This window comes from Hirundo rustica, chromosome 14 (assembly GCF_015227805.2).
Source record: "Hirundo rustica isolate bHirRus1 chromosome 14, bHirRus1.pri.v3, whole genome shotgun sequence".
NCBI lineage: Eukaryota > Metazoa > Chordata > Aves > Passeriformes > Hirundinidae > Hirundo > Hirundo rustica.
In genome coordinates this window covers 8,865,003-8,924,934 of record NC_053463.1, presented here as the reverse complement: position 1 = coordinate 8,924,934, position 59,932 = coordinate 8,865,003, and the positions used below count along the sequence as shown (strand labels likewise).

General features: G+C 44.1%; 2 protein-coding genes across 2 annotated transcripts; one reads left to right on the top strand and one right to left on the bottom strand.

Annotated features, from left to right (window-relative positions):
* The first annotated feature begins 14,452 nt into the window (after positions 1-14,452).
* Positions 14,453-27,365, top strand: LOC120759337 (F-box/LRR-repeat protein 21-like). The gene is made up of 7 exons (XM_040078500.2): positions 14,453-14,559; positions 17,877-17,972; positions 19,334-19,474; positions 21,494-21,943; positions 22,654-22,776; positions 23,247-23,418; positions 24,579-27,365. Exons 4-7 carry the CDS (start codon positions 21,572-21,574, stop codon positions 25,220-25,222), a joined length of 1,311 nt encoding a protein of 436 aa, XP_039934434.1. The 5' UTR covers positions 14,453-14,559; positions 17,877-17,972; positions 19,334-19,474; positions 21,494-21,571; the 3' UTR covers positions 25,223-27,365.
* An 861-nt stretch (positions 27,366-28,226) lies between these two features.
* LECT2 (leukocyte cell derived chemotaxin 2) lies at positions 28,227-32,349 on the bottom strand. Its single transcript, XM_040078378.2, has 7 exons — positions 32,304-32,349; positions 31,600-31,732; positions 30,598-30,749; positions 29,919-30,089; positions 29,471-29,585; positions 28,836-28,987; positions 28,227-28,417 (listed from the first exon to the last, which is right to left on the bottom strand). Exons 1-7 carry the CDS (start codon positions 32,347-32,349, stop codon positions 28,227-28,229), a joined length of 960 nt encoding a protein of 319 aa, XP_039934312.1.
* Positions 32,350-59,932: the final 27,583 nt, after the last annotated feature.

Genomic DNA, 59,932 nt, shown 5'->3' with positions numbered 1-59,932 from the left:
AAACTGTCAGAAGAAAACAAAAGGCAGCTAATCCATTGAGATACTTAATTACCATAACAAGCACCTTATTCTGTTATCTCAATTATCTTTCTGTTGCAGCTCTCTGGCGGGATGTGTCATATCATGCTCTGATAGAGAGGATGTGGCCTAGGGCAGGGGGGACAGGGGAGGTGAAGAAGGTCAGATAACTTGTCTGCACAAGTCAATTATTTTGTGGAATAGATTGACAATTATTAATTGATAATCAACAGTGACTTTGGGAAAGAGCCCTTCTTCCAGCAACTCAAGCCTGCCCAGGAGCCCATGGCAAGGTGTGTGCTTGTTTTCAAGAATGCACAGTTCCACACTTGCCTTGTTTCTACACCTCACATCAGCTACAAGAAACTCGGAGACAAGGTCGACAGTTTGCTTTATGATTTCAGAGACAGAAACATCGGTAACTGAGGATGCAGGGAAGGAGTGTCTGCTCTCTGCAAACTGGAAAGTAACACCATTATCTGTGTACAAAGCACCTCTCTCTCCAGGAAAGCCTGTTCAGGAGAGTTCACTGTTGGACTTATGCAGACCACTTCCATATCACAGCTGTAGTATTTTCCTCATTAGCATAAAGTAATGCAAAATTGTATGCTATGAGTGACCCAAAGGCATTCGAGAAGCTACTCTGCTCTTCAGCAAAGAGGAATTCTCCCAATCCTGCTACAGCAGCCAGCACACAACTCTTTCTTTGAAGGATTTTGTTGCTGTCAAGAGTCAGCCAGAAACCCATTCACAAAACCTGCAGCTCTGCAGTAGGATTTTCTTAGGTCAGGAATCCACATAGCAGCATGGATATTGCAAAACTTGTAGTGTTGTCTTCAGAAACCCAGCTAGGACAGCTTTATGTGCTGGAGTCTCTGCTGGGACACTTACAGAGAGCCAAAGTTCTTGTGCTCCAGTCTGTTATCCCTGATTTTACCTAGCTCCATGACCTGCTGCAGGATAAGCCCAAGCCCTAAGCAGCTGATGGTCTAATAAGAATGTCTCCAATGATGAATAAATGAAAACTGGTTTTGAAGGTATTCCTGGAGGCACTAGAACTCCCCAGTGCATTTGGCATGTTGTTCTTCTCTTAGTCTCTTGCATCCCTGTAAGAACAAGTCTGGCATATGCTATGCTATGGGAAGGAGAGGCACAGGCTGCTGCTCAAATGCTTCCCAGCCATAAATCACGCTCGGTATACAAAAGCAGCTTTGCATACTTGTAAAAGAAAGCTGATCTTATCTGGGTTATCCTCACAACACCCTCCTGAGGCATGTGGACAAGCCCCACTCTTCTAGTTTCATGGAAAAGTAAGGAAATGAGTTTGTTAAGATGGAGAACTCATTTCTCTGCATTTTACAATTTTCTGAAGACTGGTAGTGTTTGCTCGTAAAGCTCAACACACATTCGGGTTTAACACTGCCAAGATTCAATAATATCACAAAAGTTATATCATATTAATGATATCAGGTGGTGCTAGTGGGAAGACTAAAGCCAAAGGACTACAGTTCCCAGTCCCAGATAAACCTCTACCTGCTCATAGGTGGTTGCAGTTCCCATCTTCTCTATTGGTCTCTCACTTTTGATTCAATCAACTGAAAAATCTCCAAAAGTGAGAACAAAAGATTCTTCAGGACCTGTAGGTACATCTCTCATGGAAGCAACCACAGTGATCTATAAATTGCAGCATCTTCATGGACACACTCCATAGCTAAAGTTGCACATGTTCAAAGAATAAATCTTTTGTCATCTTCCATGAACTTCTGTAAATAATCCTGATTTTTAACACCACTGTTATGATATACAAGATATGTCTTCTTCCTGTTGAGATACAGAGTGGGTTATAGCTCAGGAAGCAAAGGAGTGAAAGAGGTGGAAAGAGAAGGCAAAAAGCTTCAGTAACACAATGTCAAGAATGAATTTTTTTTTTTCTTTTTTTTGTGAATCACATACAAAAATTAAAATATGCTTATTATGAACGAGCATGTGTCTAAATTGCTTCTGCTATCTTAAATCTAGTAGTGAAGTAACACATGATACAATCCTAATCTTATATCAGGTTATAATCTAGAAAAAAATATCAAAAAGTACTAAATTACCTTAAAGATAATTTTCTGTGTGTAATACCAGCGATATTTCTTTTTACTCATGTTAGAAACAGCATCATCAAGAGACTTCCCAAGAAAACAGATGCCCTCGATTTTTTCATTGTGTTCATATTGCTAATTTTTAATTTGATAAATTTCAGACTAAATAAGTATTTCCCAATAAGTCAACAAAAAGCCCAGGAGTGAGGGGAGTTCCCCCTGACTCCCCACAAACTGGAATTGTAAAAGAGCAAAAGAAGAGGGAAATCATGACTTAAGAGATGAAGATAGTGATCAGCCTATTTCTGACTTTGCAAGCAGCCTGTGGGAGAGAAGAGACATATTCTGGCTGACATTGACTTCAGGCATGATACAAATCAGTCATTGAGATATAAGATTGTTCCACAGTGGCACAATGTTTCTCGCTCTCGTTTTGCCATACTTCCATGTGCCTCACATCATGCAATTAAGTAAAATGGAATAGAAGGGAAATCATGAAGACCAAAGATCCCTACTGACCACGAGGGATTTTCAGCAAGATAGTGCACTTAGAAATAGAGGCTGTGCCATTCAGAGAGAAAGAGAAGGGCAAACAAGCATTTAAATGTTGTCACCTACTCAGAAGCAAGTACCCTATAGATTATTTGCTTTACACATCTCTTTAGGGTTTAAGAGAACAGGTATTCAGGGCCCAATGAACCCTTCACTGATGGCTGAGTGAGGCAGCAGAAGTTGTAACACAGTTTTGAAGAACAGGGAAGAGAAATTTATGAGTTTCTAAAGTACAGTCTCCCTGCTCCTCACACACTCTGTGATATTGAGGGCAAGATGTACAAGTGAAGGATAATTTAATTCAGCTTTTACCATTCCAGTAATCCTCTTACTGATCTCTGTGGAATTAAGAAGAGGTCTGAGCACAGCACTTATTTTGCATATTTCAATATAATGCTCTCATTAACACAGAGCACTGAAAAAAAAAAAAAAAAAAGAAGTAGTGGCAAGAATCAGAGTCATAGAACTGTTTGTGATGGTAGGGACCTAGAGCTCACCTCATTCCAAGCCCCTGCCATGGGCTGGGACACTTTCCATGAGTCCAAGTTGCTCAGGTCCCTGTCCAACCTGGCCCTGAACCCTTCCAGGGATGAATCCAACAGACTTCTTGAGTTAAGTGGGAGCTGCCATTCCATGCTGCTGTTGGGATGTTGCTGTTCTTGCCACTCTGCCCCAGCTTAGCTGTGCCAAACCCTGGACAGAATGGAAGGTCAGAACATCCCCATGACTGTTGAAAATTTCATTCCTTGCTAATTCCTCCTACAGAGGTCTGGTAGGTAGAAAAATCTTGGGCACTGGAACAAACTGATTATACTGATCCAGAGACTCCCAGGCACTGAGAATTCTGCTTGCATGAAGGGAAACCACGATGGAGGTGGAGCAGTGTGGATGAAGCAGAAGCAAGAGGTGCTGGAATGCTCTGCTGCCAACCCCACTGCTGGCAGCAAGGCAATACCAGCTACAGAAATGAACGGAGAATGCTATATTGCTCTCATTTTATACCTATTTAACAAAAGGAAGAAGAACTATTACAAAGTTCATGAGGAAAACTTCTGTCTGGGTGTATGGATGAGAGATGCATCAGGCAGTAGCCAGTGGAGGCATACAGAAGCCTAGTCTGGTCCTTGTTTGATACTAGAGATATTTATCAAATGACATGTCCTAGGAACGGTCATGCTCTTGAATAAAAATACCTTATGAAGTAATTTAGAATGTATTCAGTCAAAATACAGACAGAATTCCTGCTATAAACGAAGCAGCTGAAGTTACTGGCAAGTAGGCAGACTATAATATCCAAAAATTCTCCAGGGAAGCAGTGATTAGAAGATACTGACGAGCAAGTGACACCTTTGCTACTACTGACCCCAGTTATGGGGTGACCACAAAATGCCTGGGACTTTGGAACAAGGTGGCTGTACCTAAGCAGTTCTGTGTTCAGGAAACGAGGCTGTGTGGGATAGAAAACTGTCCCACCTGAAAATAGTCATTCCTTTTCCATCCAACTCTTCACACAGGAGGGAGAGGGCAAAGAAGAATGGGACTGCACCCTCACTGGGTGTCCTCAGTTGAGGGTATTTTTAAAATCAGATTAGGCATATCATTAAATTATACTTGGACAAGTTGTCGGTTTTTCTGTTCACAAAGGCCAACTCCAAGTACATTCACTAAAAGTATCTTTTCAATCAACACCTGGGTAAGTACTTGTGGCAGCAAGTATTATCCATTCATATTTATCAGTAATGAATAGAAATCTGGCAGAATTATCACTTCTTACAAGCCTTGACTGACACAGTAAACATAATGCATGGATCTGTGATGAATCCTTTAATCCTAAATGTCTGTGTCTCAAAACAAAACTATTTTCAAGCAACACCTATCTGTTCTTACTGGAAAACAATATTCTTACTGGAAAACTTTCAGAAATGTTGTTCACTTTCAACAACTGAAAATTAAGGAAAACCTCCTATTTTTCAATGAGGTGTTCTGAGAAAACCTTAGGAGAATTAATAATGAAGAGTACATGGGCTTTTTGTTCCCATTCAATTTTTCTTCAAAGTTTCTTAGAATCAAGCAAACCATGGCTCTACAGCTGGCACTCCTCTAACTCCACTGTGAAATGAAGCTCAGTTATCGCTGTGCTTTGGTTATACTCCACACTTTGGTCACTACAGATTTGTAGTCAACCTTACCAAAATTCCTGATCAAGCTGGAAAACCAGTTACTGCAGATTAATCCCCAAGGATTAGATTAGCTAGAGCCCAGACTGAAGAATAACACACACTCTCTTCCAAGGAGGACCATCCAGGCTTGTAGTTCGGCTGTATATATTACAAAAGACACACCAGTAAAGGGCATCTAAAGCTATATCAAGGCACAAACCAACTCCAGAATCAACAGCACACAAAAATATAGCACTTAAAAGGTACAGCCTTGAGAGGGTTTTTCTTCCCTTTCCTAGCAGTGTGTTTGTGCCCACATCCAGGTTGTGGTACCATACATGGAATCACAGAATCCCAGAATCACTTAGGTTAGAAAAGACCTCTGAAATCACTGAGTCCAACCTGGTGGTGACTGAACACCACCAAGTCACCAGACCATGGCACTGAGCGTCACGTTCAGCCTTTCCTTCAACACCTCCAGGGACGGTGACTCCACTGCCTCCCGGGGCAGCCCATCCCAATGTCTAATCACACTTTCTGGAAAGAAATTCTTTCTAATGTCCAACCTAAGCCTCCCCTGAAGCAACTTAAGACAATGTCCTCTCATCAGCTGGTTGCCTGGGAAAAGAGGCTGACCCCCAACTGCCTACACCCTCCTTTCAGCCTTTGTAGAGAGTGATAAGGTCACCCCTGAGCCTCCTCCTCTCCAGGCTAAAGGATGTGGTAAATTCTAACAGCATGAGACATGTTCTTGACTGTTACACCTGGCTTGAGGTCTAACCTTATTACTTTTAGTTTTCCTGGACTAATCCCAGTCTTTCAAGATTTTGAAAATTAGATTGTGCAAACTTTGTTATCCCACAAAATCAAACAAACAGCATAATGATATGCAGGTGTGGTGCACTTAAATAAATAATTAGACTGTTTAATAAATCAGATGTAGAGATTATAGATAATGATTAGTTATGCATCATCTTCTCTTAGAAGTTTCAGAACCAGGAGCTGTATCATCTATCAAAACTGACAGATATCAACTGTGATTCATAGCTCAGTAAGTAAGTTCAGATTAGGAAAGCTGACTTCTATCCTTAGTGGCTTTCATTGAATAAACAAGAATCAGTTTAACAGAATCAACTCTGGGCTTCTTGAATGCAAACATCTCCACCCAGATCCCAGACTATGTAGTAGTTCTAGGAATCACCCTTTGGTGCAGGATACCTCTTTTCTCAAAGGGTCCCAGATTGATTGCAACCCATCAGTGATGCGCAGCCCCAAATCCCCGGCACCTGCAGCAGTGTCTCCAGCCATGGTGGGGATGTTCTCCACAAGGCTGTAGTTGAAGGGTAGCACTTGTACAGAAATAACACTTGAAGGCAGCTAAGGAACCCACGCAGTCAAGAGGACAGAACAGAAAATGTGCAAAAAGGACACGATGCACCTGAAAGGCAAACCAAGCAGCACTGAGTGCTGCAAGTGTCACCTGATGATGTATCCCCTGCTCCAGTGGGACTGCAGCACTTCACTGCAATAAGCCAAAGGGCTTCTACAACTTGACAGCAATGCTTAATAAATATGTGTGAGGGACAAGACACACCCCAGGGGTGACACAAGGTAGCCCATGTTCACAGAGGAAGCTGACTCCTATTCCTCTAGGAAAACCAACTAACACCTGAAATATCAGCAAACCCAGATCCTCAACTGCAAGCTGTGCATGGGCTCTCTTCTCCAGAATCTGGACAGAAACAGCAGCAAGGTTCAAAGAAAAGTTCCCATACTGTGCTCAGTTTATTAGGGACATTTAACATGTGCTTTTTTTGAGGAACCTGTAAATACAATAGCAGGATTACTGGGCAATTGATTGATTTGGAACATCCACGTAGGAAGGCGTGGACACCAAGTTCTGAGGACATTAGTTATCAGGTTAGAAAGCTCTGGATTTATAACTTTAGTTATTTTAGAAATATGAAACTTGGGCAAGACTGGATAACAATCTGTGATGTTGCCACTGGCATCTAGCAGAAATTGGAAATTAATTAGTATTTGAGTCTTCTCCTTTTGTAAATGCATTTAACAATCAAATTACATTCATGTACATTAAATACCATAAATTCTGGAACAGATCCCAAGTACTGTCAAGTTTTGGCTAGCAAATGACTCTCTGAAGAGATGAAGAGCACATAGTCCAAATAAAGTGCTGCTCAAATGTTTTGGTGGGAACAATCCCTGTTGGTCAGGCTCTGATGGAGGGAGCATGTTCTGTTCTATCCTGATACCATTAGCACTGGTTTTGAGATTTACAGAACTGCAGGGTGGGAACAGAGACAAGCCACAACCCTTGAGCATATGTCTAGGAGTGTAAATATATACCCATGAGCATAAAAACCCCATATTTGGGAGCCATTCTAAGGTTCTTTTCTACTGCCATGCCTGCCAGGGTTATTGTTCCTTATTTCTATGGGTGGTTTCCCCTCTTTGGCAATTAAAAGGCATGAGAATATAAATAATTATAGATGTATATACACACATTTACACCCCTGGCACACATGCATATCCTAGTAATCTCTTTATTAGTCTGCAGAGTCCTCCAAGTTTGAACATAAAAATAAATTCCAGAGACTGGTATGCGAGTTCCCTCTTGTGACCAAGTGATGTCACAGCAATACCTGCAAATACAAAATACCTGTTTAACAAAATAGACATTTAGAGAGAAACAAAACAATGCAAACAGCAGAGAATCTGTCCGTTTCGCATATTTTTATTCACCAGCCATTGGTCTAACATTAAAAAGCAATTTAAAAAACCAACATCTGTGCACAGTACAGAAAAGAATGAACAGGAATATCTCTATGAAGAAGACTGTCAGAAAAATGAATTAAAAATCAAGATGAGGTTGCTAAAGCTAAAATATTATTTTATCTATGCATGAATCCTAGGGCCCACAGATAAAATCCAAATAAGGTGGAGAAAAATGGTTGATATCCCTTCTATAACCTTTATTGTTGTTAGAATTTCCCTTCCTGGCAGAGGAACTGCAAACCCACTTCCTCCTCCTGCCAACTGGGTGAACAGATTTTCTCATATTTCTGAAAAAAACCACAGCACTTGGCAATGGCAGAAAAAGAAGATAAGGACATAAAGAGAACATGAATGACTGCAATATAGGATTGAAGGGTAACTTGCACAGTAATTGAATTCCTTCCTCTGATCTGAAGCATGGTTTTGTATGTCTACATAATCCTCACCCCAAATTTTCTTACCTGCTCTGAGATCTTCAAAAGAGGCTTCACAAGCCACTATAACTCAGCTAAAAAACGACAAAGCTTTTTTCTGGCATTAAAGCTCAAATTGTTTGCTGCTACATCAGGCGCTGACTTATCAGGTATTTCTTTTATCAGCTGTTTTCTGATCAAATCTTCAGCTGCCTGCTATGGACTGCCTTAGTCCTCTAAGTCCTGCGTTTTCTCGGTGTGAAGGTCATCTATTTGTTAAAGAGGGTAATCAGAACCAAAAGTGCTAAAGATGGCATCTTAAAGACAATTTGTCGTGTGCTCATCTCAAACACTTTGTTTTTTTTTTAATCAGAACCTCAGTGGATATGGCCATTTCAGAAGACTTCGTTACTCAGGTCAGCCACACTGTGACCTCTATACCAACACCAATAAACAGAAGCTGAATTAGCTGGCAGGTTATTTTTAACTCTGCTTAGGTAATATTGAGTCAGAGGATCAAATAACCTGTTCTTTACAGATTAGGGGTCAGTTACCCATCGAAAGTGTCACACCACTAATACATTAATAACCTAATAAGCACCAACAGCCCTGAGCAGCCTCACCCCCAGCCTTGCCCCAGGGCCCCAAGTGCCCATTTAAGTTCAGCCTTAGCCTGTCAATCCCTCCCTGAGCAAAGCAGGAGCTTGTGCTGGAGCCACTGGCACCCCCAAGCCTGGCCAGGAATCCTGACCTGACCTGGCCATGGACCTGCCTCACCCCAGGGACCTTTTCCATGATGTGGCTGAACCAGGCTGGCACCCGTGGACCTGCCTTGCTGAGCTGGGTGGTGACCCCAGCCCAACTGGCTCCCAGACCCCCGGCTCCCAACCAGTCCTCATCATACTGGAACCTTCTTCAAAAAGTTAACAATTGAAAAAACGGGGTTTTTGCTAGATAGAGATTTTACATATATACATAAAACCACATTGGCCCAATGGGGTTTGAACAGCACGTCTACAGTACACTACAGGAACATAGCAGTTTCTCCACACAGTTTATTTTCAGGCAAATTATAAATTATTAATACACCTTTGTGGTAGCTCTTTCCACAGAAAGGACAAAGAACACCTTTATCAATAATTTTCTTGTTTTGCAGTTTGATGGGCACTGTTAACTGTACCTATTAACAATTTTGCATAAAACATATGTCTAGCATGCATATATATATATATGTAGCAACTGTAATGTAACTTCTTATAGAATCACAGAATTAAACGAAGGGATTGCATTGCAACACACTTTGAGTTACTCCCTTCAGTGATTCATGCTTATTTCTGGAGAGACAATATTAGACCACTGTTGCATCTCTAAAAGCACATCTCATAAAGATTTGCTCATATAAACACGTTTTACCTCATAATTATAAAGGAAGGCTTTTGCAAAGAAGAACATAGGTAAGCCATTGTTTCTCTAGTTGTATTTCAGGTTCAGTGTGTACACTAGAAATTTTTACAAAATAACTTGGGTGATTTCTATTCCCAAGACAGGCTGGCTCTCGCTGCCTGCCTGTGCAGCAGCTGGTGTCTGGCAAAGCAGCTCATGAGCCTCCAGCAAACATGACATACTAACCCACTTTCTGGGCACGAGTCTCATTCACCGCTCCAGTCTGCAGTGCTAGGTTTAAATTGTTAAAGCTGCAGAGTTTGATCAAAAGTTGAAGTGTTCGAGTTTTAAATTTAGAATTATAATTAAACTTTTAAAAGGAATGGCTAAAATATAGGACTTAATTTGGCTTAGCACCCTGACGCAAATGCAACTGCTTTCAGAGAGAAGCTAAGACTGACCCTGAATACCCTTCAGCATGGAAATGATGGGGCCTGCGTGAAATTCCAGCCAAAGCCCAGCACCATGGCCTCCTCTGTGATTTTGCAAGAGCTGAAGACAGCACTAAACTAAGAGTTGTGTCCTTTGGTTATGTGGATTTGTCGGAATCATGATCACAATGAAAATGAAGCATAGCTTGCATTAAAATGTTTAAGTCCTATGATGAAGTTCAGCTATGCCAAAGTAAGGGTGTCAAAAAAGCTGGTGGTGAATTCTTTTTGAGAACTCTCTGTATGAACTGGCTTTTGCACAGCACAATGTACTGTATGGCTTCCTACCTGATATTACAATAAACATCCTTATTTCCTTTTTTTTTCTGTACTTTCTCCTCTTACTTTTGCAGACTGTCTGTTAAAAACTAGTTAAGAAATGGCCAATAATTTCTAGACTTTTCACACAGCCCTTGTAAAGCTTTCAGGTTCATGGCATACTGATTCTGAATTGACACGTTCATTCTTTGGCCTCTGGGAAATTTTGATTTCCTGAATGCTTTCTTATACTAATTAACTCATGGCTTTATTCAAACTGTTTTTCTTGTTTACTGCTACAAAGCCCAGTGATAAAAAAACTGAATATCATTCTTGATCAAAGTACAGAAAGAGTATGTGTTATGAAACCTGTAATGCAAAACATTCCTGTAATCACCATGAACATGAGAAGTGAGTAGACTGTAACTTTCTGTAAATCTGGTTTGAGGAGAGACAACCGCAGGAGGAAGGCTAAGCTCGACTTTTGAGTGGCTGGATGACGTGGGCAGTGACGGCTCAGATAAGCAGGGCCTGTATCCAGCACACCTGCCTGTATCAGGGCCAGGCTGCAGGCTGTATCTGAGCAACCTGCTTCTGGGGAAGGTGTCCCTGCCCGTGGCAAGGGTTGGAGCAACTTGACCTTTAAGGTCCTTTCCAACCCAAACCATTCTGTGGTTCTGCGATGCAGTTTTCCTTCATCTTTGCATCTTGTTATGAGACGAAGGATTTGGAGCCAGCAGAAGCTCTGTGCCAGGCTCCTGAGGTATGAGTAGAGACAGAACAGAATCTCCTGGGTAGACCCCTGTTTGCGCCTATTTCCTTCCAGTACTGTCAATTCCATAGCTGATATTTCTCTTTTTTTTTTTTTTTTTTTTTAATTCATATATACCTGTAAGCATTTGAGCAATAATGACTACAGCTATAAAATGCATAGAATTCTTCTATACTATTTTATACTTGTCCATATTGTTAGGTATAAAATATGTTTGTGCTAGACCAGATCAAAACAGGAAGCTCTTCTATACAGAAAGCCTCAGAGATTAGCCTGTATGAATCTTTCTAACGTACATTTGAGCCTGTTCCTGCACAGCAGCCCAAAGGTTATTGGCAATGCACCAGAGAAACCCATGACTGGTGGATTTAGATAGTAGCTGCAAATCTGCACTAATCTCTGTTTACAATCTATCCTCTACTACTGTCTACAGAGAGTAACTACTAAGCTGAAGATGGTTTTCATAGCAGTATTTACTGAAAAAAACAGTTTTAAACCATCCACCAGGGACAAAAAATTTACCTGCAACCCAATCTCCTACTTCCTGTAAACAGAATAAAGCAGTCAAGAACAATATAGGTAAGAGTACTTTTGGCAGATTTTCTAAACTATATTGATTTTAAGAGTGTGGTACATTTTGTCTCTCTGAGGAAATTGAAAATGACTTAAAGAATTGAGGAATTTGAAGATGTCACAGTGACTGTACAGCAAATATTCCTTTCAGTTTGTTTCACTAGCCTTTCAACATGCTTATTTCCTAGGCTTTTAAATGTGTGGGAATAAACTGTATTTTGATGTCACACAAATAGTCAGATAACTTTTGCCAGCTTTGGTTATATGTAGGGCAGATATAATCTATCATGGAAATGCTGCACATGTTTAGCATTACCTCTTTATAAAAAATATATATAAAGGCTTATTATTGGTAAATAATTGCTATATGCAAGAACCAGGAAATCCATGGCTGCAAGTTTCGCAGCTGGTAATAAAAGATCCATTGTTCAGATACAGCTAGATATAACTACAATAATAAACCAGCACTGATTGGTGATGAACTGTTATGCACTGTGTTTGCGTAGATTAAATCTGCAAAGTTTTTTAAAAATATGCTTTAGATAAAAAATTAAAAGGCAAACTTTGGGCATCTGCAGTTTGGATGTGATGCAGTGCTCAGCCCTCTCTCAGTGGGATGCTTTGGAGAGGCCACAGAGAGGATAAATGCAGCATGCAGGGAAAGCCTTGCTGTTCAGAATGGGGCCCTTTTGGCCAAAAGATTGCTAGAAATCAGTAATAGCTGCTTGTACCCCATCCTTCTTTGAGTCTATGACTCCATGCCTAGCTCCCATGGGAAGGGGATGGCTCTGCCTGATGGGAATAGCCTCTGGAAGAGGCTTGTGAGGCAGTTTCCCACTGGCCAGGTCTGCCCCAGCTCAAGGACAATGAGAGGTCACAGGCACTTCATGGCAGGAAATGATGGATACATGTGGTAGGAAATGAGTGTGAGCCAGTGTATGCCCAAGTGGCCAAGAACAACAGTGGAACCTGGCCTGTATCAGCAACAGTGTGGCCACTGGAACCAGAGAAGGGATTGTCTGCTGTACTTGGCACTGGTGAGGCCACACCTCCAGTGCTATGTCCAGCTCTGATGCCTTCACTTACAGACACTGGAGGACTGGAGCGGGTCCAGAGAAGGGCAACGGAGCCAGAGCAGGGTCTGGAGCACAAGTCTGGTGAGGAGCAGCTGAGGGAGCTGGGGGGACTCAGCTTGGGGATAAGGGGTCTCAAGAGGGACCCTCTTGCTCTCTACAAGTCCCTGACAGGAGGGCGCAGCCAGGTGGGAGTTGGGGACCGGGCAACAAGCCACAGGACAAGAGGACATGGTCTGAAGCAGGACATGGAGAGACTTAGGCTGGGCATTAGGAAGAATTTCTTCCCAGAGAATGTCATCAGACATTGGAATGGGCTGCCCAGGGAGGTGGTGGAGTTACCATCCCCAAAAGTGTTAAAGGAAAAGCTGGCATGACACTCAGTGCTCTATGTAAAATCACTCTAGGAAAAGCCAGTGTCCATAAAGGAGACAGAAGAGCTGTGCAACTTTATTCCAATAAAGGAGAAGAGTCCACCAGGTCTTCCCTCTCTCAGGGTTTCAGAGAGCGCAGACTTCTTTTAAACTCCCAGCTGGATGCTGCCCCCTTCCTTTCCCCATCAGCTGAGGCACTAGAAGGTACAACCTTCCCAAACTGCCTACCGCATATTCCCCCTTGAACCTGTCATTTTACCCTAAAGTTCAGAAACTCAGGCTTGTGCGGACCCATTTGTCTGCTTCAGGAGTCAAACTGTCTGGGTTCTGTAATAAACACGAGGCTCGAAGGGGGTAGAAACATTTAGACCTATTTCGAAGATGTTAACACCCATAGCCTCACCCATGGAATTGCCTGGAAAGACATGAGTGCACATCTTTGCTATCAGCGCCACGGTCCGTTTGACAAGTTGGCGTTTGGTCACAGGTTGGACTCGATGACTGCGGAGGTCTTTTCCAACCTAAGCGATCGTGTGCTTCTGAGATGGAGGCCCAGTGAGGGGGGAGCAACCGCCTCCTGCTCTGCGGGGGCCTGGCGAGGGCCAGGAGCAGCTCCAGGCCCTGCACACCTCGGCCCCGTCATTGCACCGGGCCCTGCACACCTCGGCCCCGTCATTGCACCGGGCCCTGCACACCTCGGCCCCGTCATTGCACCGGGTTCTGCACACCTCGGCCCCGTCATTGCACCGGGCCCTGCACACCTCGGCCCCGTCATTGCACCGGGCCCTGCACACCTCGGCCCCGTCATTGCACCGGGCCCTGCACACCTCGGCCCCGTCATTGCACCGGGCCCTGCACACCTCGGACCCCCATTGCACCGGGCCCTGCACACCTCGGACCCCACATTGCACCGGGTTCTGCACACCTCGGACCCCGCATTGCAGGGTTCTGCACACCTCGGACCCCACATTGCACCGGGCCCTGCACACCTCGGATCCCACATTGCACCGGGTTCTGCACACCTCGGACCCCCACTGCACCGGGCCCTGCACACCTCGGACCCCCACTGCACCGGGTTCTGCACACCTCGGACCCCCACTGCACCGGGTTCTGCACACCTCGGACCCCACATTGCACCGGGTTCTGCACACCTCGGACCCCCACTGCACCGGGTTCTGCACACCTCGGACCCCGCATTGCACCGGGCCCTGCACACCTCAGACCCCGCATTGCACCGGGCCCTGCACACCTCGGACCCCCATTGCACCGGGTTCTGCACACCTCGGACCCCCATTGCACCGGGTTCTGCACACCTCGGACCCCCACTGCACCGGGCCCTGCACACCTCGGACCCCCATTGCACCGGGTTCTGCACAGTCCGGCCCCCCCATTTTACCCGCGGCCCGAGGGCGGCGGGCGCGAAATGGCGCCGCCGTCACGTGCCCGCCGCCCGCCGCCTCGCCCGGCGCCTGCGCTGGGGCGGCGGGGCCGCGGCTCCGCCCTCGGCGTGTCCCGGGCGCTGCGGGCTGAGCGCGGTGCTGGCCCTGCTCTGCCCCTGCTCCGTGCCTCGCCCCGGCCTCACGCTGCGAGGGAGCCGCGCACCGGCGGCGGTGAGCGGCGGGGCGGCCGCGGGGACCGGCCCTTGCGCGGCGGCCGGGGGGGGGGGCGGGGAGCGGGACAGGCCGCGGGGGCGGCCCGGGTTGCGGAGACGGAATGGGCAGGCAGATGTACCGATGGACAGACAGACAGACGGGCAGGCAGGCAGGCAGGCAGGCGGACGCTCTCCGAGCCTTGAGACTTAGGTTCTCTCTGTGTGGCAAACCTCGTGAGGGGCTCTGTGTTCGGTACCCTGCGTTTGTGCCATCCCTGGAGCCCTCTCCGAGCTGCGGGAGCGCGGGGCCTGGGAGCTGATTTTCCCATGTAAGGAGCTTAAGTGGCCTGCTAAAGTCGGGTAGGAAGGTTTCAAGAAAACCTGTGGAAGTATCAATTTTTTTTTTTTTTTTTTTTTTTTTTTTTCATTCCTGCCGTAGGCGTGTAGGTGAACCCTCGAGAGAGCTTTTCGAAAGAGCTGTGCTGCTTCAGATGTGTCATTGAGTATAACGAGGGGTCTTGGGCGTTGGGCACAGGGGGGTGGCTTCCTTCTAAAAATAATGCATCAGTAGAAGTCCAATTTCTAAATTTCACCACCAGAAACGTGGCAATGTATTTGTATTTCTTCAGTTAAAATTAATGCAGGCATTAAGATGTTCAGCTGAGTGTGGTTCTTTTTAGAACTGAGGGTTTGTCATAAATGTACTAAAAATGTGGCAAATCCCTTGACTCAGAGGCTCAGTTTAGGACTGATTTAAAAAAAAAATAAAAAAATCCTCATCAGAAGCAAAAATGCCAGGCATTAAAAGTCTAAAACGCCCTAGATGAAGAAAAATCTTTATCTCTGAGCTCATCATCCTGAAGGACTAGATCTTCTGAGATTTAAGCTTAAAATGTGTGTTTTTACCTGTATTTTGCACTATACTCGGTGCTTGAGTTTGTGGTGGCAGCAGTTTTCCAGGGCTGCCTGCCTTTTGTGCCCTTGTTCCCCAGAGAGAGTCTGAATTCGAGTTCCTAAACTGGTGAGGTCACTCACAGGTGCTGTCGCTGAACTGCGATTTCTTTAAAGACACTGTGATTAATGGGACTGGGATTTCAGCCATGTAAGGCAGGTCCGCAGACATTGATTTCCAGATGTTAGAAAGTTAAAGCTTAATCATCAAGATGCCTACTTTATCCCAGAATATTTCCAAGCTTGGTTATTTGGAAGGGTTTTTAATTCTCAGGAACTCGGATTTTGCTGCATTTGTGTTTGGTTGCTACTGTTTCTACTAGAAATCTGATTTTACGGTGTTTTATTAATCCCTGTTGAGTCCCGGTGTTGAGAACTGGAAGGGAAATCTAGAGATCAGAGGAAGCAGTTACTTCTTTGTGGCTTGAGTCTGTGATATGTTTGGTTACAGTAATAAAACCTTTTTTTGAACTGACATTGTAGCCTGGGAAATAGTGAACATCTACTGAAGGCTTGTTTAACAGGGCCACTGCTGACCACTTTTCAAATCCCCCACCAAGCCTCCCTGCCACGGTAGGGGTTTTAACGTCTTAATTTTAGCAGAAATTTACAGCTCTGTTGGCAGGCTAAATTGCAGAAACAGTTAATTAACTTGACTTTTTCTGAATCCTGTTGGCTTTACTGGATTTAAGGTAGTTTGAGTAAGATAATGTGAGGCTGTCAAAGTACTCAATCACAGTTAGAGCTGTATGAGGGGCGTGCACCAGTTTTTGATACTTTGCTTTATACAAATTTTATGAACCTCAGCAGTTATAAAAGTATTTCATTTCAATGACTGCGTTGCTGCAGTTTATCTTGGATAATCATTTGGGTGACTACATTAGATAAGAATTTTGTTTTAGTTTTAGATAACAATTTAGTTGTTTGCATAACAAGTTTCTATTTGATTGTATGTCTGATAACTATAATATTTTATTATATACATTTCAGCTTACATAAGCTGACATGATGGCTCTTGTGGCCTTAGACACTCAGATGTACATTAGATGTGCACCTGGTTATATTTTTATTGCCGACAGTCACTTCCAGTAACTTTTTTTTTTTAAATGTATTATCTAAAATTTTGCTGGTTCTTATATGCAATGTAAAAGTATGAAATTCCTTCTCTACTGAGGGGTCTTGGGACAGGTCTGCTCAAGAGAAGCTCTCTTCCTCAGGGGTACTCCTGGTTATTTGGCTGTTACAGGTAACCAGCCCCATCCCTGTGAAATTCAGAAGCCTGCTGAGCATTGTAGGTAGTCTTTATTGACTACCTACTTTATTGACCTATATTTGATACAGTTATTACTATAAAAGTATATCAGTGTCCTTTTCCTTAATTTTCAGATGTCAGTTTACTGTTACTAATTACTTTTTTCTGTGGCAACATGAGGAGTCTTGGGAAGAATACTGAAATCCTGAGTTCAGAACAGGTGGAAGCGTGCTCATCCCCCACCCCCATGATGGGCTACGTAAAAGCAATGTAAAGTCACAATCACAACAAAGATTTCAGGTTTTTGTTGCGTTTTTCTAAAATAATTTTCTTCTGGAGTTGAGCTTTGAATGATTACATATGACGGAAGACTCTGAAACACAAACTTACCTGTAATGTCATATTAAAAGAACATAGTGTGGAGGGAGGCAAGGGACTTTTAATCTGAACCCCTTGATGCAGTGCCTTGTGATCCCGTTCCCAGGTGCCCAGGCTGTCACCTGGTTTCTGGGAGCTCGTAAACAGGGAGGTGGCTGCGGGCTGGGTGCTGTGTTGTTGTCAGGGAGCAGCTCCTGCCCTGTGACTGCAGCCAGGCCTGGGCAGGTGCTGGCGAGGGTTGTGCACGTTTGTGGTAGGAAGCTGAGCCTCTGTGTGCTCATCACACGGTCCCCCAGGCCATTAGACAGCCTTGCCACAGAAGGAAAAAAGGCAGGGAAAAAGCAGTTGGGTGGGTTTTTTCTTTTGTTTTTCATGACTCTTAGATTACTTTAGTAGCTAGAGTGTTGTTTACCAAGATTCACTAGTAGTGGTAATGATAATGCAAATATTGAATAACTTGCTGTTTACATTGTACTGTTGACCAATAAATGTAAATGCAGTTGCAACATTTGTTTCCCATCACTTTTATACTTAATCTGGCTTCATGCTTCTCAGTGACAATGAGAAGGGTAAGCTACATTGTAGGGTAAGCTACCTTGTGTTAAGATGATCTCCTCAAGCTCCTTTACAAAAGCAAGAAAATTTATGAATTGATATCAACGTATTTCCCCATCATTTTTGCATTGGATGTAATAGGAAGGTTTATTTTCTTTTTCAAAACTAACACAGGATTTTGTGGAATTTTATCTGGACAGGAGGGGAAGGCAGACAGATGCATGTGAGTGCCCCATGGCTGCAGCTGCCTCAGTTCATTCATTTATTGCCTGTTGTAACTTGGAGGCATTCTTCAGGTAAGAAAGTTGCTTCAAAGTATGTGGTTTATACAGTTAATACACTTCTCTGTTGAATCTTTAAATTGCATCTCAATGTTTTGTGCTCTCACTTATAATGTTATTTAAACATGCTGTTTATATGTGGCATTATAAACCTTTTGTTTGTTAGACACTGACAGTACTTACCTATGTGCTGTACAGATACTGCTCACTTCGCAGGAGAGGGAACACGTGATCCTTGCAGACTGTGCAATACAAGGCCACCATAAGTGATAGATTTCTTCAGGTGCCACCCACAAGCAGAGTTACTAATGAATATCAGCTTTCTCTTTACAGGCAAGCATGACTACTCAGCTCTGAATTTTCTAGTGTGTGAGCTGAGCAGCAGCATTACTGGCACAGACTGCAGTACTTGAGTTTGATTTTGTGTGGAAGATGGGGGCTACTTCTCATGTATTCATAAATAATGTGTACTGCACCTTTGTTAAGCTTGGCATCTATAAAGCTGATATTAACTGAGTAGTTTTTCGAAAGATGATGGTATGACCTGGAGAATCTAAAGTCTTGTCCCATTTTTAAAGAAAAATAGAGAAGTTCAGCATTGGAAGGTTTATAAAGATGTTATGTACCTGGTAAACACCTTCTGTTTCTAAAATCTGTCATGATTTAGTGAGGTGGGTGCTGTTCTTGTAGCTCTCCATTACGCATCTTCAAATAATGTAAAATTGGTAACTGGGTATGGTGGGTTCGGGTCTGTTTTCTTGTGGTGCACCAAGGTACTCCGTCTTACTAAGACATAGGATAGTTTTTTCATTAGTTTATGGGAGGATATTTGTACATTATTGATATCTTTCTTCCAGATACAGTTTAATTAGTTTAATTGTTTGTTTACTGTCAAGATTATCATGGTACAGTAAGCATACTTTTGGAGTAAAAGTGAGTAAAGTTTAAAACAGAGAGTCTTTAAATGTCAAAATATTAGAGGTCTTTAAGGATGACATTTGATTCACATGGTTTTGGTATAGAGTAGGCTGAAAAAAAATTAACATTTGTTTTCAAGGTTTATAGTTTTCTTTGGATAATACTCAAGAATTCAGAGGTGCATCTGTGTTGCAAAAGAGTGCTCATGTGACTAAAACTATAGATAATGCAAAAGCTATTTTTTTTGCAAACAGTTACACATTCCCTCTAGTTAAATGGAATTTTCAAATGTTTGGTAAAACCAATTTGCTTGTTACATCCTGTTGCTCTGCTTCTGCATCTGCCCTGCATAGCAGTGGTATTATTCTCTCAGTCTTTGTTCCAGAATTGATGTTAGTCTTTCCTATGGGTTTCCCAGCCACTGCAGAACAGTTTTTCTTTGTTTGGTGGCTTCACAGGTCGGTTCATCTTCTGGGACCCGTCACTGCCTTCTGGTTAAGGAATCCATGCACGCATACAGGATGACTCAACAGTGGGATGGATGTTCAGATACCAGAAAGGTGCTGGTAACTTGACAGGAACCTCCACATTCTTTGGAGGTAGGTTTTGTGTGTGTGTAAACCTCTCGTTTGAATGCTACCTGAGTTATATCACATGGGACTGTAATTTAGCTGACTTCGGTTGTGCTTTAAAATATATACTGTTCATAAGGTATTCGGAATGAAATAAGGATTCTTACATTTGCAGTAAACTTACCTTTAACCAAGATGTTGCAGCTATGCATGAGAATAGCAATAGCAAGGAGAAGCTTCTCAAACAACAGCATTTGTTCAATTTCATTTTTATGTTCTGGACTTTTGTTTTAGGAAACAGCCAAGTCTGTAATTCCTCTCAAGTAGGGAGGAGGAAGAACAAGCAACAGGTCTATTTGACTCAAAAGGTATTTAGCCTTTGCTCAATTTAGCAAGGCGATGAGCAGCTGTAAAAGAGAGTTTTGTAATGGTTAATTACTACATCCACACTTAATGGTTTGGAATGCCCATTTGTTGTGTGACTTAAAGTAGTCTAAAGTCATAAAACGTGGTTGTGTGGATGTTAACCTGATGGTCTAATAGCAAAATGTTTATTCATGCTAAGCCTGCATCTTCATTACATTAGTAACACTCTTAGTGTAAGCCATGTGTCTGCTCAGGGAAGAAAAACTACTATTTAATATAATTTAAGGAGTGTTGCTGGCTTGTCCTTCTGCATATATTGCTGATTCCAATCACTAATGGAAATTTAAATAGACTGAGTGAATATGTATAACAACTGCTAAAACAAATTCCTTGGTGGTTGAGATAATTTGTCAGGAAGTCAAGGAGTAGTGAAGCTGGTCATATGAACAACCCTTAATAAATCGGCTACATAGTTTTTTTCCAGCTTTCTTTTCATAAAAATGGAGTATGTCAGGCACTCATGAGCCGAATAGGTCATCTTTTGTAGGTTGGGGAAAATGCCAGGTAAATTTTTGATAGGATAATATGTATTTTGGCAGCTGTTTTTGCAGGACAGGAATTTGTGGGTTTTTTTTTTCTTCCTTTCCCCCTTCCCCCCATAATAAAGAGAACATGGAAAATTTTCAGTCCAGAAAAAGCAAGCTGTGGGGGTTGCCATGGAAATTTCTTCAGTAAAAATATATAATTTGCTCCATTCTTTCTTGAAAAATGCATGGTTGCTTTGAAAATACTCACTTCACACAGGCTGGGAAGAGAGAAGGTCTGGATGAACATCTGGTTGTTGGGACATTTGAGAAGGGGCCTCAGCCTGTACTAAAATGAAGTGGCAAGGACAGTTGTTGAAAACTGAACAACAGAATTCAGACTAGAATGGACTTGGTTAGATGGCACTGCTTCAGCTGTGAAAGCAGAGCTTTTTCCTTGTGCTGCTCTTCTGAGCTCTGGCTCGTGAGGCAAACGTCCCTTGCTGAAGCAGATGTGTGCAGTTTGCTGGTTTCCAAGGTCACTGTCCTTTTCCTGCTGGAAAACAGCATGTGAACCTCACTTACTTTGCCCTGCTTTGATAGGTGGCCTCTGAAGTTTTTTACCGTTAGTTGTACAAACACTTTCCTCTGCTTGGCATTATTTGGAAAAAAAAAAACTGGGGAAGGTGGGCAAAACTTTTCAGTCTGACTCTTCTGAACATGTCTGTTCCAGGTTTATCTGTGTTTAAAAAAGGAGTTTATGAATAAAGTTTTTTATTTGATAAACCTTTTTTAGAGATCATGAGGTGGATTCCATAGTTTGTCAACTGAGTTTAAACAATCAGATTTCTACTTCTGAATTAAATTGCTGTTAAATACTTTTTGTTCCCTACAAAATGCTTTATGTACTATGGAATACTACTACATGAAACTACACTTGGTAAATTAGCAAGTCTGAGTTCTCCAGATTCAATCCAAGTTGTACAAAATAAAAAGTACTTGAAAGAGAAGGTCCTTGTCAACATCTGTGCACTGGATATTGACATATGGACATGCTTCTTTTCCAAAAAATATGCTGTATTTAAATTTTAATATCTCTCACTATGTTTCCACTGCCATTTCTCCCTTCCATTCCTAATCTTCTGTGTTTTTCTAGAGACCTGTTGTACATGAGACGTTTCAGGAGCCTGTGCAATTTGAATACATCAGATTGTTACATTCTGAAACTTTCACTATGAAGAGAGCTGGGCAGAAGGTGGTGGCTGGAACTGACGCTCCTGGAACATCACAGACAAGCAAAAAACAGAAAACTAGTTTATATGGCTCAGGGTTTGGGGAATCTGATCCGTGCACCTCGATGGACTGGGGCAGCCTTCCACACCACGTAATTCTGCGTGTTTTTCAATTCCTGACTTTAGTGGATCGAGCTAGGGCATCTTCTGTTTGTCGAAGGTGGAATGAAGTTTTTCACATCCCAGATCTCTGGAGGAGATTTGAATTTGAACTTAGCCAGCCAGCTACTTCTTATTTAAAGTCCACTCATCCGGATCTCATTCAGCAGATTATCAAGAGGCACGCTGACCATCTGCAGTACGTCAGCTTCAAGGTAAGCTGTGGATGAGCGGTGGGTCAGTGTCACGTCACTGAGCATGAGGGATGCAGCTGCCTAAGGCTTGTACCTGGCAAGTCTTATGTTTAAAAATGCAACTACTGCAACATTTTATTTCCACATGTGCAGACAGTTTCATCCAGTTTTCTACACTCTAACCTCTGCAGAGGAAGAAATAGCTGATGTCTTGCAAAACAGAGGTGGAAGGCTAGGCGAAATAAGAGATTTGTTCAAAATTACTCTTCAGGCGTATGAATTTTGAATTAGCTCATTATTTAAGATGCAAAGGTGTAGTCCGTGTAGATAAAATAGATTAGTTGGCTAGAGCAAAGACTTTATCAAGTCTTTCTTGGGCTCTAAAAATTGCCATTTTAAAAAATTGCATACATATCACTGTGTATCATATCACTGGTACTGTTACAGTATTGCAGTTATATGAAATTATTTGAAGACAAGAGTTAAATCTGTGGTGTATGTTCATACTAGAATTACCCAGCAGTCACACAGGAAAGTTTTCTAATAGTAGCTTCTCTGAATTCTTTCTGGTATTGAAATTTCCAGTCAATGTTGCAGTTTGTGCTTGTGGTGATTGCAGTCTGGAGCAGTACAGCTGAGTAGATCTGGAACCTGCAGTCTTGGGTATCCATGGTGCTGTTTTGTACATAATACTGCAGAATGACTTCACTATTTTCAAACTACTTTTATAGGTTGATAGTAGTACTGAGTCAGCAGAAGCAGCCTGTGACATCCTTTCTCAGTTGGTGAACTGTTCTATCAAGACACTGGGTTTGATCTCTACAGCAAAACCAAGCTTCATGAATGTCTCTAAGGTAGGATTCTACAGACTGTAACTAATACATTTTAATTCACTCTTAAACCACTTTAGCTTTCTTAATGTTCTGTGTTTCAGTGGATGGTAGTTCTTATGAAACAGTCTCTAGTTTCAAGTAACAGAAGAGTTATTTTCTGGAAAATAAAGGCCATTTCTTTTTTCTGCAGAAAACTCCAGATACTTCAGGCTCATCACTGTGTCCAGTTATCCCCGTAGTTATCAATGTATTACAGTGAAATGATAAATCAGAGTAGATAAATAATGAGTGTAAGGTTAATTTTGTCACATGCAGCAGCATGTTTTTAAACAACATCCCCTCTGTTCATGTTGAAATAATCCTTAAGAGAAAGGGGGTCCATGGGAGGTGATTATTTTTGTACTTTTCTGTGTGTGTAGAACGTGAGAAGCACTGAACTTTTGCTCATCTTTTCATAAGAATTTTTTTCCCCTTTCAATTTCTCCAAATAGGCTCATTTTGCATCAGCACTGACAGTAGTTTTTGTGAACTCCAAGTCATTATCATCAATCAAGATAGATGACACTCCCCTTGATGATCCTTCCTTGAAGGTTCTTGTTGCTAACAACAGTGATACTCTAAAACTGCTAAAAATGAGCAGCTGTCCTCATGTTTCACCTGCTGGTGAGTACTGAATGTATGTGAGAAATGGAATCATAAAGCATCATAATTGACAGTCTTGAGTTTGGACAGTTGGAAGGTGAAGAAGAAGGTAGTTGTTAGTGAATGAGTTTAGTTGATGAAGGTGGAGGTGCTACTTCCTTGACTGCATCTTCTAGAATCCTGGGGATTTTTTTTCAACCTCTCCAGCTGCTTTTCTGCCTCTGATGATAGGCCTTGAGGAGGAAGAGCCTCCAAAAAATTAGTGCAAGCCTTTCACACATGCTCAAAGGATGTCATGATCATTGCTTTACTATGTGAGGGTAAACAGATGGGTGCTCCTTAATGTGTAGAGATTTTTAAACTTACCTGACTGGTGTTCTGTGGGAACACCACAGAATCCCTGATTCATGAATCAGCTGCTGCTTGGTGGGATGAAGGAGATTATAACAGTTGTCAGTAATTGTTTTGTAGGGTGCTCTGAGTGCGTACAAATTTCAGAAACCTGTGGTGTAAGACTGTGAGTGTTTCCAGTTTCCAGAGTGCCCTCATGTGTCCAGATCTGGGACTGAACTTCCTCATTGGTTGGTGAAGGATTCACTCCCTTCAAAGTACAGCCTTGCTAAAAGTTCAGAGGGCTTCAGGGTCCCTTGCCACTCGTCTTTCTCCTGAAACCTTTGTGCTAGGGAAAGGGAGTCTGGGTCTGGTCTACTCCTGTATTCTCTTCTGGAGTCCACAAAAGGTGGCACAGTCCATGTACTTCATATTCCAGCAGATTAGGAGGAGGTAACATTATTTTGGTCTTAATTCACAGTAGGTTGCAGCTGTTAAACTGGGTGGTGGTGATTTAAATAGTTTAGTTGGAAGTTGAAGGAATGATTATTAGGGAAGGGAATGGCTCAACTTCAGCTGAATCTGACCTGATTTCAGTTGCTTCCTCGAAGTTGAGAAAATTCTGCATGGGGAGGGCAAAGAGGAGGGTATGCAGACCCAAGATGAATGTGACTTGAGTCTTTTACTGTGAAGTGTTAATGACCAAAACCCTGTAAAAGGTTATGGATGCCTAGAACTTGGGTGTTTCTTGGGGTTTGGATATAAGCATGAAAACTTAAACCAACTTTACAGAGAACAACTGTGCTTATATTCGCTTTTCATTTTAAAGAATAAATTATTTTGTTCCTTAGGCATTCTTTGTGTGGCTGATCAGTGTCATGGACTTAAGGAGCTGGCTTTGAACTACTACATATTAAGTGATGAACTGCTGCTGGCTCTTTCAAGTGAAAAACACGTTGATCTCGAACACCTTCGCATTGATGTCGTGAGTGAAAATCCCGGACAAGTTCAATTTCACACCATTAAAAAGCAAAGCTGGGACGCTCTCGTTAAGCACTCCCCCAAAGTCAACATTGTGATGTATTTCTTCTTGTATGAAGATGAATTTGATGCTTTCTTCAGAGAGGAAACCCCTGTTACACACCTGTACTTCGGTCGTGCAGTGAGCAAGGCGATGCTGGGTCGCATTGGCATGAACTGCCCCCGGCTGATCGAGCTGGTCGTGTGCGCCAATGGACTTCAGCCTCTGGATGATGAACTCATCCAGATTGCTGAGCGCTGTAAGAACTTAACAGCCATGGGGCTGGGGGAGTGTGAAGTCACCTGCAGAGGCTTTATTGAATTTGTAAAGATGTGTGGGGGCAGGCTTACGCAGCTTTCCATAATGGAGGAGGTGCTGATTCCAGACAGTGATTACAGCTTAGATCGGCTTCATCTGGAAGTCTCCAAACACCTTGGAAGAATGTGGTTTCCAGATATGATGCCAACCTGGTAAATTCTCTGTGTAGATAAAATGGTAGAATCGGGGTGTTGCTTTCTATGCAAATAAAAAATCTGAAAATTAAATGTGAAAACTTTCTTCCAGATTTGAGTTTTTCTTCCTTGAGAAAACCTCTGTTAGACTAACAGCAAAACACTCTACAATATTAATTGTATATTAAAATAGAAAATAGATTTAAGTGTTCTTAACAGTTCTGAAAGTATATCTGTGGTTTACAGGTGCTTCAGACTTCAATGAATTTGGGCTTCTCTGAGCTTCAGTTTAAACATTCCATTTACTTTAAAATGTGTTTAGGTTTGGGTTTTTTTATGTCTTTGTTTACTCTTTCTGATCTAGTCAGAAGAGGAATAGAGAACTATTTTCCTTAGGAAATCTATCCATGGAAAGCTGGATAGAATTTTGAGTACAGTATTATTTGTCATGATGTTTTATATAGCTATTTTTTAATTATTCATGTTTTAATTGTAAAAGCTTGTATATTAAAATACACTATCCCAAGTTCGTCAGATATAATCTAGCTTAAATTCATGGCAGTACAATAAAATGTTAATAAGCGTATGCTTACAAAAAACTTTCCAGTTTTTAATTGCACTTTAAGTAATTTTGTCAGATTACATAAACTAGGGAATGCATTGTACAGTATATTGTTTTTGTCTTAGGTGTAAAAAGGATGGGAAAGATTTTGTTAAAATTACTGGTTTCAAGTTTGGTTCTAGATTGATTGCTTGAGCAGGTAATAAAGCACTTTGGAAGCTGCCAGGACAATGAGGAATAGCTTTGGATTTGGGCTCAAGTCTTTGTAATCAAAGACTGATGTCTGAATACTGTTCCATGCTTTCATTGCTAAGAAAGAAGAAAGATTTCATAAGTGTGTCTGCTAAGAAGGAAAGATAAAATGCAATGAAGTTGTCTTTGATTCATTCCTATTTGGAATCAAGGATTTAGAGCATTTAAATTTGTCATTTTGAGGCCAAAATGGACTGTAGTAATCTCACCTGTATCTTACAGAGCTTTGTGTAAGCCCTGATTTCTAGAGAAAGGCTTGCTGGAGGTAATCCTGAAATATTTAATTCAGGACTATTTAATACTTGTTGCTATTAATTGTTTTTTGAGAAAGATTGTATTATATTTATTTTCTTAAAATGGGAAAGGCATGGTGAGTTGATGTAAATTAGAGTATGTATTTTTGTGTTAACATTTTGCACACTGTAAACTGAAATGCATTGTATATAAATTTTTTGCTGTAATGATTTTGGTGCCACACTTGTTCCATCTTTCTATTGATAATGAGAAGTCTACAAGAATTTGCTGATGGTGGTTGTCACTGTCGTGGCTTAACCCTGGTTGTCAGCTGAGCCCCTCACAGCCAGAGGGGTGGGGGAGAGAATTGGAAGGTAAAAATGAGAAAACTCATGGCTGGATATAAAGAGTTTAATAGTAAAGCAGGAGCTGCACAGGCAGGCAGCCCCCAGAAAGGGAATCCATTCACCACTTCCATCAGCCATATCCAAGAAAGCAGGGCTCCATCACCCATGAACACCCCCCCTTCCTTCTTCTCCCAGCTTTATGTGCTGAGCCTGATGTCATACAGTGTGAGTGTCCCTTGGGTCAGCTGGGCTCAACTGTCCTGTCCCTGTCACCTCCCAGGCTGTGCACCCTCAGCCTCCTGCCTGGTGGGGCAGTACAAGGAGCAGGGCTGGGCTCTGTAGCCTCTGCTCAGCTACAGCAAAAACTGTCCCCATGTTACCAGTGCTGTTTCCAGAAAAAAAATCCACAGCTCCATTCTAGCTCCTGTGAAGCAAATAAGCTACCATCACCAGAGCCAGTGCATTCACAGCAGAGAATGAGTTTCTTCCCACAAAACAACAGCTAAAGGGTTAAACCACCCTTTTCTTGGAGACACTTGTTCCCAGCTGGCAGCCCAAGGATTCAAGATAGCACACAGACCTGAGTCAGTGATGCTCTATTGCCTGTTGCACAGTTAAGAAGCATCTCCCTGACTCTGGTCAGTAGAGGCTGTGAGCTGACAACTTCCATAATCCAGGGAATTATAATTTGAACACAAAAGTGAAATATTTCCAAACACTATTTGGTTCAAGATGTGTGTTTTACTTCAAATGGAAACGTAATAAAGTGGTTTAATCCATGCACTGATACTGGGCTCATCCATCTGTTGCACTGTGTTCTCCTGAGGTTCTCTCCTGCTAGAAGACATGTATGTGACAAACCTTGAGAGAGACTGGAGAATGGCAGGTTAATCATTGTCATTTCATGTTTGTGCCTGGAATCTGATTTCAGACATGCAAACTGTAAAATGGAGTGTGCATAAAGCTTGTGAGTTGTGAATTCCTGGAGACCTCAATGTCTCTCCAGCCAGTGGAAGAGTGTTAGTGTTTATAAACACTGGTGACAGAGTTACAGTTCAGTGGGAAACTCTTAAAAGGCTGCTTTGAACACTGTCCCTCTCTCAGTCCCTGTCACTAAGGCAGTGTTTCTGTGAAGGCAGGAATCACAGTATCACTAAGGTTGGAAAAGACCCTTTAAGGTAATCAAATACAGCTGTCAAATGTCAGCTTGCTCCAGCTCAAAGCTTCCAGTTGAATAGGCCCACGCTGATGGACTTTGGGATTTTTGATGTGCTGATTTTTTAGAGGATTTGTTCTCCCTGATCTGAACAAGTGAGGCCAGCTGGTGCTTGGGGAAGAAGCTGACAGGAATGCGCCTTCTCTGCCACAGGAGGGAGTGAGCACTTTGCATTTTAGCTGATTTTTCAGACTTTGAGAAAGCTCATAGCTAGTCATCGCTAATTTCCTGATTCTCTGGTAAATGCAAATTCCAACAAAAACTCAAATCTTTTGTTAGGTTTTGTTAGGTTTGTGAGGCTCAAAGTATTGAATAGGTGATAGTATAAACTATTGTGGGAAGAAAAACTGCATGGGAAGAAAAACAACTTTTGGATGCTGAGATGTATTTATTTGGAATTTACTGCATTTCCATTTCAATCTCTTTGCCCTTTCCCCCTTTCGAGGTTGCTTGTAGGATCCGAGTGGTCGCAGTTCTCAATGTGAATATGTGATGTGATCCCAGGAAATACCCTTTGCATGGGCAACATTCTCCCAAGGACTTGTCCCTTGGAAATTGAGCCACTGTATCTTATGGGATGGATACAGAGTAGTTTTACACAGAATCCTGGTGAAAAAACAGGAGGAAGGAAAACGTCAGGTGACAGATGAAGCATTTGTTCTTTTGTACTGTATTTCAGAAATATTAACTTCTGACTTTTTCCTTTCCGCTGAGATAGCAACAGTGGAAATACCGAAAGAACAGAAATACTGTGATTATATAAATTAGGTAGTGGTTGGAGCCATTGACTCGGTAGAAGAGAGAAGATGGAAGTCAGGGAGAAGGTGGGAAGGGAATTTGTGCTGTAGGAAAGGGAAAAGTTTGAAGACATTCTGTAGAACTCAGTTATTTGCATTGTAGCAGGAGCGAAAAGTTCTGTATGTGAGTAGAAGAAAACATAGCTAAACTACGTGGCTAACTGCAAGGTAATGCATCCTATATGAGCTCAAGACAAAGAAATGTTAAATGAAAGATAGCTATTTACCTGATCCCCTGATTTGGACTCCATCATCAATGGCATTTCCATTGTGGAAGAATTTAATAGGCCCAGAAAGCTGGCCAGAGAAAGGAGCGTACACGGTTGCCCCGTCAGCACAGATGACATCCACTGCATGGTGCTTCCCTTTGCCATTGCGCCTGAAAACAAGCACGTCATTACAGAAATCTCTGGTCAGGCCCAGTGCTGCAGGCAGCACATGGTGAAATCTGGAAATGGGTTGTTAGGACAGAAATGGTATCAGCAAGCTGGCTGGAGGATCTGCAAAGGTGTAGGTGATCGTGTAGGGTGGATGATCTATTGGAGTTGGAGAAAAATGCCTTTCTTCCAGGTCTTTAAATTAAACCACAGAGTCACAGAAAAGTTTGGTTGTGTGAAGGACATCAAGTCCAACCTTCCACTTGAGTCAGGAGTGTTCCCAACACTAGGTCAGGTCAGGCATGGCTTAGTCTGATAAAAAGCTCCAAGCAGAGAGGTATTATGAACAATGTGGGCGGCCTGAAAGTTTCCTCAAGTCCAATCTAAGCCTTCAAAACTGTATTTTTTATATGACCTAAATAAAGTTGAACTCTTACATCAGCGGAAGTACCACAAAACCCCGTGTGTTCCGATTTTTCTATTACCTTGGAGCTCCATAGTATCCACAGCCATACTTATCACAGCCTCTTATCTCGTTGGTAGGGTTCCCTGAACACACTGCAGCCCAGCGCCCGTCCTGTTGTGGCAATGGTGGAACAGCTTTGAAATACAGGAACACAGCACATCAAAGTTAACTTCTAGATTGTTTTAACACTTGCCTGTTTGCAACTACTATGTTTGATTTACAGTTAGGTAACAATGTACTGACATTACATCCCATGCTTGTAGTTGGATTTTTCTTCATAAAATTTGTAATCCTTTAGGAAATATAAATGGAATGTAGACCTAAGCTGGATGGTAATGTTTCTAGATTAGGGTTATTTCATAGAAGAAATATGCTTTAACTGTAAAAATTCAAAAATAGCATCACAGGTCCTAGAGTGTAAATCTACTCTTGTTCTGAGCTGCATTTTCTGTTAAAGGTTTTTTTACCAGGTGTAAGCAGATGAGTAGGGTCAGAGTGGTCACAGTTCTCAACGTGGATATGGGAAATAATGCCAGGATAAACTTTTTGCATTGGCAGCATTCTCCCAAGTGTTTCCCCTCTGTGGATTTGGCCGTGGTACCGGATGGGGTGAATGCAGACGAGCTTCACACAGTAACCTGGGAGAGACGGGAGAGGAAGTGAGGTCAGGAAACATCAGCTGCATCTGCTCCTGGGGTGAGCAAGAAGCATTCCCTGCCAGCCTCTTACTGGAGACTGTTAGGATGAAGCAGAAATGTAGTCAAGGTACTAACAATGGTGAAATCAAAATTACTGTATCTGCCAGAGCAAAAAGGAAAAAAGAGAGTTGGAAAATAGAGACACGAAAACATCCTCTCAGCAAAACTGAGAATATATTTCCGGTGCTTTATTTTTACTGTTTCCTATTTTTTGATTTGGGGTTGTTATTTTCCTGCTACCTGTTTTTCAACTTCTTTCTTCTCTCCTCTCTAAGAAAAGCATGGGAAAAGACTACATCCTGCTGGTGCTGTCTTCCAATATTTCAGCGTACTAGAGAGGATGTGAGATTAATCAACACCGTGTTTGAATTGGAGAACCACAGAAACCTTGCTCAAGTAAATGATTACTTGTGCATGCCTCACAGCACACCTGCTGTTAATTACTTGCCTGATCCCCTGATTTGGACTCCATCATCAATGGCATTTCCATTATGGAAGAACCGGATGGGTCCCGAGAGCTGCCCGCTGAAAGGAGCGTACACCGTGGCTCCGTCAGAGCAGATGACGTCCACACCTGCGTGCTTCCCTTTGCCACCGTGCCTGGAGGCAGAAATATTTAATTAGGGAGATCTCTCAAGGTTAATGTTATGTATCAATTGTGACTTAGTGCAGGATGATAGCTGAAGCTTGTCTAACAAAATTTTTTTGGACAGAAGTAGCAAGTTTGAATCTTTTGTTGTTGTTGTTGTTGTTGCAAATTGTTCACATTACTCTGACCTTATTTAGAGTGAGATGAAATTTCAAATTTAAGCTTATTTTTTATTTCCCCGGGTTCATGGGGTATTTCAAACTGTTACAGACCATTTTTTTTACCCCAAAAAACATCTGTGCCATGTAAAATAGAAACCTTGGCTGGCGTTTTCTCTCTTAGAAATTTGGAAGTTGTATGATGAAGATGGACACTTATAGAACCTGGGGAGAGGTTCTGACAAGAAAATGCAGGATTCATTCTACATATGAAAACATTTTTTCAGAGAAATATAACCTGTTGTTGTATGAGCAACTTAAAGACAGTGGTGCTGACAGATTTTTAGTTTGTATAATTGAATCTACTCAGCTTCCTGTAAACTGTTGCTGAGTTTTAGTTAAATTTCTGGAGTATAAGCAACAAGGGTAAATGACACAAATCCTTGAAATACTTCCATTTCCTTCACTGTCTATAATTCATGTAACAGTCCTGCTCCTTCAGCCCTGCACGCGTTGTCAGCAGTGGTATCACTGTGCTTCTGCAAGATTGCCAAGGAAAATCCCAAAAATCAGGAAGAGATCCTGCAGACAACAGTATTCTCTCATTCTGAGTGTCAGCTCTGTGTTACTGTACTCTTTCTCCTGCGTGAACATTTAATTTAAGAAAGCAAAGTGATCCCTGGTGCCCAGGCAGCTGTGTTACCTGTCAGCACCGAAATTCCCGCAGCCGTATCGGTCGCAGCCGCGGATCCGGTTGGTGGGGTTCCCACTGCAGATCTGTGCCCAGTGTTGGTGCTGTTGTTGGGGCGGGTGTGCATCCAGCTGCTTGATGAAAACTTCACATGGAGAAGAGGAAAAACAGGGACAAATTCAACCATATTCTTAGTCAAGTGCAACAGAAAGTGTTCAGATACAAAATAGGGTGTTTAAAGTGAAAGACGTGAGTTTGTAGGAGTTTGTCATTTCAGAAGCTGTAGGTAAAAGGACATTATGCAACCTGCTGTATAGACTTGGTCCATTTTTTCTTGATGTCTTACTTTAAGGCATATAGACCAAAAAGAAAGCAAAGCTATACATAAAGATGTTTAAAAATAGTTTGTGAAATAAGCTATTTTTACTTTCTAATGGTGCTGGGTTGAAGGTTGGATTTGATTATCTTAGACGTCTTTTCAAACCTTAATGATTTTATGATTATTTCTGAAACCTCCAACTACTTCAATATATATCTCTTAATGCAAGCCTAATTCCATATTTTATAATAGTCATAACTGTCCACATTACCATAATTCTTCATAAAACTAGAGAGAAAAACCTCAGCATTATTAATGTTCAAGTGAATTTCAATAAATCATTATTGTCTGCCTAAACCCCATCAAGCCCAGCTGCATTACAGCAACCTCAACTCACCAGTGGACACCAAGCTGACCAGAGTGACCAGACTGAGAGCTGGCATTTTGGGGCTGTGTCACCCGTGTTCTTTGATCCAGTCAAAGACATTGAACAGCTGCCACCCGCGGTATTTATGTGCTTCTGGAAGCCCAAGTCCATTGTCTTGGCCAATCAGTCTCGAGTAAAGTATTACAGTTCCAGGCAGGTGGTGTTGCCATACTGGGCGCTGTGGAGGTCTGCAGGCTCTAACAGTTGTTAAAGCTGGTTGGGAAAGACAGATAAAATAATTGGGCTCTTAGCACATAGTAACAGATGGAAATGAATTTCAGGAAACTCTGGTTGGGCTGTTTCTTAACACCTCTTCTTCCCCATCCTGAAGTAAGGGCCCATTTAGGCCAAAAATGGCAAGAACCACAAATATGGTTCAGAGGATTGGCCTGGAGGGAAAAGGTTATCAAAGATCCAAAGTGGATGTCACCAGTTTGTCCTTTGCTGCTCATTCCTCCTGGGGTGTTTGTGCCCACCAGATCTTTGTGGCTGAGAACACAGGAAGTGTTTGGCATTCATGACTATTCACTTAGGCAAAGAAAAACAGATAATTTTGCATAGGCCTATTTACTTTTTCTGATTCAGCTGAAATTGTCAATTATTTCATTTAAATCCATGAAGTCTGTTGACTGAAACCCTGTTGTTAACAGTGTAATACTTATTAAAGCATCTTCAAGTTCTGAAACAACAGTTGCAAACCCACGTTGCATAGGCAAAACTGACCTGGAGTTCAATAATTCTAGGTTTTAAAGTGATGCCTTTAGTATCTTCTTGGTTTCAGGTATTGTATTATAAAGCAGACTCCTTTGGATCTCTGGTAATCCTTCAGTTTGATTTTTCTGCACTGCTTACAGAAAAGCATTAGATTTTCTTTACAGACAGAAATGTATGGATAATATGAAATTTAAATGAGTCATTGTGCTTTCACATAAATTACTTGATATTTCAAGTTACAGAAAACTCTGGAAGTCCCACAGATTTTATTCAGAGAAGAAGCAGATGTGTCTCTGCCCCTCTTCTAGGTTGCAAAAGCATCTCTACATTGTGTTTTCTGAAAACCTCCATGGAACAAGCAGTTGGAGACAAATCTTTCACTTGTGTTTCCAGGCTTTTCTTTACAGCCAATATTTAATCCCCAAACAATCTTTTAGCCCTCCCTGGGGTTACGACAAGTGGTTTGGCTAGTTTTATCCCTGCTGCTTTCTTCTCCATCCTGCCAGGAAGAACTGCTGGCTTCCACGCTTAGAACCACCAAACAGACATTTGTGTAAAAGCAGAATTCAACAGGGGAGGTGGCAAGGGTGGCGTTTTCAATGAAGATTTCACAGCAGAGAGGTTATAAAGTGTTTCTGAGCTTGGCCTGCTCTGTTCTGGCTGCTGGAAGCTTTTTCCCTACTGCAATCAAAAGAATTTAAAGACTTTTTTTCAGGGGATGCCTGGCCATTCCCAGTTGATTTGTGTCCAGTGGGATTTCTACAATAATGACCTCTCTCTACCAGATTTTATTTCTGATGTGTTCCAATTTGCAGTGGAAGAGTTTTAAATACCTCATTAGATAACCTTAGCCTGGGGCAGACCTGCCTTTGAAAGCTACCGATATTTATAGACTCGTGTGAACTCACATGCTCCAAATTTTACCAAAGAAATAGTTGCAGCACTTCAATCTGCTCTATGAAGTCTTGTGAAAGAAATTCTTAGTGCAAAGCCAACCAAGCTGGCAGGCACGAGAAGGGGAGGTGTTGTGGGTGCACAGACACCGAAGAAGCTTTTCCTGGAGTCCTGGTGCTTTGTAAACTGGCTCTAAGCTGCCTGCTCTTGGCAATTTTTCCCCATGTCTCCTGTGCACAGGGCTGACTCCAAATTGCTCATAAATGTGTACGTTTATTTTTATTTCTCCTCTATAAGAGATCCTAACAGCATTGTATCTTGCTCTGGTCTTTCAAAAACACATCAAAATGCCATTGCTACCGCAATATATCTAATGCACCTGTGGTAAAGTACTCTCAATAAAACAGCTTTCAAGTGTAGGATGATGCATTTGGGATGTCTCGGTGCCTTCCCCATCTTTCCTGGGTGAGCTGTCAGGTGCAGAGCTCTCACCTTGGGCATGAGGAAGCTCAGAACCGGAGCTGGAGGGATTCTTGTGTCAGATGTTAATTTAACGGTTGGTAGGTGCAGTTGTGAAAGACGTGAATTGGCCACTTAGCACCCAGTAACAGAAGGATATGGAACAACTCCTGGCATTGCACAGTCCCGGGAGTGCAGTTGCACCATTTCCTTCCCCGTGGTGGCAAGCAGGCACGAAGATGGAGGGGAGCCAGGTGGGTTAAATTGGGAAATGCTGATTCCTTTCTTTGCACGGGGTGTGAGGTCCCCATTTCCCCCCTTTAATGTCAGTGGTAACTTCAGTGGCTGTGTAAAAAACCCTTCAAGGTCTTCTGATGGCTAAGCAATTGCCCAGCAGGCAAATGGGAGTGTTTGGGCTGATATCACTGAATCACCAAATAATAGGCTGGTTTGGGCTGGAACTCAAAAACCATCTCATTCCAATCCCCCTGCCTTGTACACCTTGCACCAGACCAGGTTGCCCCATCCAACCTTGCCTTGAACACTTCCAGGCGTGGGGCATCTACAGCTTCTCTGTGCACCCTGTGCCAGGGCTCACCACCCTCACAGGAAGAATTTCTTCCCAGTCCCCATCTAACCCTGCCCTCTGGCAGTGGAAACCATTCTCCTTTGTCCTGCCACTCCAGCCCCTTGTCCAAAGTCCCTCTCCAGCTCTCTTGGAGCCCCTTTAGGAAGGGGCTCTGAGGTCTCCCTGGAGCCTTCTCTTCCCCAGGTGAAGACCCCCAGCTCTCCCAGCCTGGCTCCAGAGCAGAGGGGCTCCAGCCCTTGGAGCATCTCCAGGGCCTCCTCTGTACTGACTCCAACAGGTCCAGACCCCTCTGATGCTGAGGACCCCAGCAGGCAGAGGAGTTAAACCTGCTGCTGACCTGAAAATTCCCTCCTTTGCTGTTCAGCCTTTCCAAGGTACCCTGATCCTGCTGTGTAACTGATGTCACATTGCAGGGGTGTAAAGTGCCAGTGACCAGGACTTTGGGGTGGTACTTGCCGTGCATGTGTCCACAAACCTTGCAAACATTAGACTAGTCCCCCTTAACATCTTAACATTAAGTCTTAATAAAGTTGCGTAGTAGAAGAATGGAATAAGATTCTTTGAGGAAAAAAAAACCCAGAAAACCGAGACCTAGCTGGGCCATGGTAGTGGTGCCTTTGGGCAGAAACTTCAGCAAAGCCAGGGCCAAACCGTGAGCCAGAGCAAATCTACCCCCACCAAACCCTGTGGCTCCCTTCCACCCATGCTGCCTCCTGTTTCTGCTTGCCCACAAGTGAGGGCTGGTTTCTCCATTGTTTCCTTTACGCAGTTGGATTCGACCAACCTCCAAAAATTGATGAAGTCCTTCCTCTTTGCTGCCTCTGAAGGGCTGTTCCCCAGTGAACTGGATAAATGAGTGCTGTGCATTTTATCTCTTGGTCATTTTGCAATCTCACAACTGTAGGTTTGCCAGGTTTGTTGGCAGGTGATTGAAAAGGTAAATCCTCTTCCTATATCTTATCTTTGGCCTTGTCAGTGGTCAGTGGTCAGTGGTCAGTGGTCAATAACCTTCTTGGCTAGCCCAGTGTTTCATGTGGTAACAAGTCAGTGCTGAGCACCCACGCTCCAGCTGAGCTGTGGACAATAGGTTATTAAAAATCCCTAAAAGCTGTTTCTCTGAAAAATGAATCATATTCTATGTGCTAATCATTAAAAAATGAAACCTATTTCAAGAATGACTGTAGAAGAATTTACTCGTGCCGCTTGCGGCGCAGGCTTTTGTGCTGAAAATCCAGTGGGCACAACGTAAAACAAATTGCAGTGGCTGATAATTCCAGGTTCTGATCACCAAAATGAGAGGATTTTTGCCCCAGAGGTTGACTCGGCCCTGTGCACACGGCTGAGGCTGTAGTTCTGCTGGGATAGCAGCAGGCTGCGCTCCTTGACCAGCAAAGGGCAGGGCTGTGCAGGTGCCAGGCTGTGGGAGATGCGAACATCCTGCCCTTTTGGCTAAGTATGAGCTGAAGACGAAGCTGAAGTTGTGCTGCTGCACAATTCTGATTGAAAGCTCCCTCTCAAATTTATTTGCCCTTATTAACAAGCATGCCTCAGCCTGAGGTAGGCTGGTTTCAGCAGGGGGGACTAAAGAACAGAAAATATCTTTTTGCTACCTATGTCCTGTCTCCTGGGGAGGACAAAGCTGCAGCTGAATCCTCCAAAGGTCCTCTGAGGCTTGAGGAAATAGAAGGGCATAGGATAGATTGGGGTTGCAACTTTAGGCAGTTAGTCTGGGACCTTGTGATACAAACTTACAAAACAAAGGGGGAATGATCTCTGCAGAAATGGTGCAGAAACAAAGCAAATTGACATGGCTGGCTTTGCTATCTGTCTGCTCAAAAGCCTAATTGTCCCTGTTTCTTCCCCCATCACCCCCTCCCCTCGCCTTAAATATTTCTAGAACTGTGTACTTTATTTCTTAAATATTTCTAGAACTGTGTACTTAACTGTGTACTGTGCCAGCTCTTTATTTCCCTCCCAGAGTCAGCTACACACTGTATTTTCCCTTCTCTACACACAGTTAATTTTTAATAGACTGAGAAGATAAAACTGGATTTACTTACACTGTTTGCCCCAACTGATCTGTAACCTGAGACAGAAAGTGATATTTACTTGTTCTCCTCTGCTACTCAGTGACAGCCCCTGCTAAAACTGCAAGGTTTTATGTAGGAGCATCCCTGTGCTGCTAGAAAAACTCTGATTAAATCATGGATCCCTGAAAATGCCTGGGAAACCAAACTGTGGGACACACTGGAAGAGTGCCAAGCTGTGGTCATTAATGTACAGGTGAAAGTGTTACTCTTGGAGGAGCAAAGCTGGGATGCTGACGGGGGCTCAGAGCCCTGCTCAGTCGCAAAAGTCATCTCAGTTCTCATTAGGGTTTGTGTGGAGAGGTGGGGGTTTGAGTGGGTTCTTCTCTCTTCAAATATAAGTTGAGAACTGTGTCAGAACATGGAATTTTAAACAAGTGAATCGTAGGTGGGAGTCTTTCTTTCATGAGGGCAACCAACTTCATGATAAAAATTTAAAAACATTTGTCAGCCTGGGTAACACTGGAGAGTTTTGCTGAAAAATAAGCAAAAGAAGGAGAAGAAGCGAAAGTTTTGGGGTTTTTTTCATGACAAATTTTCACAACTCAATTGTACTGACTTGCCTTCAATGTCTGGTCACTCTCTGCCTCTGCAGGTAGGGCTGAATATTTATGTGGACACGTTGATTTTTCATTCTTAGCAAAATTAAAATGATTCCTGGGGAGGGTGAATAAGACACAGCAGGTTAAACACCTCTCACAGGTGCAGCAAATACCCTTGTGTAGTTAGAAGAAATAAACGTGCTGCCAGGACATACACAGCCCCCACAGAAGCAGCCCCCCTGCTTCTCCAGAGCAGCAGTTGTGCTCAGAAATTCGTGAGCCCGCAGCACTTGCAGAGCACTTTAGCCCTTGACACTCCCAGTAGCGTGTTGGCAGCCTTGGCCTGAGAAGCCCTGTCCTGTTAACAAGAGCTTGTTGTCCCAGGAAAGTCTTCAGCTGATTTACTAATGGAAAGAAATGCCTCACTTGGACACGGAGAAACCTGAGTGTGCCAAGGCAATCCTGAGGCAGGAGTCTGGGGAAAAGGAATGAGTTACTTCATCACTGTTGTTTTATGGCTTTGGGGATGGGCCCCAGGGAAGATTTGGGTTTCAGCTTTATACAGGTTTTTTTTTCTCCCCAGCTGCCTTGAAAAAGCAGAACCTAGCCCAAACTCTATGACAGGACCAAAGAAATTCAAGGCAATTTGTAGTGAAGCAGCCTTTTAATAATGTGATTTTCCATGTTTAAGCACAAATGAAATTTCTGGCTTATTAAAGAAATCTTCATTTTTGGCTGAAAGAAAGCAGTGAAATCCAAGAGGAGTGAGCTGCAGCAGGGCTCAGGCTGCTGAGCTTTGAGGATCCATCTCCTCCCACCACCCTCTGTCCCCAGTGCATCAGCCCCCACCCAAAAGAACAGTGATGGACAGGACACAGTAACAGCTTTAAAGTAGGTGTTGTACCTTACTCTGAATCTGGTCTTGCTCAGATAACCACCAGTATTTTGCTTATGGAGACTTTTGAGGTGGAACAGCTGCTTGAGGCTCAGTGGTTTCCACTCTACTTTGGTGACTACCTATGCCCAAACAATGCCCCACAAGTGGGGGGCTGGAGGTTTGACCCTGATGTGCAGCCCCCTGCTTCCAGGTTGGGACAGGATCTCTTAAGGCACAGTTCTGGACATGGACATGGAACAAAACCTCTCAGTCATCGTGTACACAGGCACCAGGACATTGACCTTCACTCCCTTCTTATGGGGCCTCTCTAGTCAGTGGGTTTGATCTAAAATGTCTTCACACAGAATCCTGTTAACACGGGGAGAGAGAGGGAGAGACTTGCTCCTGTGAAATGGTTTCCAAGCTTGGCAAAGTTGTAACATTCAATAGCAAAATACAGATGACAATAAAATGATAAGAGATTTAACAGCAATGCTTTAAGAGGGAGCAAAGAGTTGACATTTGTGAGTGTGAAGAGCCCAGCAGGCACCATCCCTGTTGGGCTCTGGGAAGAGGAAGGGAAAACTATAAGCTGGCACTGGAGGTCTGACCTAAAAGAGTGCAGGGAATCCCAAATGCCTTCCTTAAGTAAAAGAGTCCAGGTCCCAGGCAGCCTTCATTTATTTCATGAATTGTACATTCTTTGTGAAGTCAAAGGTGATTGCATTAAAGACAGAAGCAGCTCTGGACACGCTCTGTACTGATCTTCAAGTAAGATGCTTTTAAGAAATCAGGCATGCTGTTAGTGATCAATATGCCTCAGCTGATTCTTGCTTATTCAATCAACATATTTCTTCAAGAAAATTTTTCCACAACCCTTGACCAGCTGATGCTGGCTGGAGATGGCTTCAGAGCCTGGTGGAGACCAGATGAGGTGTTTGAGCTCCAGACAACCCCCTGCAGATCGGCAACATGAGAGGAGGCGTCCTGCTGGTCCTGTTACATCAGGGGTTTTGAGCACCCCTGTCTTCCCACACCCTGCTCTGCCATTTGGATCCCTGAGTGATTGTTTTTTCTCAAGAAGAAACCCCCTTGGTGTACTGTTTTCCTGCTTGTCAGATGTCATACGCAGAGAAGGGGAAATCTATTTGATAGTAAAATTTTGAAACAAGATGTTTAGACAGACTATACAGGCAAAAAAATATATATAATAGCTACTTCTTTGCACTGCTTCCCATGCCCAGGGCTCAGCTAAACCAAGCCTGATAAGATTGCACCATCCTAAACTCATTTTGTTAGTTATAGATTTTGCTTGAGAGATCAAAGTGGAGAAAAGAAGGAGTGAAAAAATTTTGCACATTTCCTCAGAAAGTGAGTGGTTTTTATCCTAATTCTGTTAATAAATATCCTGAGGGCCACATACTCTCTTGGTATTGTTTCTTGTTGCACACCCAGTTTAAAGCAGTGGAGGTGAATGCACGGTGGTGAGAGGCCACAGGGAAACCCAGGAGCTTCGGGGGCATCCTTCAAACACAACAGCGAGGTCCCGAGCCCGTGACATCTCTGACACTCCTGTGACCCACAGGAGAGCAGCCACCACTGCTGGCCTCTGCTCCTGTCCCCAGAGAGGGGGGTCACCAACGTACTGGGCTGCAGAAAAATGTGCTACAGCTCTTGTGCCACGCTGGGAAATTTAGGTTAAGGGCTCTTTGGAAATCTGGATTTCCAGGTTGCAGATGGGTTTCTCTGGGGTCTTTCAGTAAATTTCTGCCTGTCTGCCACTAGTGTGGGAGAGGGGAAGATGGTGAAGGTCTGCAAGGCATGGATCCTGGCACCCCTATGGAGGAATTGCTGGCTTTGCTTCGATTTTGCTAATTGAGATGAGAGGTTTTTACACTGAGTGAATTAAACGTGGAAAAGACCAAATTACTTGCTGACATTTTGCGTTATACCCTGAGATAAAGATCAGGGAGGTAAAGAGTGATTCATGAAGGTTTTGTGTGAGCTGTGCAAGAGCAGTGGATGCTTTGCTCACCTTCTCTGCCCCCACCACTCAGTGTTCCATGGGGGTTACAGCCTTATTGTGCATCTGAACAACATCCCAAGGCTTGGAGCAATGCAGATAACCAACCAATGTCTTCACATTTTGCTTATTGGATCCAAAGGTGGGATTTTTTTAACTTGCAGAAAATCTTTTGGCAGACAGGTGGCAGAGATTGGCAATTACTTAATTTTGCACGGATGGCAGGAGTGTGGAAGAGAGAAAGGAGGACAAGGGGAGCAAAGCAAGGGCAGGGGCTGTGTGGTGGAGGAAGTGAAGGGTCGCTCACTGGGGAGGAGATGGGGGAATTGTGTGGGAGGTAAGGGAGGCAGGAAGGGTTTTTCCTCATCTCAGATAGTGCTGGGAGACACTGAGCAAAGGGGAAGATGTGTGTGAGGCTTTGGCAATTCTCTTTAGCTGTGGCTGCAGAGCCTACCTAGAGTGTATGCCTGAAGGAGAAAAAAAATCACAAAAACCCCCAAACACTGCAGCTCTGTAGGCTTTGCAGCTCACCCTGTGGGGCAGGAATGCCCACTGCTCTGCGTTTGGGGGTTGCACCAGCAAGGGTGGGTGCTTTGCTTGCAAAGGGGTGAATAAGGAGCAAAATGATGAACTGCTCATGTGCAAGTAAGCACCACTGAGCAATCAAATTAAATGTAATTCAAGTAAGATTAAATTTAAAAGACAATGGCATTAAATTCCAGCTCTAAAACTCATAAAACTCTCTAAAAGCAATTTCCAAAATTGAACCATGCTGAGATCTAATAAAGTTTTCACTAAAGAGGAAGTGCTTGACTCAGTCTGTCACTTAGCAATAGGAGAGTTGTTTTCCCCGGTTATGGAAGGGGTGTAAATAGCTATAATAGTTTCCTTTCTATTTTACCAAGTACCAAGGCATGAGTAAAGTGCTTGGCAGTGCTCTGAGGGCTGCGAATCCCCAACTTATGCTAAAAATGCTCTTTTGGTAAGGCAGGTGTCTGAAAACTCACAGCCTGTTCTGGCCTTTGACCCAACAGAGCAGATCCCTCTTGTTTTCTTCTATTCACCAGTGCATCCTGATAGACCTCAGTGTGCTTACACAGAGACCCAAGACAGTGACACCCATGGGTATGGGAAGATTGCAGTGAGGGAGAGAGGGGGATTTGCTTTCCTGAATGTCAGGATTTGGAAATATCCAGGTTTTGCAAGATTCTAGTTTAATTTCTTACAGGAAATAAACCCTGGGGCACAGCACTGCAGATGCCTATTAGCAATGCCTTATTTTTCCTCCATTTTTTCCTTCTTGCTGGTGACAAATGCCACACAAACCATTTGAGATGACAAGCTGTAATCCCGTGTGCCAGCACTCTTTCCCTCTGACTTGTGTTGCTTCCATTTCCTAGAGGCTGCAGAGTGCATAAAAGAGGGCCTGAGTTAGTGTAAAAAAACCACAAAAAACTGTCTATGGAGATAATAACTTACCTTTTTTTTTTTTTTTTTTAATTATGCTTGTAAAAATAATAATTTGGATGAACTAGAGGAGTATTCTAGAGGGCCCCGTGATGTCCAAAGGCAGCTTTTCCCTCCCCTTCTCTGATAACATCTTGGATCTTCAAAAATACAGGACATAGCTTAACATCAGAAAGTCTTTTAAAAATTAACTTTCGAAGGAAATATTATTGTTAGCACGTAATGGATGCCTGAAATGCAGCATCCAGCTTGTGTAATGGGCTCAGAGGGAAAGGATGGCAATGAAACCCCATTTAACTAATGAGTGTAATTTAGAAAGAGACTTCACTGCAGACTTTCACAGGAAATGGTTTAGAAACATTCTGCCTGTGGACGAGAAGGGGTTTGTGGTTCTTCAAAAAGCCTTGCTTCAATCTGCAGAAACACCTAGTGGTTTTTTATTAGCTTCTGCGGGTAACGGAATTGCTGCGTGCGACCCTGACACCGCGACGTCCGCGCAGTGCTGCCCTGGCTGAGGGACACTGCCTCTGGCCGTCCCATGAGACGCCAGGCAAGGGGCCATTAGAGCCTCTCTGCACCATGCTGATGATTTAGTCCATCAGCAGTTTAAAATCCTGCAGCTCTCTGTGCACAGCTGGCTCTTGGCTCTTGCAGAAGGAAATTTCTTTGTGTCCTGGGTCCCCATCAGCGTGGCAGGGATGAGCTGCACAGCCCCGTGTCCTGCCGTGGGGCACCAGCCCCAGGATGCCCTCATGTCCCACCAGGCTGATGGTCACTCTCTGTGTTCCTTGTCTCTGCTCTTGCCCTCTTGCTGGGTTCAGGAGTGTTTTTGGATGCTTTTTTCTCCCCAAAGTTCTGGTTGAGCAAGAGCTCACCTCAGCAGATCGGGGTTCATCCAGGACAAGCCTGTGGAAACCTGGTCCCAGCCAGGTCTTGGCTTTGGGCACTGGAGAACCAGGGGTGGGCAGCACTCGTGCTCCAGAGCAGGAAGGTGTGGGTGAGGTGAACTGGGCTGTGCAGGGGACAGTGACAGTGACAGTGGCAGGGCTGCCACTGCCTTCTGATGGAAAGCAGGTGAAGGCAGCTCCACTCAGCAGCCTGTCCTGACCTCCCTGGATCCTCATTCTGTGTAGAGGTAGAGATAAAATGTCTCTGGTGTGTGTTTATGTGTATGTATGTGTGTGTGTGTGTGTGTGTATATATATATATATGTGTGTGTGTGTATATATATATATATATATATTTTTTTTTTTTTTTTAAACCTGTCCTGCTCCATCCCTGGTTAAGGGGAGCTCATCCCCAGTGTTGGGGTTTCTGGGGATGTTTTGTCTGTGCTGAGGAAGGACTGTGTAGTGCACAGTGAGCCCCTTTGCCTCCTCTGCTTTTTATCTGACATGAAATGATGACCTTGTGCCTGCCAATAGCAGAAGTTTTTGGGGAAAGTTGCTTTTTTCCCCCCTTTATTTCAACATTAATTTATCCCCTTGTGCCTCCTGGTATCCAAGGTTGTGCTCTAGCACCTTTGCTTTCATCTGGAAGAAGGAAGAGGTATTTATCTCACTCTGAGTTTAAATCAAAATCCTCAAACAGGTCTTGTGTTGCCCAGGATCCCAAATCCCCCCTGTCTGGGTGCCTCAGCTTCTGGGATCAGTCCACAAACAACTTCTCAGTGCTTTGGCATCAGCAGGGTGGAGAACTGCAGCATACTGGATATCTAATTATGAAAACACAGAAAGGAGACTATAAAAATAAGCCGTGCAGCTATTGTGGTGGCTGCTGCTCTTTTGTGTTCAGCAGATTTCTTTTACCCTTTAAGAGGAGCTGTTGATGGATTTAGAAGAGCTGCAGACAGAAACGTGGTGCTGCAGTGGGGCTGGTTTTGCTGATAGGCGAAGGCAGATACCACCTCTCCCCTCACCTTGGGGCTGGCAGAGCCCTGTCCTCACTAAAATACAAACTGTGTGGGAATGGCCTCCTGGCAGGTCTCTGCACGGAAACCATATAATTATAAACCACTGTCTAGCCTGAAGTACTGCTAAACGTTTAAGCTATCACATTTCCACAGCTCATTCAGGGGTATTTTTAGTGCTGGTGGAGAAAGTTGCTGACTCCAGGTCGAGTGATCCCTCCCAAGGTCTATGGTCCCGATTCAGGGAAGATAAACCATTTGTTGAAATGTTTGTTACAGTGGAGCTGCTCTCCCTGCCTCTGCCCAAGCATTCCCATGGGAGAGCTCTGGGCCTGGAGTGCAGGCATGAAGGAGAACGACCAGCTTGCTTTGGCATTCAAAGTAGAAAAGTGTGATACAGCTAGAATGTAGATATCTGTCTAAATGTCATTTCTCTTACCCATTTTCATTGCTGGCGCCTGATTTTCCCCGAGTGGAGATGAGCAGCAGGGAGCTGCCTCCAAACAAGGTGCCTTGCTGTTTGGGGCTCATGAATCCAGCTGTGCAGCACAGCTGGCTGAAGAGCCTGGATTTGTTTCTTTTGCACAAAAGTCTCTTGGTAAGATAATGAAGGGAAGGCATCCTTAAGCTGCCACTCACCCAGCAAAGACAAGAGCCAGGAGCTGGAATTTCGCGTGGCGTTTGTGGTCCCGTTTGCGTGCCCAGTCATCCCCTGCTCCCCATCAAGCCCCTCTGGTCCCTCGTGGGCAGGGATGTGTGAGAGCCACTCTGAGCCAGGGCACCCACAGGAGGGAGAGGGCAGCAGGGACCCCACAGCAGCCTGCCCCACGGGGAAGGGCTCAGCTGGCTTTTCCAGGGAGGAACAAACTTCCAGGGCACAGCCGAGGAGGGTTTCTGCCCGCTGGAGAAGGGCTCTTCTGCGCGAGGGGGATAGCCGGGTGATGGAAAGGAGCTCTGCTGCAGGCAGCCAAGCAGGGGACTGGCTGGAGTTTGCCTTTGGCAGTGGAGGTGAGCGGGGCTGGCAGATTGCAGGTGGGTGTTGATGGTTTGACAGCGCGGGGGAGAGGATGGGATGAGGTTGGGATGAGCTGAGGAGCCTTGAGACGAAGATGAATTGACACATTTGACATGACAGGGGGGAGCCGTGGAGAGAGAGGAGTGATGTGGTTATGTTGACAAGCCCAGGCTCCTCTGGGTGAGGAGATATTCTACAGCAGAGCCACAAATGCCGGGGCCAGAGTGCATTATTGAAGTCGCCCGAATTCTAGTTTAATTAAAAATTAATTCTAGAAAATACATCCCACATAATTTTAACCTGCCAATGAGTACCCAGCAGCAAGCCTTTCTTGTGGGCAACAATCCTTCAGAGTAGAGAACATGAGCAGGGTCTCCCTGGATACATCTGAGGGGTCACAGCTGCTTTGTGATGCCTTAAATGGCACTTCCAGTGGTGTCAGCACCCTGCTGCTGAACATGTACCCCAGGTTTGATAACTGCATTTCACAATTAAGAGGGGGTTTGTAAATAACTCCTCCTTGTGCCATTAAATTCACTGATCATTCCCTGTGGTTTTATTACCTTTGTGCTGATAACTTTCCTGTATGAGTTCTTGCTGAAAAGAGTCTTTCCTGCTAAGAGTTTCCTTTCACTGGTGGGTGAGGATTGATTAAAGCATCCCTAGGATTTGGTGCTTTGATGCAATGAGAGGTAGGGCAGGGTTGGTTTTTTTTCCCCCTTTTAAGAAATAATCAATTGTCTGCGGGTAGTCTGCATGCTCCTGCTTCTCTCATAAGAAATTCCGTCTTTGCAAGGTCCTTCTTGGACACATTGCTTTGGATTAGTTGATCATATTGGAAAATGGGGAAGATCTGTGGCTCTAGAAAACCTCATGGACTAATGGTTTGTTAGAGAAGCTAGGAGTGCTCTGTCTCAGGCCATGGTTGTCCAGCTCTCGAGCTGGATGATGCTTCTGTTTCATTGACTTTCCCCTCAGAAGTTGGCCATGTCCCTCCAAGAGCAGTAGGATGTGATCAGGGGCTCACATGGGCGGATGATCCCCAAAATCTTCTCGAGTTTGGAGTATGCCCTGGGCTGTTTCAGCTGATTTGTGGGTGCTTTTCAGCAGAAAGTGGTGCCTGGCCCTTCTCCAACATTTCTGACCCAGATGTTCCCAAACCAGTAGTGTTGGATCTCCCTCATTTGCTCCTGGATGCTGCTGCAAGTCTGTCCCTGAGACACTTTGGATACTTAGGCTAAAAAGATGTTTAATTTTAATTATTGCTGGAAGCAAACTTGTCTGCTGCCTTATTAACTTGTAGGTGTGGCTGAGACTGAATTTGTAATTCCTGCTATCTAGAGCACAGTTTGCACCACTGCTCATCCCTAACTGAGATGAGAGCTGCTGTGAGCCGTGTTGTGCTTTCATCTGTGCTGTACAACTGGAAACACTCAGGAAAAAATAATTTCTCTTGTGCAGGACAACACATAATGTGTGCAGCTTGCCTGAAGTCAGTCTCGAGGAGTCCCCTCGCCAGGCTCCAGCAGAGGGTGCAGTGGCTTTTTCGTTTTTCCCCAGAGCCAGCTTTTAGGAAAAGTTGTCTTCCCTCACTTCTCTTATCCTTTTTTGTTTGATTCCAAGGCCCTTTGGCTCCCTGAAAACTGAAGTTGTTTAATGCCTGTAACAAAAACAATTTCTACCTAAACTTAGAGAAAAGTATAGCAGAATTATAGACCATTCAGCAAACACTCTGCTATGCAGCTGTCTGAAACCTTTGTCAATAGGCAACAGATGGGAGGGTTGTAAGAGTCCTTTTATATTTAATCTTACATTTTTTAATGAAGCCTTTATCTACCAAATTGCGTTGGGGCTGTTACAATTTTGTAATACTTTTTGGGGTGTGCTGATTCCAGTGTCTGCAGTGAGGGCAGGACATTTCTTTCCTCATGTTACCAGCTGTCAGTATCACAGGTGCCACAGGAGAGCATCATCCAGTGGATCATCTGGACCTTTAGACTCTTGCTTCCAAAATGCAAATACTGTGCAAAATTAGCTCTCCTTTACAGCAAGTACAAAACCTCTCCCAATGCTCAAAGGCTGCTCCTTTCAGTGTCTCTATAGACTGATGTGAGCTTTTTCCTTCCGAGTAGCAAGTTTTAAAAAGAGTCCATGCAAGATGCACAGCTGGGTAGAAGGAGCCTGATACCACAGTGATACAGATCTCCCTTGTGGTACTGGGTTCAGAAGACACTTTGATGCCTTAGGATTTTAGCCTTTATATGTTTCAAACCGTGTACTGCATTAGTGCATAACTCTAAAGTCCATATACAGTGTTAGTTAACTGTCTTCACATTTTGGTCAGACAAAACAATTCCTCTCTAGGCCTGGGACTCAAGGACACCCTACAGCCTCAGGCTCCAAAAAGTACAAACACAAGTGAATTGGGGAGGAGCAAACTGGGGGAATATGACCTCATTACCTGGAGCTGGAATTGGAGGATTAACTCCTGATATGCAAATAGACCAAACTTATTTCTGTCTGAAAAACTCGTGACCATTGTCCAGCTTGGGTGTAGCCTCTGGGAGGTTCCTGACTGCCCAAGGTTTATCTATTGAAGGCCTTTAATAAATACCCACTTTATTCTCTTAACCTTGGCTGGCCTCTGTTCTGGGTAGCCACTCCAAGGCATCAGCTCGGTTATGATCCTTATATCAACCAGTTGTGAGTAATTCCTTTGCCAACAAGAGTCAGCCAAACTGTGCCAGAGAACTGCTGGGGGTTAGGTTTTGGTCAGCAAAGACTGGTTTCATGCTTTTTTTATATTAAAAAAAAAAATACAGAAAGAAGAAGAAGAAAAGAACAAAGCCCCCCAAACACTGGTCCTACAAAGAGCCTGAAGACCTTTTGGCCCTGGTCAGGCAGGAACAGATGTGGTAAGAGCCAGGCAGCCTCACCACACACTTGCCCAGGAGGCTGTGGCCTCTGTGTGCCAGCACCTGGTGAGAGGGGCAGGGGATAATTTCCCCAGATTATGGACCAGGTTTTGATGCTGCAGGCTGTGTTGACCAGGGCCTTGATATTCTCATAGCAAGGAGCTTCTGTGCCAAGTTCCCCCACTGGTGAGCAGTGTGACATGAGTGCCAAGTCTCCAGAAGGTTCCCAACCTCTTTGCAGCGGTCTGGGGGCTTATTTATTTCATGGTGCCAGTTATGATTGGCAGGAATTGGCATGGGGATAATGAGGACTGCTGCAGGAATGATCACTGGGCTTGCAAAATCTGCTCTTTGAACACCCAGCACGTAAACTGTACATCTCCAGTGGGGTGGGGCTTTTGTGGTCTCTTTAAGACTTGGAACATGGCAACTCAATGCAGCCTAATTGGATTCAGCCTCCTAATTTAAGTCTATATTCTCTTCATAACGAGCTACAGATCCTAAAAAGATTATTGATGGGATATCAGTGTGTGTGCTGTGAGCAATGCACCAATTTTATTCTTCCTGCAAAGGAAGAGAGAGCCAAGCCCTGGACAATGCTGTGTGTGCTGGTGCACCAGGGCAGAGCCCCCTCCAGCCTGGCTGCTGCAGCAGCCATGTGCATTGATCTAATGAGGGCCAAAGAGTGATCTAATTCCTGCAGGAGCCACACTGAGCAATTCAGCTTCCATTCTCAGACCTGCTGCTCCCACTGACATCTTAGGGCTGTGCCAAGGACCTCAGCTCAGGTCTGGGTACAGCCTGGGACCACGTGCTCTCCTGCTTATGGCTGTTTGCTTGATCTCTGTATTCTGAGCTGTCTCTAGACATCACTGAAGGACTTGCTAATTTGCCAGAAAAGCCCATTATTTCTCTAAATTCCCTCATTTAAATGTGACGTTTCTTCGTGTTTATATGTGCCAAAATGATCCTTGTTCTTACACCAGGCTTGGAAAGTTTCCACTGAACCTGCTCAGATGTGGTGGGGTCAGATGATTTGGCTGAAAGTAAGAGGCACAAATTCAGCAGCTCCTTGTCACTGTTCTCCTGGTAGAAAGAGAAAATGAGCAATTCCCCTTCCCAATGAATGGTCTAAGAAATTGGGTAAGCTTCCCACATCTCTCAAAGAGGAAAGCAGCCAGATGCTGGTCAGTATTCCAGTTTCCCTGTTACTTGTGCTGTGGGTCAAAGCTGACCTGTGTGAAGGGGCAGCATTTTCATCTCTGGGGGTCATTTCTCTGTGGAAGGGCTGAGAGCCCCCCAGTTGCTGTTGAGGATGGCCTGGAATGCAGCAGCAGAACAGAACAGATCTCTGCAGGAGAGTGGCATCAAGGCAGGTAGGGATGAATTGATATGGAGGGCAAGATGAGATCCTTTCACATATTTCTCAAATTAAATCACGAAATGGTTTGCGTTAGAAGAGACCTTACATCTCATCTTGTTCCAACATCCCTTCCAAAGGCAGGGACATCTTCCACTATCCCAGGTTGCTCCAACCCATCCAGCCTGGCCTTGAACACTTCCAGGGATGGGGCAGTCACAGCTACTCTGAGAAACCTGTGCCAGGGCCTCCCCACCCTCACAGGGAACAATTTCTTCCTAATGTCTGATCAAACCCTCCCCTCTGGCAGTTTAAGGCTATTCCACCTTGTCTTCCTTCTTGCTTGTCTGCAGTGGCCCCTCCTGGGGTGGCGACATGGTGGGTGGGGGACTCAGCAACTCTGCTTCAGCAAATTTCAAATGGAAAAAAAGGAACAAAAAAGAATATGACGTCCCCTGAGACACCTTCCTGTGGCATTTTTTAAACTCTTGAGTGAAGTCAAAGTCTTACTTGGACATGGAGGGAAGAGAGGCGGAGTTGCTCAGGCTCTTCTGCAATGAACAGGACTTGTGAGCATGCCCTGGGCAAACAGCTTCCCACTGCCCTGCTCTGGTGATAAACAGCCCTGGAAACCTTTCAGCCAGCTCCTGCTGGCAATTAAGAGGTGACCAATTAATATGATTCCATAGTGGATGTTTCCAACAGGGTATTGGGTCCATTATTCCGTTAGGGAATTTCCCTGATGACCAAAGGTAGCTGAAGCCATGGTCCTGAGCTGCATCCTGTGCTCTGCATCCCTTCAGGGAAGGAAACTTTGTTCCCCCAGCTTGACGTGCTTCCTAGAAAAAAACTGAAATCCTAACCTAGCTGTATATGAGTTCTTCAGAACTGATGAAGCAATATTTTCCTACTGCACCTCCCCTCCCCCTTCAAGTGAGCCTTAGTTTTCACTCTCCTTGAAAAAAAGTACATCTTGTTTCAGCCTTGTCCTGCTCTCAATTTCTTTTTTTTTTTTTTTTTTTTTTTTAATTTGCATTTGCAGTTAATTTCCTACTTCAAAGAAAAACAGAAAACTCTTTGATTTAGTAGATTGGCTAAATTCAATATCTTTTCCAGAAACAGTGGCTCAGTGTTTCCTAAAAAGAAGTCCAAACATTTGAGTGATATAATTTCCTCACTTCTGACGCTCATCAAAATCAGCATATTGCATCCAGTTTGGGCTCCTTCATCTCCCTGTGGCAAGCTTAGCATAAATTTTATCCACTTTAAACAATAGCTGTGTTTGCCACACAGCGTCCTAGAGCTGCACGGCCGGATTCGTGATACGAATAACATGCACAGTTGGATACCTACGTTAAGTATGTATGATGAGATCACTTCCAGTAAAATCTTGAAATGCAGTAATGTGAAAAACATCTGGTTGTTGTGTGTTTGATTTAAAGTTGGAAGGCTTGGACAAAGAGACTATACATTTATTAATGAGTTCTCTGCTTTATGGAGGTTTTCATGCAATTTACTCATTAGACTTCAAAAGCAGGAAATTATACCACCTCTCGATTGAGATTAGCTTATTAGACATCAAAAGTAGGAAAATATATGGAAAATATATGATCGCTTGGTGGAAAATAATTATTGCATTGGTTTGGGTTTTTTTAAAAAAATGTTTAAATTTAGCATAGCAATTCCCTCTCCTACGAACCCTCCACTGATGCAATATGGCTGCGTTTGTTTATGTACGAATGTGCCAAAAAAAAAAAAAAAGAGATGGGGAAAAATATTTGGATGCTGGCAATTGGCCACCCTGAGCCATGCTGATGCCTTAGCTGGAGGTGTGCTTGTACAAGGGGTAATCCCAGAGCAGGGACCTAGAGCTCACCCCTGTGGCCTTGCCGAGGGTTTATAGCCACAGGAGGTGACCAGGTCGTGTCTCTAGCCCAGAGCAAGGAGAAGCAAGGACAGAGCACCCTCTCCCCATCTCCTCTCGCTGGGTTAGTGCCTGCCACCCCCTCTGTGCCCTCAGCACTGGCTCCCAGCCGCACCCCCTGCTCTGGGTGCTCGTGTCTGTGTCCCCCCAGCAAAAATGCACAGCGTGTCTGAGTCCCAAGCGGTGGTAACCATGGAAATCCTGCTGTTTAGCAAATTGTAGGGAGGAAAACTCAACAGAGATGGCCAAGGGGATGAATTAGAGCTGCCCCTTGGCAGGCACGGCGGAGAAACTGGTGGGTTTGGGATTTTTTTTAAAAAAAACAACATGTACTAATGTGACATTTCTAATTTTTCATTCGCTGCTGACTTTCTGCTCTGAGAAGAAGAAAATACTTGCAGTGGCATTGCAAATTCTGCCACATTTCTCTTGTGGTGCTGCCGCACCGTGCTGGACTGGCCTCTCCCTGTGCCCTGAGTGCTGCTGTGCTGGGGCGTCCCTCTGCCCCCTCCACCTCGCAGCAACGTGACATCCCCAGATTCACATGTCCTGAGGGAATCTCCTCAGGTATGTGGGGACCATAGCTGGAAATGTTGCCAAGAGCCAGACTGGCCAGCAGAGGGGCTGGTCCTGTGTGACCCGTTCATTTCCCCATCACCTCTCTTTCTATACGTAAATCTTTGCATTGGACCTCTCTGTTGGTCTCCTGTTGTGCCCAGTTCCTCACAATTGCCCAGTTATGGTGGTTTTTTGATAGTTTTTTCAAATATGTGATGGCAGATTGGACTGGAAAAGTCTAAGAAATGTGTATTACACGGTATCAGTATTTCTGGAATTGCTTTGTGCCACAGTCTTTCTGATGCTGCTTAAAGGTGCATTTTTTTTCTATATTTTGTTTGCTGCTGCTGAGGATTTTGCTGCATTAATCGTCAGTTTCTAATGAATTGCTATGTATCTGTAGAGAGAATTATTATTTTAGTCCCTATAAAGTCTGGAGTAAGGAAACATGGACGGATGCAAAGCAGTATATCTCTGCAGCAGTCACTGTTGCCCTTAGAAATATGGGCAGTGAGCCAAGCAGAATTTAAACAGTTTATTCAGAAAAACAGTTATTTGGATCTTGCCTCAGGCTGCGTATTTGGGATGTGGATACACAAATCCTTTGGCTTGGGCACAGGGAGGATAAATATGACCAGTTTCCACCCAATGTGCAGTTACCCATGAGAAAGAGAGATGGAAACCTCAAGACTCTACAGTCTGTAAACAGTTTTTCTGACCAGTCATTTTTAACTCATTCTGTTCTCGCTCCTCATCTTTTGGGTCCAGCAGTGTTTCAAACACAACCATGGTTTGCTGTATCCCCCTGCATGGGCCAGGAAATGTCTGAGGAAACCTGTCCTCTGGCTGTACAGACCATTACAAATGACCAGTTACTGGAAAATATTCTTCTAGTGAAACCATCTGCACGCAGCCTGACTCATCTAAGAGCTGACGAGGCAGACGAGTCACCTCTTGTGTTTAAAAAACCAGGTTAGCCCCACGTATAAATGTTCTTTTCCAGTAGCACCATGACTTTATCCATCAGGCATGTTCTGCTGAGCCTGCTGTGGGCTGGCTCCCAGGAAAGCGCTACCAAGGCACGACGGCCCCACTGGCACAGGACATCTGCTCTATGTTTTCACATGATTTAGGGCAACACACTGAAAATATGTGTGCAGATGTGTGTGTGTGTATGTATATGAACAAATACTGCCTTATCGCTGATCAAAAATCCTGCTGACTACTCTAATGCCAGCAAAGCCAGTATTTTTTAGGCTTCTGGGATCACTCGTCGGCAAAATTCCCACACGGCATGCTTGCATAATAAAATAAGATTAAAACAGCAGCTCCGCCGATCTTCAAAACCCACTGCACTTCATTTTTCTACGTGAAAAGATGATGGAGAGATTTACATATGATATTCCTTCAGTCAAGACTAAGGTACTTAGCAGGAGTGCAATTCAGCTTTGGACTGTATGGAATCATTTATCTTCATGTAATACCGGTGAAGGACTCTAATTACTTAAGTGTTTACAGGGTTTATAACATTAGCTCAAATTCCTCACATTAGGCTCCTTAGTTGCTTTTTATTTTGAGAAAATATGATAGTCTTTGAAAAGAAGAGAAACTTTTTTTTTCTAGATAAAGAGAAATGGGAGCTACGACTTGACAGGAATTTTTTTTTTGATGACTTTTTTACAGACTAAATTTCACTACTTTAATGCTTTTGAGTTTTCTTCTTCCCACTCTGCCTTTATCTCCTCTTTTTCCTTTAAATGGCAAGGAATTTAAAATAAATTTCTTCCTTCTCTTCTGCCTTTTACAAACTGAGCAGAACATGAGGCAATAGAACTGGGGAATAATGTAAGTCCCAGTGGGCAGACAAAACACCGAAGTCAAGCTCTAACCTGAAAAACATGAAGAACCCTCGGTGAAGATGCCCAAGGGCCTAAGGCAGTGCATGGGCCAGGTACTCAGCTACCCTTAGTGTGTGCAGGTGTACGAGCACCAGTGAGGCATCCCCGGCTCATCGGTGCTGGGATTACACCGGGATTTGCAGTCTGGGGAGCACGGGGAGCTCCGGCCTGGCTGGAGCTTGCAGGCGACAATGTGATGGGCTGGGTTCATTCCAGATGTTGCACAGCAATAAGCAGCTGTGCTGTTTTCCCCCGGATCCTCTCGCTGCTCTTGCTGGTGAGTTCATCCTCCCACAGGTGATGCCCAGAGCTGCAGCCCTGGTCCCCTCCACGCCTCCGCTGCTGGCCGGGAACACAAAGGAGCCCCCATGGCAGCAGGATGGCACAAATCATGGCCTGGGGTGATGTCAGACTCTGCAAACTCTTTCTCATTTGCTGAGCTAAGGCTTTCACGGGACACAGCGCAGTGTGTGCTCTGTAAAAGGGAGTGAAGGACAGCAGGGAAACCAGAGCAAGGAGAAATAAACAGCCCATGGCAGGTCTGGAGCTTACTTCCTTCTCTGATTTTTGGTTTAAATTCAGTACTTAGACAGCATTGGTCTTCCTATGCTCCTACTAAAACAGTATTGCCCATATCCTCCTTTCTTCCTTTAGGTTACTTAGAGCCTTCCAAATTTAGGGAGAAAAATTAATTAATCATTGTTGGAAAATAATAACTGGCAATTATTCAATGCAGTTGTTCATGAATCCATTAACCAGGATATATAGGAATATCAGGCTCTTCTTACTACAACCAAGCAATCCAGAACCTTTGCCTGGAGGTTACCAGCCGTGATTTCAGTGTTGAGGTGTGGTGCAGGTCAGGGGGGCTGTGGTCAGGGTCCCTCCAGAGCTGCCACTCCTGGTGACAGTGTCCCCATTTGCAGGCTGTCCCCAGGCCACGGAGCAATCACAGCCACTGCAGGACACCCCACACGAGTGCTCTGACATAAACACTTCTTGTCAGTCCTCCAGGGCTCATAGTGCCATTTTTTTGCAATGACTATTTTGGCTGAGAGAGGTATAAACCTACTGGAAAATGAATAGCCACTATTACAAGTGTCAAAACTAAACATTTGCTCTGCTCCCTGGTTTCACCCATCTCCTTTTCCCTCAAGGTCTCTGTTTCCATCCCACCTTGCTCCCGAGGCTGGAGCTGGTGCCTGGGGGCTCCTGGGTGTTCTGGACCAACTACATCACATACTGGAAAAGAATTGCATGGTTTTGTCCTTCGTGGGGGAGGAATATGGTGACACTTGTGCTTTCCACCATGCTTGTCTGCATCTCAGGAGAGCTGCAGTCAGGCTCCAAGGACTCCATCACCAAGATGAGCTGTGGGAGGAGGTGGAGGCAGCCTGAGGTGGACAGGAGGGAGGTACTGGGAGGCATTAGGTGACAGGTCTGGTGGATGCAGGCTTGGGGATGCACGGGGCTCAAGGGAAAGGAAACGTTGTTATATTAGCACAGGGGACCCCAGTTTTTCAGGTTTCTGGAGTTTTGGTGAGATTTCCTTTATTTCCATTTGCTTTAAGGAACGATTTCTATGAGGCAACCCCCAGGGCACTGGGGAAGGGAACAGGGAGCATGGAAAGGTTGGGGGGAAAGCAAAAACACCTTCCAGGTGGAGAGAGGAGGGAGAGGGTTCTGGGAGACAGGTTTCCCCAAATTTCCTCAGAAAGGGAAAACCTGAAACACCCAACTTCTGAGATTTTCTTTTCAAGAGAGCCAGCAGCCTTCTCCTAGGGCCAATGATCTGATAGCAGTGGAGGGAAAAGGAAATAAATCATCACTGGAAACTGTGTGAGAGGCAGTGAGCTGAGTCAGCACTTGTGGGCTCACTGTCACACAGACACATCTTCTAGTGGTTTTATCTCAGGAAATTTGGAAGACTGGTTCCAAGCAGTGCTGGCCATGCTGGGCTCCCCTGGCTAATGTGAATCTGGAAAGGGTTCAGCCTCCAGCTGCTTTTCAAATGGAGCTATCCTCTGCAAAATTGGTGGATTTGAGTTAAAATGAGGCACTAATGTTCTCTGAGGAGATATCTGTGTTCTTTTACAGTGCATGGTTGTGCTGTTTTGCAACGAAACCCCGTTGTCTGGGATTTTTGCTGAGTTGCTCTATTTTCTGCTTCACCCATTTATGGCACATTGCTGTGGAAGTGGTGCTGATGGTGAAGCTGGTTTTACACCAGGCAGAACACCTCAACCCATGACATCTCTGCAGCCCAAGGAGGTGAGCGAGGGCTGAGTTTCTGGTTTATCTAGTGAGTGTCTGGTGCTTGCTCTGAGGCTGCACTCAGGAGGAGTTTCACACACTCAGAGGTGTTTGCCAGCCTTCCCTGGTGCTTTGGGTGTCCACTTTGGGCACCCACACCCTGTCACTGAGGGTCCTGTTGAGCTCCAGCACTGGCCCTGGGCTGGGTCCTGCACAGGTCAGCGTTGAAGTCCATAAACAAGGAATAAATCTCTAGGAGTTGAACATTTCATCCTGTCAACCTGGGAGAGATTTGCTCAGATGACTTACATTAATTTTAATGGAAACTGTATGCAGAAACCACAAGCTTAAATCAAGAAGATTATGCCAGAAGAGCAGACTTCATAAATCCAAATGACAGGCTCCAAGTGGGTTTTTCTGTTCACTGCAAAGAACCCATCACTATTTTCAGATTCTTAGGGCTGACACAACGCCCAGCCTTCATGGGGATCAAGTTTTGGAATGGTTTTTGTAATTCAAAGGATAAAGGAAGAAATCTCCCCAAGTAGGGTCATGTTAATAAGCAGTTGCACTAAAGGAACAGTTCTCAGAGACTTCAGCACAAGTTCTGGCTTGGCATCTCACTGCAGTCTCTGTGCCAAGGTGGGATGAGCTGCTGAATTCCATTTCCTTGTGGTGCTGTGGTTGGGAGCATGGCAAAGGATGTTGCATCAGTCCATCCTGCCTGCCCATCCCAGTAAGGAGACTGGCACTTTCCATGGAAGAAACAGTCCTTCCTGTCCGGCTGTACAGCTGTACTTTTAAAATTACATCCATTAACTGCAGTGAAAGGAGGGGAAAATATAACCTTCAGAAATCTCCACAGGGGATAGTATTGATTTTTTTTGAGGATAATTTAGCTTGACAAAGTACCTCCTGAGCTTTTGTGGAGATGGAGGTATAAGACAACTCCAACGCAGCAATCACAAACTGATCAAAATACAATTGAAGAAAGTGAAGAAATTTGATGTATTGCATCAGGTCAAGAAAACCATGATTTCTTTGGGCAAAGAAAAAGATCTGGCAGCCAGGAGCCAGGCTTGGAACCAAAATCCTGTTGTATTCTATGCCTGAGAGAGCCCCTCATCACAGAGTCACAGCCTTCTCCATGAGCAAGACGAAAACACCACCACAGGGCTCTTCTTGCTTTTGTAGAAGGAACAGGCAGAAGATTTCCTTCTCTTCTATCCCAGCCAGCCCTCATACCTGCTCCTTTTCTCCAAAGCCATCCTGAGCCAAAGGTACCAGCTTGAGTTCTTACCTGGCTCCCTGGGGCTGGCATTGCCAACACAGAAGTCTGGTGCCACCAAACTTTTGGAGATCCTCACAGCCTCGGGCTGTCAAACCCCACTGACTGGAGACAGATCAGCTGTTTGTTTCCTGTCTACAGATCCTAAAATGCCTGTGCAGTGTGGTGCCCTGTGCCAGTGTTCAGCAGCAGCTCCAGGGCAGGTCTCAAGACCAGCTGGGATGGGGATCTCCTCATGACCCATCAGACGGCAGCCCTGTTTCTCGGGAAGGAAAACACCCACCCTGCAAACCCTGCTTTTGGAGGCAGGGCAGAAAAAGCTTTTTCTGCCAGGAAACAGTAGCTGTCACTAATGAACAGGGAGCCACTTGTCATTAGGCTCTTGTCAGTGACTGACATGTTTGTGCCTCTGGACATCTGGAAGGGATTTAGCAGAAAGGTCTGGTTCCTGTGACACTGCTAATCTCCTTGGCTGATGGATTTGAAGGGAATGAGGTAGAAGGAGAAAACTGAAGGGGCTGAGAAAACCAAGGGCTGATTCTTCCCACATGTGAAATAAATAAAGGACCTGCTCAGGAAAGATGGTAAACACTGTTCTGCAGCACCCACCACTTTCTCTCGCCTTTCCCTTCTCCAGTTATTTATTGGAGTTAACTACAATGTGCTGAAAGCAGAACATGCTCAGACCCACAGGGTGTGGGTTTCTGCAGGGTGGTGGGGGCTCAGGGACTCTCCCCTCCCTGACTCCCCAGCCACCCTCCCCTCATGGACGGAGTGTTTGGGGCTCAGTGATGTACAGAGGTGGTGAGCAGAGCTTGAGCTACACCCCAGGCCACCTCCTGTTACAAACCCTCACCCAGATTTTGTCAGTGCTTCCTTGAGCCTATGACCCTGCCTTTGGACCTTGTGCTGTATGGCCCCAGCAGACCCCACTGCTGACCTGAGGCAAACATGGGAGTCCTCCCACTGCTGCAGACCTGCGGGAGAAACATGGGGACACTGAAGTTTTAACTGTTGGTTTTATCTTCCTGTGACATAAGAAAGAGGAATTATGGCAAAAACAGGCAGAGAGATTTCCCAGAGTCAAATCTGGACATTGGTGGTTGGGTCACACCTCGTCTGTGGGAGACTCGGGCTCGGCTGCAGGTAAAGGGGCTGCTCTGGGTTAGTCATGCTCAGAAATCACTCAGTCTTACAGAAAATTCCACAGCCAAAGTCTGATTCAAAATAAGGGACATGGTCTGCCTTTACAATCCCCTTGACTAGTTGGTTGTCAGGTTCTTCTGAGTGACTCAAATTTCATCTTGACTGAGGTTTGGGAAACCTTCCAGCTGCAAATGCCACCCACAATAAGTTGGTTGTGTTCTCTCCCTGGGTTCAGTCCTGCTCAAGATAACCTCATGCCTAGACATGGTGCTATACATTGTGTACCGATGAGCAACGTATTTAAAGTTGTTTCTATGAGTATGACACATTATTTGGACTATTATCTTAAGCAGGGCATTCCTAAAATATACCACTGGATGTCTCATGGTTTTGAGATGATCTTTTTTTAGTACCATCTGGGCTAAAATAATAAGGGTCTGTCCAGGACCCATGAGCTCAGACCTCAGTAGGATTCACATACAATTCCTAATTTGGACAATTTCGGATTCAGTCATTGGAGGAAAACAATCAGGGAATTCCCTGGGTCTTCACTTTGAAGAGTCAATCACCAAAGGCCAGTGAAAGCTCATGAGCAAGCCAAAGATACTTTAGCCAGCCAAACAAGTATTCCTAGCAGTAATCAGCTCAGAGAGCCTTTAAATGACCTTTAAAAAAATATTTTATCATATTCTTTTCTTCACTTTTGGGAAGGATTTTTGCTTAAAAGTGCTTTCAGGGAGTTTGACAATTGGATTTTGCCAAGTTCTGTAAAGTCGGAGCAACAAGTGCCCAGAGTTGGTGCTGGAAATTCAGTGTTGGCAGCCCTGACATGCTCTGGAGGAAGTCTTTGTGCGTGTTCATAGGTGTGTATTTGCACATCATGTCCCTAAACCGCTGTGGTTTTTTCCTGGCCAGCCCCAGGCAGGGATAAGTGCGCTCCATCTTCCACCTACCTGACCTGGCCTCTAGAAAAAAAGGAGAGTCTAGGATTCAACAACCATGACCTCATCCAGGGAGTTTCACATTACTGCGAGGATTAGGACCATATGACTGGAAAGCCCATCTGATAAATATTTGTTCCTGCTCATGGATGAAACATCTCTCCTGCAGCAGCTGGAGGAGGGAATGTTGTCTTCCTGCTTCTCCTGGCTCTGCTGGGCTCCTGGTGTAAATCAGCCCATCCCACTGCTGTAATAAAAGAAGCAAATGTGTGACTTGCCAGCTTCGGAGTTGGAGAGTGATGAGTGTGGACAGTGCCAAACCATTGTGAAAAGCAGACTCAGAAGAACCAAAAACTAATAATGAAGAAATTAGTCAGTCTTGATTGTGTTAGAACTCCCAGACTAATCCTACTGGAATCCTCCCAGACCAGAGCATCACTTACTCACTTTCTCAGTAGCTGGCAACTCTGCGTTTTAAAAGTAGTGGTGGAAACTACTTTGGTTTTAAGAAAATCTTTATTTGTAGTGAGGTTTTGCTTCATTTGAGTTCCAGATTTTCAGGCACTTGGGGCTAGTGGGAATACTCCTATTGCATCACACCAAAGAAATCAGTTCTCTGGTTCTTCCCATCCATGCCCAGAGCTGAGTTTGTTGAACCTTTCTGAGTGAGAAGCCCCACCAAAATCAAGAGCTCAGTTTGCCTAAAGAAGAGGAACTGGATTTTAGCCCAAGATGTCTTG

Excerpts from the sequence above, each read along its gene's own strand:
- LECT2 (XM_040078378.2), bottom strand. The coding sequence starts at position 32,349 with ATGCCAGCTCTCAGTCTGGTCACTCTGGTCAGCTTGGTGTCCACTG. Across the intron at positions 30,750-31,599 it reads GGGAATTTCGGTGCTGACAG|GCACGGTGGCAAAGGGAAGC; the intron begins GTAACACAGCTG and ends TTCTGCCTCCAG. Across the intron at positions 28,418-28,835 it reads AGTCCAAATCAGGGGATCAG|GATTCTGTGTAAAACTACTC; the intron begins GTAAATAGCTAT and ends TTTTTTCACCAG.
- LOC120759337 (XM_040078500.2), top strand. The coding sequence starts at position 21,572 with ATGAAGAGAGCTGGGCAGAAGGTGGTGGCTGGAACTGACGCTCCTGGA. Across the intron at positions 21,944-22,653 it reads TGCAGTACGTCAGCTTCAAG|GTTGATAGTAGTACTGAGTC; the intron begins GTAAGCTGTGGA and ends CTACTTTTATAG. Across the intron at positions 22,777-23,246 it reads GCTTCATGAATGTCTCTAAG|GCTCATTTTGCATCAGCACT; the intron begins GTAGGATTCTAC and ends TTCTCCAAATAG.